At 38.4% G+C, this 72,089-nt stretch overlaps 3 protein-coding genes, 2 long non-coding RNA genes, 1 other non-coding gene and 1 pseudogene across 11 annotated transcripts; 5 read left to right on the top strand and 2 right to left on the bottom strand.

Moving 5' to 3' along the window:
- Positions 1-1,028: 1,028 nt before the first annotated feature.
- Positions 1,029-2,123, bottom strand: LOC118490340. The gene is made up of 3 exons (XR_004889286.1): positions 1,846-2,123; positions 1,445-1,583; positions 1,029-1,132 (listed from the first exon to the last, which is right to left on the bottom strand). It is a non-coding gene; the product is annotated as an uncharacterized LOC118490340 (long non-coding RNA).
- A 3,456-nt stretch (positions 2,124-5,579) lies between these two features.
- LOC118490954 lies at positions 5,580-5,685 on the top strand. The gene has a single exon (XR_004890179.1). It is a non-coding gene; the product is annotated as a small nucleolar RNA R71 (small nucleolar RNA).
- A 1,896-nt stretch (positions 5,686-7,581) lies between these two features.
- Positions 7,582-10,430, bottom strand: LOC110928918. Of its 6 annotated transcripts, none has more exons than XR_002586737.2 (5): positions 10,125-10,429; positions 9,355-9,594; positions 8,961-9,254; positions 8,561-8,701; positions 7,582-8,248 (listed from the first exon to the last, which is right to left on the bottom strand). It is a non-coding gene; the product is annotated as an uncharacterized LOC110928918 (long non-coding RNA). The 6 variants fall into 6 exon arrangements; XR_002586738.2 differs by having other exon boundaries at positions 8,561-8,698; positions 8,961-9,249; positions 10,125-10,428; XR_002586736.2 differs by having other exon boundaries at positions 8,561-8,698; positions 10,125-10,427.
- Positions 10,431-12,556: 2,126 nt separating this feature from the next.
- On the top strand, positions 12,557-15,298 carry LOC110931425 (berberine bridge enzyme-like 8). Its single transcript, XM_022174820.1, has 2 exons — positions 12,557-13,185; positions 14,341-15,298. The coding sequence occupies exons 1-2, from the start codon at positions 12,557-12,559 to the stop codon at positions 15,296-15,298; spliced, it is 1,587 nt and encodes a 528-aa protein (XP_022030512.1).
- A 17,595-nt stretch (positions 15,299-32,893) lies between these two features.
- Positions 32,894-34,390, top strand: LOC110931426. Its single transcript, XM_022174821.1, has 4 exons — positions 32,894-32,948; positions 33,062-33,157; positions 33,356-33,733; positions 33,984-34,390. Exons 1-4 carry the CDS (start codon positions 32,894-32,896, stop codon positions 34,388-34,390), a joined length of 936 nt encoding a protein of 311 aa, XP_022030513.1.
- Positions 34,391-36,786: 2,396 nt separating this feature from the next.
- LOC110928919 (cytochrome P450 CYP72A219) lies at positions 36,787-39,882 on the top strand. The gene is made up of 4 exons (XM_022171966.2): positions 36,787-37,059; positions 37,386-37,603; positions 38,569-38,813; positions 38,901-39,882. The coding sequence occupies exons 1-4, from the start codon at positions 36,795-36,797 to the stop codon at positions 39,709-39,711; spliced, it is 1,539 nt and encodes a 512-aa protein (XP_022027658.2). The 5' UTR covers positions 36,787-36,794; the 3' UTR covers positions 39,712-39,882.
- Positions 39,883-47,681: 7,799 nt separating this feature from the next.
- On the top strand, positions 47,682-47,783 carry LOC118490784 (annotated as a pseudogene).
- The last annotated feature ends 24,306 nt before the right edge of the window (positions 47,784-72,089 follow it).

Here is a 72,089-nt window from a genome sequence, read left to right as displayed (position 1 = left end):
ATGTGTTATTTGAAAGTTATCTAAGTTAACTAAAATTAAACTAAATTGCAAGAAAAATAAAATTCACGAGTTGTTTTGATTTGATTGGTTTTAAAAAATAAGATTAATTAACTAATTTGCGAAATGAAACTTGAAGTTGTAAACAATTGAGAAATAAACGACTATCTTGTGTATCCGGTTTGCTTCAACTTTTGTGTTACTCATTTAACTAGAAAGAACTACATGGACATAGTTCATGCATAAACAAATGCAGTGATGAAAGGGGACGAAGTACTCAGATTCCGAGAACGTGAGGTTATCACCCGATGATCAACCAACCCTTACCCAAACCTAACTATACCCATGATATCCCGATTGCCAACGGCACCAAGAACGTATGGTTTCTAATTAGTTTAAAATAAGAATCAACCTGTTACTAACAATCGATTATACACCATAACAATCAATTTAAATGAAAAGAGATTGATATTCTAGAAATGCAAATAAGAACACAAAAGTCTAAACAAACCTTCACCACAAGATAGTCATTAAAGTACCTAGCCACTCATGGCTTTAACACACATCATGACAAAATAGAAATAAAACCAAAGTTCACAAGTTCCACCAACAAAGACAAGAATATAATGCAAAGATTGTTCCCCAATGATTCTAGTGAAAAGATTATGCAAAGATATGTTTCCTAGCTCCCCAAGTGCCTTCAAATAGTCCCCCACTCGTTTTTTCTCAAGTAGTAACCGACCACACATGATTAGTAATCATAATATGTCTTCAAAATGCTCATAAATGCAATCGGTTACGACTTTGGTTCAATCGGCGCCGTAAGCTACGGCCCCCTGCCGTAGCTTACGGTGATCAGTGAATTTCCGGGGTTCAAGCAGTGCCGTATGCTACGGCTCACCGCCGTAGCTTACGGCGATCAATGTTCTTTACGGTCCTGTGCTCCTGTCTTACGGCACTAATTTTTGGCATGCTATAGGTGCCGTAAGCTACGGCCTGGTGGCGTAGCTTACGGCTCTGAGTGATCTTTTTGCTCCTAGTTCCTTCATTTTCCTTTGTTTTCACACATCTTGATCACGCCAGCCTCTAACATCCTTCAAGCCCTCTAAAAGCTGCATCTTGTACACTTTAATACCTGCACCACCATTAACTTGTGATTACCTAATTCACGCAAATAACCGGATAAAATGTAGAGTGTGCGTTAAGTTTAAGCCTTTTAGGGGTTGTCCTACGGACCACCCGTCAGGCGGCGTAAAAACTTAACTAATTCGACTGCGATTTGTTTTATTATACAACCTAAATTAAAATTCGTCATAGAAACGTAAGTAACTTGATTGCGATTTGGTTTATTATACAAAGGCATAAATAAAGATGACATTTTAAGAAATCAACTTCTACTTTTCTGAGAAAAAAAAAACTACAGACACAGCAAGGTGTCAAGAAAAACCTGCGGCTCGGTGCGATAGGATCAGAACTTGTGTTGCCCACCCCGCGAATCAAAAAGCCCCTTCCTTTTACTCGCGATTCAAACCCATTTTCATCCAACCATTGTCTATTCATTATTGTCTGTTCATTCTGTTCTACTTCTGCTGCCAAAAAAAGGACTTATGAAGCCTTACACGATTAACACTATTAGAGTTTATAGAGCTCACTTAAAATTTTTTTTAAAAAAGAACATGTTTCTCAAAAACATATAGTTTTAGGTTAGTTTTGTACACATTTTTCTATCATCACAAACATGTTCTCTTTAAAAATAACTTACATTCAAAGACCTCAATAGAACTCAAACGACAAGACAAACAATTCTCAATATAACATGTTGGAAAACAAATTAAGGTTTGTGGTTACCGGAGTTTGACTGAACTATCGCCGATACTCCAATCAAATCCCCGCCATCCATATCCGAGATGAATCATTCAAACACCTCCTCAGATTATATAGCTAGTAGAAACACACTAAACATACCCTTATGCACCAAATTTGACTCAAAGTAAATTCAAGTTGGCGCTCAAGTTGCTCAAGTTCTTTCACAATAACAAATCCCCGCGATAATGAACATTTAAGATTCAACATATAAAGATCTTTTAATGTTATGTAAATATCTAATCTTTCTTTTGCACACGCACAGCTACTTGGCAGCTTTGCTACACGAAAAAAAAAATACAATGTTAAAGGATGACTCTCATATAATCCATAATCTGTCAAAACCAAGAAATAAGAAAGCGAAAGGATTGCAAATCATACCTTGACGTCAATGGCAGATCGTTTTGGCATCCATATAGGGTGGGTTTCTAAGAACCCAAAACACTAAACCCAGAAAATATCTTAACATATGTAATTAAGTTATAAAAAGGCATATGTTACCTCTGGGGTGTAGGGAAGAAAGAGTGTGTCTTTGCCTTTCATAGCAAGTCTTTGCCAATGTTGAGAGGATGGAAAGCCATCAACATCAAAACTACAACTACCCTCTCGTAAACATAAATATGCTGCATCATATGAATCAAAACTATTTTAAAATTTAATAATAAAAGACGTTTGATGTGTGTTCTCAAATAATCATGTGAATACACACACAACACTCACCCTACTAAATTTTAATAATACGACAATTACCCTCTCTCATAACAGTCTTTAAACACTAATAAAGTTGTAACTACAACTACCAAACACATGAGCATAATGAGAAGTCTATATCTGTTCACTGGTTCAAATGATCAGAGCAGCCAAAACAAGGAGGATGCAGTCCCAAATGAACAGATAAAAACAAATTACAACATTCCCAACTAACCATTCGTACCAAGTTTCACTTGAACACCCATCTTAAAATCCCAAGTTTCCAATTCATCACACAAGAATCACAAACTTCAAGAAAAATTAATAATTTTTCATAAAACAAAAAGAGATTCCCCTGTCATCATATCCAAAAAAAATTCATCATACATCTTTGGAACGTGGCGGGGGCGTTACATAATCCAAATGGCATTCGCCGAAAAGCAAATGTACCATATGGACATGTAAACGTGGTTTTGTGTTGGTCGTCCGGGTGAATAGCAATTTGGTTATATCCCGAATACCCATCCAAAAAGCAATAATATTTTTGACCGGAAAGTTTTTCAATTATTTGGTCAATGAAGGGTAACGGGAAATGGTCTTTTGAGGTAGCCGCGTTTAATTTGCGATAATCAATACACACTCGCCACCCGGTTACCGGGCGGGTGGCGATTTGCTCACCTTGTTCATCTTTCACTACTTGGATGCCGGATTTTTTAGGCACTACCTGTGTCGGACTTACCCATGCACTATCCGAAATGGGGTAAATGATCCCCGCATCCAACCACTTGATGACTTCTTTCTTCACCACCTCTCTCAAATTCGGATTTAACCTTCTTTGTGTTTCACGGGTCGGCTTCGCATCCTCGCTTGTAATAATCTTGTGCATCACAATGGATGGACTAATACCTTTTAAATCGGCTATCGTCCACCCAATCGCCGCCTTATGAGCCTTCAACACCTGCATCAATTCTTCCTCTTGAGCTACCTCCAAGTTGGAAGCAATGATTACCGGTAAGGTATCATTCTCCCCCAAGAATGCATACTTTAGGTGCTTTGGTAGCTCCTTCAACTCTACACTTGGTGGACTTTCCAAAGAAGGCTTGGTGCCCGAATCGATTTCCACCGGTAATGTATCCGTTTGGTAAGTCCATGGTGGACTTCCTTCCTTCACCGCGAGAGCTTCTTGCTCCTTCTCTTCAACCTCTAACTCGCATGTATGAACCTGCAAAGACATATCACAAACACAAGGACCCAAAATTTCTTCTTCGAACACCTTCGGGTCATAGCCATCTATAAAATCTGCCAAGAAACACTCATCACCATACACATTAGTACCGTTAGTAAAAACATTCAACCTCATTTTTCTATTACCGAATGTCATGTCAACTGTGCCATAGCGACAATCAATAATAGCATGTGCGGTGTTCAAAAATGGCCGACCCAAAATAACATTTTGTTGTTGAATTGGATCCGCGGATGAGTAATCTAGCACAAGGAAATCAACGGGATAATAAAATTCATCAACTTTAACTATAACATCCCGTACGATACCCCGGGGAAGTTTATGAGACAAGTCGGCTAATACAACCGTTGTCTCAACCCGCTTCAATGGACCAAAATCGAATTGGTCATATAACCCCCCGGTAGGATACTTACTCCGGCTCCAAGATCCAATAATGCCCTCGTAGTTTGAAAATTTCCAACTTGAATATTTATTAAAGGCGTTCCCGGATCTTGTAACTTAGGAGGAAGGTCACCTTTCAATACCGCACTTACCCGCTCCGTCAAATCTACCAATTTAGGCACTTTTTGTTGCCTCTTTTGAGTACACAATTCCTTTAGAAATTTGGCGTAAGCGGGGTACCTGTTTAATAGCTTCAAGCAAAGGAAGATTAATTTTAACCTGTTTGAATACCTCCCACATTTCCTCTTTTTGAGGACCCCGTTTTGAAATAAATTTTTTTCTACCCGGGTCTAATAAAGCCGAAGGAAACGGTACTTCACTAGACCCCTCACCCTCATTTACTTTTTCTTTTTCTTTAATAATTTCGGGTTTTTCAAAATTGGGTTTTTTAGAAGAAACAATGGGTGGTTCGTTTTCTTCCTCACTTTCTTGACCCGTTATATCCTCAACCACCCCTTCAACCAAATCCGGTGAAGGATTGGTTTTATACTCTTTCCCACTTCTCAAAACACTCACATGATGAATATTTACATTGTTACCTCTTGACGTACCGTGAGATGGATTTACCTTAGTGTCGCTTGGTAATTGACCTTTACCCTTCTTCAATTCGGACACTTCGGTTGCAAGTTGACCCATTTGAGTGGTCAAAGTTTGGATTGCTTTGTCTCGCGCCTCATCCTTTTGTATGCGTGCGTCATCCATTTGGTTCCTCTTTTGCATCTCCGCTTGCATACTCTTCAACATTTCCATCATTTCATTTCCACCCGAAGACCCCCCTTTTTCTTGACCCGCTTGGTATTGCCTTTGGTATCCTTGGTTGTTCCCACCTCTATATCCACCTTGATTATTGTAAGGTTGGCGCGAACCATAATTCCCTTGGCTACCTTGAAAGTTCGGGTTTGATTGATTCGAAGGGTTCCCATAACGAAAATTCGGATGATTTCTCAACCCGGGGTGATAAGTGTTAGAATTCATGTTGTAATTTCTACCACCCCCTCCTTGACCTTGAATGGCATGAACTTCTTCAAATTGCCCTTCAACCATTCCTTGGCAATTTTCCGCCGCATGACCTATTTCATTACACAATGCACAAACGTCATAAATTTGATTAGAAGTTTGTATATTACCGTCATCAACCGCGTGCACTTGTGTTCGAGTAACGGCCGGTCGTGCTCTCCTTGAAGCTTGAGCCTTTCTCTTCGAGGTGATCGCCATTTGTTCCAAAAATTCCCAATCCTCATGCTCATAATTTGTGCCAAAAGTTCCATTTGTGATGGACATCAAATCTCGTGCATCTTCGGCACACAACCCTTCATGAAAAGCGTTCATTAACTCCCAAAACTCAATCCCATGGTGTGGACAATTTTTAATCATCATGTTCAAACGCTCGAATGCTTCATGGAACATTTCGCCTTGTTGTTGTTGAAAACTCCTCAATCCTTTTCTCGCATCATTGGTCTTTTGGGCGGTATAGAATTCGTCTAAGAATGTTTGTTGCATCTCCGCCCAAGTATAAATAGATGCTGAAGGCAAAGTGTAGAACCACTTCTTTGCCTTGTCCTCCAAAGAAAATTGAAATAGCACCAACTTGATATCATCGGCCGAAAAACCTTGACTCCCAAGAGTATTGCAAATTGAGTCATAGGCCTCCAAATGGAAATAAGGCTCCTCCGTTGCTAGCCCCTTATATTTCGGCAAACTTTGTAACGAATTGGTTCTTACTTCAAAAGTTCTCCCTTGGTTGTTATGAGGAATAACCACCGGTGAAGGATTGTGCGTTATCACCGGTCTAAAATGTGCTTCAATTCCCCTTGCATTTTCCCTAAGATGCCTCCTTGGCACACCAAATCGACCTCTTGGACGAACTTGACCCATTGGCCTTTGCATGGGCCCTTGTGGTACGATTGGTTGTTGAATTGGCCTTTGAATTTGCGGTTGCACCTGTTGTGGTCGAACTTGTTGCAAAGGAACCGGGCGTTGCATTTGCGGCCCTTGTGGCCTTGGTCTAATATGTTGAGGTATGAGTTGTTGTTGAACCCCACCAACATTTGGAATCACTTGTACTTGGCCTTGCGTATAACCGTACTCCCCTTGCTCTCCATCACCCCCATAACCGTATCCTTCTTCATCAAAACCTTCAAATTCCTCATAACCTTCATCATACCCATCTCCTTGAATTCCCGATGATTGCCCAAATGGAATAGTCGAGTATTGGAAACCCGATTGATTTGGTGGTCGATACGGTGTAGCATGGACAATAGACGAAATTGGTGCCATAGTATGGCTCGAATATGATGGACCCGCACCCGGGAAAAAATGGGATAATGGTGGTATAGTAGTGGAAGGGTTAAAGGTGACGGTTGGTTCTTCTTGGGTAGTAATGGGCTGTGTGGTGTTGGTTGGTGTAACATGTTGAGGTATGATGGGTTCGGTAGTATTTGGTGGAATGGTAGTGTTAGGTGAAGGTTGAGTGGATGTTGGTATGAATGATGAGGTAAATTCACCCGTAGTGGGTGGTGGTGGTGGTGGATCCATGTATCGAATTGGTGTAACTGGTGTTGTTGGTGAACTATTGATTGTATTTTCCCTTAGCAAAATTCTGTTTGCTCGCAAAGTTCGCTCGATTTCCGGATCAAACGCCAATGGTGATAGCTTGTGAGAGCTCCTAGTACGCATGCACCTGTAAATACCTGCACACTAACACACCTCGCGTAAACCAGAAAAATAACAAACTTAAAGCAAAAACAAAAATAACACACGTTGCGCACTACTCCCCGGCAGCGGCGCCAAAATTTGACGTGATGTCGTGGTCACGCAAATTTAATCCCAAAAACAACTATGTAAATAGTGGTAAGCGGGTATCGAACACAGGGAGTTTGTGGAAAATGTGTTATTTGAAAGTTATCTAAGTTAACTAAAATTAAACTAAATTGCAAGAAAAATAAAATTCACGAGTTGTTTTGATTTGATTGGTTTTAAAAAATAAGATTAATTAACTAATTTGCGAAATGAAACTTGAAGTTGTAAACAATTGAGAAATAAACGACTATCTTGTGTATCCGGTTTGCTTCAACTTTTGTGTTACTCATTTAACTAGAAAGAACTACATGGACATAGTTCATGCATAAACAAATGCAGTGATGAAAGGGGACGAAGTACTCAGATTCCGAGAACGTGAGGTTATCACCCGATGATCAACCAACCCTTACCCAAACCTAACTATACCCATGATATCCCGATTGCCAACGGCACCAAGAACGTATGGTTTCTAATTAGTTTAAAATAAGAATCAACCTGTTACTAACAATCGATTATACACCATAACAATCAATTTAAATGAAAAGAGATTGATATTCTAGAAATGCAAATAAGAACACAAAAGTCTAAACAAACCTTCACCACAAGATAGTCATTAAAGTACCTAGCCACTCATGGCTTTAACACACATCATGACAAAATAGAAATAAAACCAAAGTTCACAAGTTCCACCAACAAAGACAAGAATATAATGCAAAGATTGTTCCCCAATGATTCTAGTGAAAAGATTATGCAAAGATATGTTTCCTAGCTCCCCAAGTGCCTTCAAATAGTCCCCCACTCGTTTTTCTCAAGTAGTAACCGACCACACATGATTAGTAATCATAATATGTCTTCAAAATGCTCATAAATGCATCGGTTACGACTTTGGTTCAATCGGCGCCGTAAGCTACGGCCCCCTGCCGTAGCTTACGGTGATCAGTGAATTTCCGGGGTTCAAGCAGTGCCGTATGCTACGGCTCACCGCCGTAGCTTACGGCGATCAATGTTCTTTACGGTCCTGTGCTCCTGTCTTACGGCACTAATTTTTGGCATGCTATAGGTGCCGTAAGCTACGGCCTGGTGGCGTAGCTTACGGCTCTGAGTGATCTTTTGCTCCTAGTTCCTTCATTTTCCTTTGTTTTCACACATCTTGATCACGCCAGCCTCTAACATCCTTCAAGCCCTCTAAAAGCTGCATCTTGTACACTTTAATACCTGCACCACCATTAACTTGTGATTACCTAATTCACGCAAATAACCGGATAAAATGTAGAGTGTGCGTTAAGTTTAAGCCTTTTAGGGGTTGTCCTACGGACCACCCGTCAGGCGGCGTAAAAACTTAACTAATTCGACTGCGATTTGTTTTATTATACAACCTAAATTAAAATTCGTCATAGAAACGTAAGTAACTTGATTGCGATTTGGTTTATTATACAAAGGCATAAATAAAGATGACATTTTAAGAAATCAACTTCTACTTTTCTGAGAAAAAAAAACTACAGACACAGCAAGGTGTCAAGAAAAAACCTGCGGCTCGGTGCGATAGGATCAGAACTTGTGTTGCCCACCCGCGAATCAAAAAGCCCCTTCCTTTTACTCGCGATTCAAACCCATTTTCATCCAACCATTGTCTATTCATTATTGTCTGTTCATTCTGTTCTACTTCTGCTGCCAAAAAAAGGACTTATGAAGCCTTACACGATTAACACTATTAGAGTTTATAGAGCTCACTTAAAATTTTTTTTAAAAAAGAACATGTTTCTCAAAAACATATAGTTTTAGGTTAGTTTTGTACACATTTTTCTATCATCACAAACATGTTCTCTTTAAAAATAACTTACATTCAAAGACCTCAATAGAACTCAAACGACAAGACAAACAATTCTCAATATAACATGTTGGAAAACAAATTAAGGTTTGTGGTTACCGGAGTTTGACTGAACTATCGCCGATACTCCAATCAAATCCCCGCCATCCATATCCGAGATGAATCATTCAAACACCTCCTCAGATTATATAGCTAGTAGAAACACACTAAACATACCCTTATGCACCAAATTTGACTCAAAGTAAATTCAAGTTGGCGCTCAAGTTGCTCAAGTTCTTTCACAATAACAAATCCCCGCGATATGAACATTTAAGATTCAACATATAAAGATCTTTTAATGTTATGTAAATATCTAATCTTTCTTTTGCACACGCACGCTACTTGGCAGCTTTGCTACACGAAAAAAAAAATACAATGTTAAAGGATGACTCTCATATAATCCATAATCTGTCAAAACCAAGAAATAAGAAAGCGAAAGGATTGCAAATCATACCTTGACGTCAATGGCAGATCGGTTTTGGGCATCCATATAGGGTGGGTTCTAAGAACCCCAAAACACTAAACCCAGAAATATCTTAACATATGTAATTAAGTTATAAAAAGGCATATGTTACCTCTGGGGTGTAGGGAAGAAAGAGTGTGTCTTTGCCTTTCATAGCAAGTTTGCCAATGTTGAGAGGATGGAAGCCATCAACATCAAAACTACAACTACCCTCTCGTAACATAAATATGCCTGCATCATATGAATCAAAACTATTTTAAAATTTAATTAATAAAAGACGTTTGGATGTGTGTTCTCAAATAATCATGTGAATACACACACACACACTCACCCTACTAAATTTTTATAATACGACAATTACCCTCTCATAACAGTCTTTAACACTAATAAAGTTGTTAACTACAACTACCAAACACATAGAGCATAATGAGAAGTCTATATCTGTTCACTGGTTCAAATGATCTAGAGCAGCCTAGAATAAAAGGAGGATGCAGTCCCAAATAGATCAGATAAACAACAAATTACAACATTCCTACAAGCTAACCATTCGTAACCTAAAATTCACTTGAACACCCATCTCATCAAATCCCAAGTTATCCATACGCATCACACCAAACCCCCCCAAAAATTCAAGAAAAGATTAATAATTTTTCAAAAAATCAAAAAAAGATTCATACCACTGTCATCAAATATCCAAAAAAAATTCAAGAAATAATGAACAGATTCATACATTATTCAAGAAATACAGAAAACATTCGTACCTAATTAGAAAAGCTGGACCAAAAATGCACCGAATCCCGGCGAGGAGATGAGCACATGAACCCTAAAAGTTGTCGTTGCGTCTGCTCCAATGCAACCGTTCATCTAGTTGTCACGGTTTCTCCGCTGGTGTGGGTTGGCGGCGAACGATAGTGGTGGGAGACATGAGGGCGGTGATGGACTGGTGGGTGAGGGATTAGGGTTTTGATTTGTTTGAGATGAGAAAGACATTGAAGAAGTTGACGAGTCGGCCATCTCCAAATTTTTTTTGGAAAACACCCAAAGCCAAGGGTACAATTATCCTTAGCCTAAAGTTGTTGCTTATTATTAAGGTTTAAATTTCTTGGTTTCAACGAACACGATTGGGTTTAGGTTTCACCTAATACAACTTTTAGTTTTTTAGCATTATAAATAAGTAAATAGATAATGTTTGTTTTTTGTTTTATGCTTATGTTAGTCTGGTTCCTTATGCAGGCTCCAATTGAGGAATATAATGTCACCATCTAAAGACTATAATACTATAAAACTTGGACTAAAATTAAATAAATGTAACATGCCTGTCCCAAAGTTGAGTTTGTTGCCAAATAATTGAATTATTTGTAGGCCTAACGAGGCTATGTTGGAACCCCAATTTTCACTTGGTTTAACGTTATTGAAACTGGTTATGGTATAGTCTAAAAACAAGTAGAGCAATTTACTTTGCTACTTGCTAAAATTACTATGAATATCACATTAACCCAATAAACTAAAATTACTATGGTTAAACATGATTTTTTATTCTGTTTAAGTGTTTAGTGTTGTTTTATGAATGTATGGAGCGATTTATATGTGATACGAACAATTAGTAAGAATGTAATGAACTTATAGAGTGTTTAGTATCTCTAGATGTTGTTTTGAATATTTTTCAAAAAATAAAAACCTGTAGGACACAATTTTAAATAAGTTTGTAATAACGTTTGACGTGTTTTGATGATTATATAAATTTTAGTTTGATGTTCTTTTGTCTTACATGACCAGATGCGATCCGGCCTGCTATGAATATTTTTTTATATAGCTAGGGGCCTAAAAATTTTAAAAATATTTCACACCCACAGAAAAAAATTCATAAATCCGCTACTGGAATGAACCCGTTAAAGAATTCTCTTGACTAGCATCTTCCATTTATTTCTCGTGTTTGTAGGCCAAAGTTTGGACTCTTTTGGGGTTGGTCTTAAACTAAGTATAATGGCTCTGTCATATAATTAAAATATAAGCACATTATCAAATATTTTAATATATATGTCTATTTTGTATATTATGTATTCCTCAACTTTGTTCATTAGTTCACATATATAATTATGATTTTAGTTATTATTACATCATTTAGGAAAATTGAAGTTAAACAAACCTCTAATGCCTAAATTTAGGAAAATTGAAGTTAAACAAACCTCTAATGCCTAAATAATGATTTAGTTTTACTAAAACTAGTTATAACGTGGTTAATCCATAATTTAGTTTGTATTTAAAGTGGTTAACTGTAAAACATAAAAACTATAATAATAAAAATAAATAAATTAACTAATAAACAAAAAAAAAGAATTATAATTGGTCAGTGAAGAAAATAATTAAAAAATATATAATAACTTGATTGAATGAAATAAAGAAGTATATAATATGTTACTTAAATAATAAGTCATTTATAAAATTACACCTATTGGATCATAAATATTTAAAACATCACTTTAGTGAATAATTTTTTAATCTACTATTTAAAAAAAATTAAATTTTTTTAATCTACTGTTTTTTAAAAAAAAAAAAATAAGGTAACACTACTCGTGATTAAAAACCCAACTATTCTAGCTAAAAGAGAAAAACCATAACCAAATCATTACATATCTCGTATGTGAATGTAAATTACTATTCCTTTATACAAGCATTTCAAATTTCAATTAGTTTTGACAAATTCCAAGCCTAACTTCATGAACAAGATGCACCCTTAATGTTTCTCAGTATCCTAGTATCCTATAACAAAAATATTAGGGTGTAAGGGGTGCTCACCTAAGAGGTGAGTCCCCTCTCTTACGCCCAACCAATCCTCGTGTGCCACGTCAACTCCCCTCTTAAACTCCCCTAACACCCTAAATTGATGGCGGCACTCCCCTCTTAGGTGACTTGGTTTTTATTAAAAAAAAAAAAAAAAAGTTTTGATTGGTCCACTCATCCTCTCTCCTCCCTCTCTCCTCCCCCTCTCTTCGGTGAAGCCTCACCAGTTTCACTCCCTCTCTCTACCTCACCGCTATGTTGGCGGTGCTTGTCCCGCTCGGCAAAAGGGGTCCCCGATGGGGTTTCGGTGGGTACCCCGCCCACCCTTATATACTTTGAATTAGTTTCTAGCTAGACTAGTAATTAGTCTATAAATAGCATGTCTAACTACAATTTCTTGTTTATATCAACAATGCTTGTCATTGCCCTAATCTTGTGCTCCCTCTTTGGTCATTCCTTAGCAACTTCAAATAATGTACAACAAAACTTCATCCATTGCCTAATAAGTTCAACAGAACTTACTATTCCGATCACTGGAGCAATCTATACTCCATCCAACTCTTCCTTTAACACCATATTGCAAGCCTACCTTCGTAACCTCCGGTTTAACGAATCCACCACCCCAAAACCGGCCCTAATAGTCACTGTGTTAGACATTTCACATATCCAAGCCTCCATCATATGTGCCAAAAAACACAATTTACTCATGAAAATCAGAAGCGGCGGTCATGACTACGAGGGTCTATCGTACGTTGCGGATCACACGTTCTTTATCCTCGATTTGTTTAACTTACGTTCGATTAATGTCTCGATTGAAGACGAGACCGCATGGGTTCAAACCGGTGCAACCTTAGGAGAACTTTACTATAGAATTTCTGAAAAAAGTAGCACTCATGGTTTCCCTGCTGGAGTTTGCCCTACTGTTGGTGTTGGTGGACATTTTAGTGGAGGGGGGTATGGTAACATGATGAGAAAATTCGGTCTTTCTGTCGATAATATCATCGACGCTGAACTCGTTGATGTTAATGGAAAACTTCTGAACCGTGAATCAGGGCCGTTTCCGAAAAAGCTAGAAGAAATTTGGGCCCTGGGCGAGATAAAAAAACCAGGCCCTACCCAGCTTTTTGTAGTAAATAAGGAAACTGTGAGAAACAAAGTAAGCCGGCTAAACAAAAAAACGCCAAGCACGTACACTCGAACCCAACACCTGAACTTTAGAAGGCGAGTCGGCAACCGGCTGAGCTATGGTTGGTGCCGCCATAGCCTTTTAATTCATACTTATCTGCTTTACAAATACGATCTTGCTTGAACTTGTACAATTCTTAAGTTGACTTAAAATTACAATTATTAATTGAAAGCGATGATAAACAGAAAATAAGAAAATAAAAAACATTGATAAACTAGTTTACTAATCTAACAACATAACATATTATTTTGTTTATTTAATTTAATTTAATTTGTTAGACACGTTCGGCTCCTTGGCGCCGGAGGCAGTTCGGTTCTTGTCTAGAGTTCAGCGTGTGGTCCATAGCAACTTTTCGACCCCTCAGGGGCGAGACTTTGTTTTTAGTAGATTAGGGTTTTCTATTCAAAAAGGGATGGCGGCGCAGTTTGTTGCTCGTCTACCTGCTATCCTTATGTAATTTGCCCTCATGATTCGAATGAAATTGCTTTTAAAAAAAAATTTGTTAGAGTTCATTCCTAATATGAAATGCATAAATGCAGGGTTGTTTAAAACTCAACAAACTTAAAAGGTTTAATTTGTAAGCCTATTTTAGCTAAAGGGTGTTAGAATTAAAACTGGTATTTAATGTTTAAGACTTCCACACTTGCCTGCATTCACAATTTAATTAAATACACTAAATTCATTGGAAGTAGGCAAAAATATAGCAAAGGCGCCTGTACACCAAGTTCATTAGAACTTCCATGAACAAAGTGGGACATTAATACAGCAAAGGGACCTATAAAAATCCTCAAAAATGACACAAAACAGAGTCAAACCAGGTACAATGTGGTTGGAAACAAGGGGCCTTTCCACTAGACTATAATTAGTTTATGCTTACAGTTTCATCTCTAACTGGTTTTATGGGTTCCCTCAAGATTTAATATATTTATACTTTTAAAAATCGTACGGGCCCTTCTACGTTTTTGGCCCTGAGCCGGCGCCCATCCTGCCCATGCTTAGGGCCGGCCCTGCCGTGAATCAATGGGTGAAGATTTGTTTTGGGCGATCACTGGCGGTGGAGGTGCGAGTTTTGGTGTGGTTATTTCGTACAAGATAAACTTAGTTCGTGTTCCAGCCAAAGTGACTGTCTTCCAAGTGAGAAGAACGTCTATACAAAATGTTACCAATGTTGCTCATCAATGGTTACAAGTTGCCGATAAACTCGACTATAATCTTTTCATTCGAATGATTGTTAATGTGGCGAATAGCACAAATGGTGAGAAAACAATAGGTGCTTCATTTCCGAGTTTGTTTCTTGGTAACACTACAACCTTAATGAATATAATGGATCAAAGCTTTCCGGAACTAGGGTTACAAAGATCAGACTGTCAAGAAATGAATTGGACTCAGTCACTGCTAAGGTACTTCAACTCCCCACCAGGCTCACCAGACTCGACTCTGTTGAGTCGAGTTCGACGAACGGTGGTTCATCTCAAAAGAAAATCTGATTATATTAAAAACCCTATTTCAAAACAAGGGTTAAGGTCTATTTTCAACAAGATGGTCGAGTTAGACCGTGTAGGTTTATATTTCAACCCTTACGGTGGACGAATGGCTGAGATTTCGGAGTTTGCTAAACCATTTCCACATCGAGCTGGGAACATCGCGAAGATTCAATACACGTTAGATTGGGCCGAAAATGGTGTTGATGCCGCAAATCGTTACATTAACCTAACTAGGGTTTTGCATGAGTACATGACTCCATTTGTGTCAAAGTTTCCTAGAGAAGCTTTCTTGAATTATAGGGATTTGGACATTGGTGTTAATCATAATGGGAAGAATAGTTTCACTGAAGGGGGTGTTTATGGGGTCAAGTATTTCAAAGAGACTAACTTTAGAAGGTTAGTGAAGGTGAAAACTATTGTGGATCCTGATAACTTCTTTAGAAATGAGCAAAGTATCCCAACATTGCCATCAACATATCATTAAGGAAGTAAAATGACTTGTAAGGCTTCATAATCATATTTAAAAAATAATAAAAATCAATTTTGATTAAAAATGGTTTTTTTAGGGATGATGTGGTATTGGCATGTTACATTCTTTGGAATCGTTTATTTTAAGTATATGATAATATATGATATGCCGTTTTTGTATATCATACACCTACAACTTTTTGGTTTATTAATTCAGTTATATGACTTATGATTATATGATTTAGTTGTTACTTTATTTTTCTACAAAAATAACACTACTAGAAAACTGTTGTTATTCCTACCAAAATTTTCTACGCATTACCTACAAACGAAAATGGCGACACATTTCCTATGAAATTCCGACGTATTATAAAGGGTCTTAGTTTTGTGACAAAAAAACGACAAATTGGTTTGCGTAGGAAAAGTGTAAGAAAATTCCGACAGATCTCCGACGAAATCCGTTTTCATTTAACCATTAGTCGGAAATTCGTAGGAATCGTTATGCGATCTAGAAAATGAACCTTCAATACGCGAATAATGATTTGAACTAAAAAATATGACGCGGTTTATTTCTAGATATAGCGATCAAGAGCTTTTCTGATTCTATATTATTACTGGCCGGTCCGTTTAGTTACGTATCTTTATATAATTAAATAGTTCGGAGCTTCAGATTTAGTGACATTATGTTATTAATTTCTAAAGAACTTTTATATATTTTATTACTACAAGAAAGTGCTATGCCGGTAATTACAAAGTGTCACTAGTTTTTCAGTTCATAAATAACCGAGAATATTACATTATTACATCAAAAGTCGAAAAATCCCATTTATGTGTAACAGTGAGGTATAATATACTTATGTTTAGTGGCATATTCAGAATTATTTTAAGGGGGCGGAATTTTTACGCGAGTACGAAATTATTACTTTGTTTTCGATCTTTAAGCCAAACGAGTTTACCGATAATTTTACCGTCGGGCCTACGGCGGGAGGGTTACTGGGTTTTCCCAGGAATTGGTGGTGGACTCGTGTTACTGTCGGAGTATTCCGTTTGGTCCGGTAGATGCCCCCAGAATGCTCGGGATTGATTCTGTTGACCGTTCAAAAAAAATTACTTTGTTTTAACCGTAAGATGTACAAGTCAAATAACCATTAATCAATATGATAACAAGTAATTTAGTTTTGCCAAAAGTTCAACTGCGACTTCTTGAGCTATTCGAGTATCCATTTCATTGGAATATGATCGAATGTCGAGGGTCCGGTCGAACATAGATTTATAATATGTTCCTTAGTACCTTTAGCTATATAGCTAGCGGTAAGAATGGTATCGAACCACAACGAGTTTGTGGTTAATGTTTAGGTTTAGATTGATTAAACGGGTCAATTATGAAGCTTTCTTTTTATCTTTAAATAGGAATCTGAGTTGGAAACGGACTTGACATTATAAATTCAAAAGAGACAAATAAGCTACAGGTCACTTGAGATGCAGAGCACCACTTAATCAACATCCGTAATGAAATTTTAAACTTGAATTGAGATACGATATCACCACTCGATCCAACTCTAGCTTCCAAAGATCACCATTCAAGTTGACAAACTTGAATTCATTGGATAACTCGTTTACTCAACATAGAGAAAATATAATTTCTTCCTCACAAAACTCTATGCAATTTCATTGTTAGTTAATCTTGTTGGGGGCAATTACATAAAAAAATTTACAAGACCATGATCTCATGGTCATAACTGTCCTAAATTCTAGGAAAATTAAAAGGGAGACAAAACGCATAATAATTAAATTATGGGAATTGGTCTATAATAATCCTAACTAGAGGTTATTGGCCAAAAACATCGACGACGGCTTGTTGTGGACAAGGACACATAGCTAGAAGGAAGTTAGCTAGGGTTTCTCTCTCTCTCGTTCTCCTTCTCGCCGCCCGGAAAACGCTTGGAGTGCTCGACGATGAACTCCTAATGTGTTTAGTGAGCGGGGTTTAATCGTTCAGCTCAGTGGGGCTGCTCTAGATATAACCGTTCTCTCTAACCGGATTAGGTCTAATCCATTCGCCTCCTTGGTTTTTTTGTGGTTTCATTAATGGCTTCTGTGAACGAAGGAGAGGGGAATCAGGATGATGGTGGACCATGGTCTAATGTGCAATACCGGAAGAACAAAAAAAGCAAAGGTGATGGTGTGGAATGGACGTTTTTAGTACAAAATATTTCTGATCGAGTAACCAGAAATGTTTTGTGAGAGCTTCTCAGCCGTATGGTTACGTATCGGATGTGTATGTGGCTCGGAAGAGAGACGCTCGGGGTAAATGTTTTGGATTTGTTAGATACGTTGGAGTAGAAGATATGAAGGAAACACTAGTATTGATGAACACAGTCAAAATGTTCGACATGAAGGTAAGTGTGTCACTAGCGAAATATGATAAGGATCATAAAAGATTTAATTATGCTCCGAACTATCTCGGCCGGAGCGAATGGAGACCAAAAGGAAACAATCAGCCATCCAGTAACTGTAGGAGTGATGGTGAGCGTGGTGAACAGCCCCCCACTAAGACTCAACAGACTGGACAACGACCTATAGGCCAGTCATTTGTTTAGAATAGAACTTCTTTTGCAGATTTACTAAAAGGCAGGAAGGAAACAAATAGTCAAGGTGCAAAAACTGTTAATGTGGAGGGTAGAGGTTCTTTGTATCCATTGCATTGCGTTGGTAAATCAGTTCTTGTTTATGCAATAGACAGTTGGTCATTAACGAACATTAGAAGACTGATGGAAGAAGAAGGTATGTTTGACTTCGGTGTGTCTTATGTCGGCGGGTCAACTATTATTATTACATTTAAAGATAATGCCTCTGCAAAAGAGTCTCTGGAGAAGCATGCTATGTTTTTTTCAAAGGTTTTCTCTAAATGCAACATTTGGAATGGTGAAGATATCCCTTTCAGTAGGATCGTTAATCTGAGATTCTCCGGGGTACCTTTCCTCATCAGAGACAATAAATTGTTTGATAAGATCGGTGGTCTATTCGGGGACATAATTCAACCATCAAGCTTTTCGTGGCAAGAGGAGGACAACTCGCTCGATATGGTGAAGGTCCTAACGTCCCAAATGTCCAGAATTGAGGAATCAATGGTGATTAAATGGAACAATAAGAGTATTGTAATCTGGGTTTCGGAAGCTCCAGAGAGGTGGGTACCGAGGTTCGAAAATGAGTCATCTGATGAATCCAGTGGCTCAGAGTCGGTTTCGGAGTCAGAATCAGATATGGAACAAGATGATTTGGATGAAGCCGAGGAATTGGAGGAAGGAGAGATAAACATGAAAGAGGATCAGACTCAGGCACCGGTAAATGAGGATTTTCCGGTCGACAACGTTCAGGAGGCTCCGGGGATACATGAACAGTCGTCGGATAATTAAGGGTCTTTAGACAATCAAGAATTTTTGGGCATTAATGACGATGTGGAAATAACAAATTTACATGGGGAGGTGGAAAGACAGATACATGATTCCGATAAAATTGATGATGGTGTTGCTCAAAAAGATAATGGTCAAAATAAAAGTGGGCCGATTGATTTAAATTTTGGAGGGAAGTAATGTAGGCCCAATATCTCGGTGGATAAAGATGGCCCAACTCCAGTAGTAAACCTTGGTAAAAGAAATAGAAATGAGATCAGTCCACCATCGTTGGGTTCAACCCAAGGGCCCACTCAGAGGTTATTTTGTAATTTACAGGACCAACCTAATGTGCCACTGGATTTAAATACGCCGGTAAATGACAAAGATGGTTTCGATGATGAAATCCCTAACATATCTGTGCAACACAGAGAATCGTCGGCTGATAATGATCTTATGGGCAATAGAGACAATGCGATACCGGAGCTGGGTGAAGGGTTAGATCAGGTTAATCCAAATCAGAATCGGATTATCGACCCTGAGGTTCAAGCTACGATGGATGTCGGTTCGATTATAGGGATTAATCTGGATGGATTTGTGGCCGATACAGATAAGTTGATTGCTGAAGAAGGTGTTAACACAAGTTCTCGATGAATTGTCTTTCTGTGAATTTGAGAGGGGTGCGGAGTGATCGGAAGTCGGACTGGATTCGTGGGCTGAAGACGAGTTATGGGATTCACTTTCTAGCTATACAGGAAACCAAGTTACAAGATTCTGACTCGTTTATGTTCAGTAAGTTCTGGGGCAGAGCCGAATTTAAAGTTGCAGTAGTTAACTCTCAAGGTAGATCTGGGGGGACTAGCATGCATTTGGTGTCCAGCTGTATTCAGGTGTGTAAATGTAATCTATAATAGAAATTTTATTGTGGTTTCGGGTTGCTTAGTTCAATCGGGGTGTAGGATTAATCTAGTGAATGTCTATGCTCCAAATGATGCGACTGGTAGGAGGGCTCTATGGTTAGAGATCTTGAATATTAGAAATACAGTACAAGGGCTTTGGGTGATGATGGGGGATTTTAACGAAGTACGAGACATCAATGAAAGAATGAATTCAGAGTTTGTTGCATCCAATGCTGAGGCGTTTAATCAGTTTATTTTATCGGCTGCATTAGTAGAATATAACATGGGAGGTGGCAATTTCACATATATATCGGACAACGGGACAAAGCTGAGTAAGCTAGACAGGTTCCTGGTATGTCTCGGATTCAGGGAGCGTTGGCCAAATGCAGCGGTTATTGCCTTAGAAAGGGAAGTGTCGGATCACCGGCCAATCGTTTTGTCAACCGTATAATCAGATTTTGGCCATATACCATTCAGATTCTTTAACTCCTGGTTTGAATATCATGGTTTTTTGGATTTCGCGTTGTAGAAATGTGGTATGTTTGAATTCTCAGGTTCTGCGGATCTTGCTATTTCTATAAAACTAAGATAGTTGAAAAACAATATTAAGTATTGGCTAAAGGTAGAGAAAGAAAGGAGGGAAGGTATCTATGGTGGAAAAAAGAGGCGTTTAGCTAGCATTGAAAGAATGGCGGAAGAAAGATTGTTGATAGAGGATGAACTGTTGGAAAGAGCAGAATGTAAAAACTACATAGCGGAATTTGATAGAATTAAGCAACTGGATTTACATCAAAAGTCTAGATCGAAGTAGGCAGTGGATGGTGATGAGAATTCAGCATACTTCCATCAAGTCATTAACTCAAACATTAGCAACAACAGATTGAATGGGTTAATGATTGATGGCGTTTGGGTCACGAATCCATTGGCTATAAAGGAGGCGTTATATGAGTTTTATTTCCAACAGTTCACTGAGCCTATGTCAGTAAGGCCGGTGTTGGTGTGCCCTAACTTAGCTACTATTTCTGATTCGGAGGCAAGCATGTTGGAAGAGCCATTTTCAGTAGATGAGATTAAGGCAGCAATATGGGAATGTGATGGTGATCGTGCTCCGGGTCCGGATGGTTTCAACTTCAAGTTTATCAAAAAGTGTTGGTTGGGTCTCCGTGCAGACTTCGTCAGCCTGTTTAATAGTTTTTATGAGGGAGGTTCAATAAATAAGTGTTGCATGTCCTCGTTTATTGCTCTAATTCCAAAAGTAAAGGATCCAACTTGTCCGGCGAACTATAGGCCAATAAGCCTAATTGGTGTAGTAAACAAAGTGATTTCAAAGGTTCTAGTGAATTGTCTTAAAGGGGTGATTGGAAATTTAATTTCGGAACAACAATCGGCATTCTTGGCTGGAAAAAATATTATGGACGGTCCGCTTGTGCTAAATGAAGTTTTATGTTGGGCAAAGAAAACGAAACGGAAGGGGATGTACTTTAAAGTGGACATCAATAAGGCATATGATTCAGTCAATTGGGAGTTCTTAAACTCGATTATAGGCCAAATGAATTTTCTGAGTAGATGGAGAGGTTGGGTAATGGCAACAGTACAATCTGCCAGAGCTTCAGTCCTGGTGAATGGCTCTCCGACTAGGGAATTTGATTGTTCCCGTGGGCTACGTCAGGGGGACATGCTATGACCATTTTTGTTCGTAATAGTTATGAAAGTTGTTAGTGCATGCGTCTGTCGACTTCGTCTTGTATCGAATCTTGTCTTAGATAGATAGAACAGGGCACGTATTTCGAAAAATCAGGTAATTCCGCATGAGTGGCTAATTCCGCATGAAAATGCACATGAGTAATTCCGCACGGAATTAGATTCCGCATGGAATCTAATTTCATTTGGGAGCTCTTTCACACGGAATTCCAGGCCTATAAATAGTCTTGTTCATGCGAAATTACATATAGAATTCCGGTCAGTGTAACGAAGTGATGCCGAAGTGCCGACTCATTGTAATCAGTCATTATATCAATCAGAAAGGCAATTTATGAGTATATCTTGCTGAATTGACCTTGTTTCGTCTGTTTCCGCCTTTCGTTACAAGGATAAACTCTTCTGGTCGACTCGTTCGGGTCCGAATTCGATCCTACAAGTGGTATCAGAGCTCAGGAGGAAGAGTTCATACCAATTCAGCTGCAAATTCTGATTTCTACACCTTCTTTTCTTCATTAAACAAGTTTCCATGGTTAAAATGATCTGAAGTTCACATATATCATTCAAAACAGTGTTTTAATAAAGCCTTGAGAAAATTGAACATTAATTGGATTTAAAACAGATAAAATCTTTAATTCCACATGAAATTCGGTTTGAATATGAGGACATCACCATAATTTCGTTTGAAACTGCTTCTAATTCCGCACGGAATTAGAATTTCGTTTGAGTAGTTCCGTTTCAGAACTAATTCCGTTTGAAATTTGAGTAATTCCGTACGGAATTACCTGATTCCGTTTGAACGTTGCTAATTTCGTTTGAAGTTTCCTGTGCAGGTAATTTCGTTTGAACTTGGTAATTCCGCACCAAGTAATTCCGTTTGAAGATAATTTCGTTTGAAACAATTTGTTTGTGAAACTTTGAAACCGAAACATGGAAGAGGAATTCTACAACGCGTTTGCTACTCCGATTACCATGACACAGCAAGCAATGCTGGAAAACGAAATGGGCACTATACAAAAACCGCCCAAACTCATGAACATCGAGGAGTATAAGGGTTGGGAGGAATGGTTTGAGAACTGGGTACAAGCTAATTACTTGGATGCTTGGGAATGTATTGAAACAAAATACGTTAGACCAACGAATGATGATGAAGAAGTGATTGCTATCAAAGATCTTGGTGCCGAGGAGAAAAAGAAATACAAAAACGAAAAGATGATGATCAGTTTTCTGCAACAGGCAGTCAAAGAGGATATCTTGGTCTTACTGCAACACACTAGGAGTGCATATTCGATTTGGAAAACATTACGATCTAAGTTTGTTGGAAGCCAATAGATGATCAAAAACAAGAAATCACTTCTGAAAAAAGAGTTTGATTTATTTCAAGGTTTGAAAAATGAAAGCACAAAGCAGATAATTGAAAGATACTGCAATCTGTTGGTAAAAATGAAGAGAGTGAGCATCAACAAAGACAATGAGGAGTTGATTGAGAAATTAGCAGATGCATTGTCGCATGAGACTTGGGGCACATACTTGATGATGCTAAGAAACAAGAAAGGGTTCAACAATCTAACTCTGAGCAAACAATGAGGAGTTGATTGAGAAATTAGCAGATGCATTGTCGCATGAGACTTGGGGCACATACTTGATGATGCTAAGAAACAAGAAAGGGTTCAACAATCTAACTCTGAGCAAGTTTATTGAGAAGCTAGAAGCACAGGAAATGGAACAAATTAAGATTTCAAGAATGAAAGTGTTTGATGGTGAACAGGACATCAGTTTGTACTACAAAGCAGGGCTGAATGACAAGACCAATATGTCACCGAAGGTTGAAACTGCATTCAACACAAAGAGTTTATCGGGTGGTTCATCAAAAGGATCAAACAGCAAAACAAGCTTTTCTTCATTTCCATCATTTGATCCAAATTTGGCAACAACAAAGAATGGCAGGAAATTACAATGTAACATTATTTTGAATCTTGAGGATGATCAAGATTACACAGAAGAAATTGCAAAAAGCCACATGTCTTTGTTGGGGACTATTTTGGAATCGTATGGAAGTTTTGTTGCAGGTCGGATCGGGAATCCAATGCTGACTAAGGAAGATTACGATCATATCGATGCTGAAGAGATAGAGCTAATGGATATAAAATGGTGTTTGGCTAGTGTGTTGAGGAGAGCTGAGAAATTCAAGCAGATCACAGGAAGAGATGATCTTCGTGAGGCTAATGTTTCTACTTTAGGTTTTGATAAATCTAAAGTCACTTGTTTTCGTTGCAGGGAAAAAGGACACTTCAAGAGGGAGTGCACTAATCACGAAGCAAGTGGAGCTCAAAATCCATTCAACAATAATGATTACTACCAGAAGGCCATTTACCATCAAGTTGCTCAACAACCAAATCAACAACAGGCACAAACGGCACATGGAAGAAATGTAATTGAAGAATCTGCTAAGAGAGCTTGTATGGTGAATCAAGATGAGAAGAAGTCATCAACAGAGTTCAACTGGGACAAATATATCTCAGCTGATGGTAAAGCATGTGTGATAGATCAAGACGATGAAAAGTTACCTGAAGGGTTTAACTGGGAAAATTTCAGTTGGGATGATTATGATCCTAACAAAACTTCAGTTCACACAGCTTTTGTTGCTCGAATTGAAGAAGACAGTGATGATGATACTGAATATTATGCAAAAAGAATGAGAGATCATTTGAAAATGATGGCAGAAAGTGACAGTGAAGATGAAAAAGCTAAACTGTCACACCCCGATTTCCACGTGTCTCACCGGTGGGCCCGGTGGGGGATTACCGTGACGATGTTGGCAACAATATAGTCAAACCACACAATTATATAATGCACAGCGGAAGCATAAGATAAATATATAAATTTCAACCTCTGATTGTAATATCAAAATGTATTACAGGGGTTGGATATATCCACAGTGGATCGTAAATAATCATAAATTATTGTTCCATCAGATACTGCAATCAAGCTTGCGAGGCTTATCCCGACGCTAGGGAGCTAATACCAACCAATTACGTTTAGGTACCTGCACTTAATCTTTTTGGGGAAAATACGTCAGTTTACACTGGTAAATACATTCAACTGACACATTTGAAAATGTTTATTAAAATTGATTTGAATGCACAAGGCACAAACTCTTTTATAACTTGGGAAAATTCATAATGATCTTGTGAACGTTTTACATGTTCTTTTATGCGTTCAGTAGCCCGGGTCGTGCCGGGTTAAAGATTTATAGACACACCACGTTTGCGTAAAACCGTAGTATAAAAACCACCGGCTACGTCTTTTAGTTTTAATGTCGACACTTTATACCGGGTGTACGCCTACACCGGGATGTCGATGGTCGTGGCCATTTCGTAAAATGATGCCAAGGATATCCGGGACAACGGTCATTAAACCCCCCCAAAGGCTTATAAGCAACAAAACTGTTTAAATGAGCCAATCATATTTAATCAATTAACCACCTAAGCGATGGAATTATATAATGCTCAATCAAGCGGTATTAATATACCGTAACCCAAGCCCATATAGGGGAAATAAGTTAAAGTATTTACCTTTGCAAGTATAAATCCTTAATTAAGATCAAGTCACCGATAGCTTTTACTGGGGCTCCTAATCTGGAACGAAGGTTTCAATTAACCTCTTAGAATCCTAACGGTCCTTGTATTAGCCGTAGCTTAAACCGGTTGATTCCGATATATAGATATGGTTAATTCGCACGAAAAGGCGAAAACCGAGAATGGAGTATGATTTGGACCCAACAAGTTCAGTGACTTGTTATGGGTTTATAGTTCATACTCTGGATTTTGGGGTTCAAATAATATAATTTGACCCATATCGGCTATTGCACGAAAACTAGTTCCATGAGCCGTACCGTGTGCGCAAATAGGCGAAACGGTTAACCATAAGTGTCCTACGCTTATTTCCTAAGTCAATATGCCTTAAAAGTATTTTGGTATCAGTAGGATACCTTCCGTAATGCCCGTAACGAGTTTGAGTTAATATTATGCCCCGTAGGGGCTTTTCGGTCATTTTAAAGACTTTAAAAAAGGCTTTTCGAGTTCTACAGGAAATCTGAGTTTCCCGAACAGCTTATAAAGCTTAAAATACTTTATTTATTATTTAAAATCAGTAGCAACTGGAATCGGGTCAAAAGACCTTGTAGAACTCCCGTTTTGGCCAAAAAGGGCATATTCGGTATTTACCGAACCGTAGCCATAACCGCAGGTTATGAGCAAGGTAAAAATTATTAAAAATCTTTAAAATTCCCAAAATATTATTTTACCACAGTGGGTAAAAGTTTTGGTGACGAAAACTTGGGTTAGATGGGCGTTATGCTAATTGCGCCGTTAATTACAAAACTTTCTTAAAAGTGCGCCTTTAGCATAACTCTCATTCTAGACCGGATTGACGTGAAACTTTAGGGACATGCTTATAATTTAATAAGCAAGGTTTGGTCCGTTCACCGTGTCCGAAATACTCGTTTTAATTTTAAAAGGCCGTTACGGTCCAACTTTTAGGCGAATGACGGAATTGCGCAAAGACTTGGATAACTCATGAATCGACCACAGAGGTTTAATACCAACATGTGACCTGGTCTAAAGAGTCCTAAGGTATATTTATACCTCACTAAAACGGGTCAGAACTGAAGTCAAAGTAAAAGTCAAACTTTGTGACATTCGGCTCCGAACCGGGTTAATATAGCAAATGATCGATTCAAACGAGCGCAAACAAGTTTATATACTTATATCATGTTTTATGATTATCAAAACAGGTTCCATAACATATACATTACAGATTAGCATAAATCGCTAAAAATAGCTTTCTGTTGACTTTTTAACCGCACGTTTGACTCGATATTTGACATAGCTTAGAGTGGTGATCAGGGGGAACCATTTTAGAGGTTTATTACCCACATAAATACCAACTCATAACCACTTTTGATTCGTCATAAGACTGAACCATTACTGATTTATGTAAAGTCAAACCGTAGTTACGACGGTTTGGTTCTTAGCCATTTACTAAGGAAATGTGACACCACAAAGGGTTAGATCACTTACAGAAGTTGTGTTCTTGCTTATGGAGCAGAGAAGAGGACTTGAGAGCTCTTGAAATGACCAGAGGTGTGTGTTTTGATGTTGTGAATGTTATGTTGCATACTAGTGCTATTTATAGCAAATGTCATGGCTCAAGATCATTACACACAACTCTACAAGTGCCCTTGGATGAATGGCAGGTGTATTAGAGGGTTATGGGTCGAGTAGGGAGCACCCATGCCTCATTGATTGAGGTTTGGTCGTTCACAAGCTCCAAAAGCCATGTAGTTACAAAATTCTCATGGCCTTATTGCGCCGTTAATTACAAACTTTCTTAAAAGTGCGCCTTTTAGCATAACTCTCATTCTAGACCTCGGATTGACGTGAAACTTTAGGGACATGCTTATAATTTAATAAGCAAGGTTTTGGTCCGTTCACGTGTCCGAAATACTCGTTTTAATTTTAAAAGGCCGTTACGGTCAACTTTTAGGCGAATGACGGAATTGCGCAAAAGACTTGGATAACTCATGAATCGACCACAGAGGTTTATACCAACATGTGACCTGGTCCTAAGAGAGTCCTAAGGTATATTTATACCTCACTAAAACGGGTCAGAACTGAAGTCAAAGTAAAAGTCAAACTTTTGTGACATTCGGCTCCGAACCGGGTTAATATAGCAAATGATCGATTCAAACGAGCGCAAACAAGTTTATATACTTATTATCATGTTTTATGATTATCAAAACAGGTTCCATAACATATACATTACAGATTATGCATAAATCGCTAAAATAGCTTTCTGTTGACTTTTTAACCGCACGTTTGACTCGATATTTGACATAGTTAGAGTGGTGATCAGGGGGAACCATTTTAGAGGTTTATTACCCACATAAATACCAACTCATAACCACTTTTGATTCGTCATAAGACTGAACCATTACTGATTTATTGTAAAGTCAAACCGTAGTTACGACGGTTTGGTTCTTAGCCATTTACTAAGGAAATGTGACACCACAAAGGGTTAGATCACTTACAGAAGTTGTGTTCTTGCTTATGGAGCAGAGAAGAGGACTTGAGAGCTCTTGAAATGACCAGAGGTGTGTGTTTTGATGTTGTGAATGTTATGTTGCATACTAGTGCTATTTATAGCAAATGTCATGGCTCAAGATCATTACACACAACTCTACAAGTGCCCTTGGATGAATGGCAGGTGTATTAGAGGGTTATGGGTCGAGTAGGGAGCACCCATGCCTCATTGATTGAGGTTTGGTCGTTCACAAGCTCCAAAAGCCATGTAGTTACAACAATTCTGCATCTGGGCACTTTACGCGGCCCGCATGGGAGTTCCCATGCATTTTAACGCGGGTCGCATGAGTTCAATAAATCAGATGCGTAATTGAGGTGGCTCGCGGCCCGCCTCAACTTAAGCTTAACCTTCACGCGGGCCGCGAGAGGTTAAGATTTCAGGATTTTCAAATCCTTTTGCAATGATTGTAGAATCCAGCCATTAATAACGAAATCTTTCGTAATGATTTACCTGACCTTTCGGTTTTGAAGGGGTAACTTTGCGGTTTGGCCCTCGGTTATTTACCGATAGGGGCCTCGTGTTATTTACCCGCATTATTAAGTCCCTGGTTTATTTATTAATTATATTGGAAAGCCTTAACTTTCACTGTTGTCGCTTTTAACCCTTCTTCTACGAATTCGATCGTAACTTTCTCGTTTCATATCGAAACTTCGCGAAATTCATATATATTATTTTAGTGAGGGTATAATACCGTTACAAAGTCTTTGGAACGTTAAAGGGTCACTCAGAGGTATTATTAAACATGTTGACACAGTTAACCCCTGTAGTTTGTAATCTCTCACTTTCTTTCGCGTTTTGTTTTTGTACGATCTATAATTTATTCGTTTGAAGGTTTAAGCATTATTTAGGGATACTATACAGTATATTTACCCTTGTTGACATTTATAACCCTCGAATTTATATACTTTCAAGGTTTGTCAAAATTAGTCCTTTATTTATTATGGATGCCACGTGTAATCAAATGACACGTGTTAACACATCATTGGACACAAAATTTCGAGGTGTTACATAAACAGAAAAAGAAAAAGGTCAAAACACCGGTAAGCAGTGATGATGAAGATGTTCCGGTGGTCAGAAGAAAAGTTAAAGAAGTTCCAAAGTTCAAAATTGATGAAGAAGCTGATGCACGGAAGATTCAAGCAAATTGTGAAACCTGTGAGATTTTGAAGAAGAAAAACAGTGAACTGATTAACAATATGAACCGATTGAAGGAATCATATGATGTGCTGAACAAGGCCATGAATATGTACAATGATACAAGCGAAGAACAAGCAACAGCAACGAAGACACTTCAAGGAGCGTTCATGATAAAGCAAAAAGTTATGAACAATATATCGAGAAGTGTGCTGCTCTTGAACAGAAACTGGAACTACAAAGGATAGAAACTGAAAGAGTAAATCGTTTGTTGAAAAGTTACTCATGTACTTCTTATTTCATTGACATGATTTATCGAACTGTTGAAGGCATGAAGGCATTTGAGGATGATGAAGTAACCGAAGAACAAAAGGTTTCTGAAGAAAAGGCTCCTGAAAAGAAGACTGAAAAGAAGAATGACACAAAGAAAAAGACTGACAAAAAGAATTCTGGTAAGAAACAAGGTTTCAGTTATAACAAGTGTCCACCCCCGCTGGAAAATGGATATTTGCCTAGAAATCCAAATTCTGAAAGAGTTCAAAAGGCAACAAACTTACAGTGGGAGTCTGAGTCTACAGTCAATTTGCCAGAAAAAATAGATGTCACGTTCACATCATCTGACACTGATCAACAATCTCAATTAATGAAGAAAGTGGTGGATCATGTGTTAGATAACGATGAAACAGAGGAGTCAAAGTCAGAGTCTATATCAGAGTCAAAATCTGAGTCCAGCACTCCGAGTCAAACAGAAAAACAGGGCAAAAGAGTTTACAGTAATGAATTTTTGTTATCAAAATCTAATTTGGATGATGAAACGTTTAAAGTTGCTTATACTTTGAATGATTCTGATAAATTATATTCAGATGAGGAATTTCCAATAAGAGGTGTTAAACCTGAATTGATAAAAAAGGTTTTCAAATTAACAGAAATTAATATTTCTGAAATAAAAGATGTAAATCTTACTGATAAACCTAAAAAATACACCTCAAGAGTACAACAAAGGTTAAACAAGAAAAAAAGGTTACAGTTCTGGTTCTGGTTATCGAAAGAAACCAAACCATAACGGTAATTTCAAAAAGAAAGGTCTTGGATTTATTCCACCAGAAAATCAGAAAAATGAAAAATATATTCGAGATTTTAAATCAAAAATGACATTTGTTTCAGGTACATCTTCTGAAGAAGAGAAAGAAAAGTTGTTCAGAAAGCAGTCGAACAGAGAATTCCTTGCAAAGAAGCAAGAAGAGATGCAGACTGTGTATCAGAAGAAGGAAACTCGAACCTGTTTCAAGTGTGGAAAAAGTGGTCATATTGCCATAAATTGTTCACAGGCATTTCAAACCAAACAGGGAGTTTTTAAAATGAAAGAGAAAGTGATTGAGTTTGAACCACCAATTGATAGAACCAAACTATTTAAAAATTCAAAATTTGAAATTGGTGAATGTTCAAACAAGTTTTACAAGAAAAGAGCTAAATCTGACAACCAGAAATGGGTTGTTAAGAAATCGGGTGATAGTTCTAGCGATGATTCTGATAGGTCAAAATCAGAGGAGCTATCTTCTGGCGATGAATCTGATTCCACAAAGTCAGAGGAGCCACAGGTTGAGGAAAGAGGTGAAAAATCAGTTCCGACTGTGGATGATGTGAATTTTCCACCACTTCAGACTGAAAATTTTCAGAAGAAAATTGGTTAAGTTGAAATTTCAAACCAATTTTATTCCGATAAAAAGGTTTTTGATGTCGAAAAGGCCTTTAACCCCAAAGTGAAACACATCTTTGGTAAAATGATTGATAGAAAAGTCAAAGGGGTTAAAGAGTTCTATGAGAAAAAGATGGGAGGTAAGAAACCGAGTGATGGTGACTTGGTAACACCCAAGGCTGGTCAGGCTTGGGTGGACATATTCTTTGAATGAAAAACCTGACTTGCCGGAGCTCCTAAGTTGGTAATCGTGGAGCATGAGTCGGCATCATTCTTTGTATTTGGATAGGTAAATTTACAAGTGGTACAGAGGTTAATCAAGGTCATTAAGTTGAACTTGATGTAATCCTGCATGTGAATAGGTTGAAGAACAAAGCAAGATGATGAACCCCGAACCTACAAGTGGTTAAAACAAAACTAATTTTCCGGAAAAACTATTTTGATTAAAACAAACTTAAGTGTTTTGAAATCATAATGGGAAAATAGTTTGTTGAGAGGGGGAGTTCTGATTGTTTATGCCAAGTGGATGGTGATTTGAAGCAATTCACATCAGTTGTCAGTATCTTGTACAGTTTGTTTTCAAATTTCTTTAAATGTGTTTGCGTTTTAGGGGGAGTAAAAATTTCAGAAATTTCAAAAACATTAGAGAATTTGAAAAAGTCAAAAAACATGATAAAAACCAAAAAAGAGTTTTGTTGAGAAAAGAGGAAATTATAGTACATCAGTGGACTATTACAACACGCTAAAGAAATGTAAAGTAAAAAAATGTGATAAACAATTTCACTGTGGATGTGCCAGGAGGTTTTTACACATTTATTAGATTGTATTCGAGATATAAACCTAAATTTCAAACTTACTTATCTCGTGGGTAACATTTCTTGGATATATGGGTAACCCCCGAAATCTTGTTTGATAGGTCCCTCTTTCTGAGATACTAGGTCTTTATACTCAGTGATATCTGGGGTATTATCCCGGGACTTCTGATTTTGCGGAAGCAATAGCCTAGTCTCCGTATAATACTTTACAAAATGCTTGAAATATAGCGCAACCCTCAGTACAAAAAAATAATGAAACATTGAAAAATGCTAATCATGTGCTGTTGAAGAAAAGATTCTCTAAAGGGAACACACCTAAAGTCGAGCCGTCATCTCTCTGCTGAACGGAAGTTCTGACCTGAGCTCTCACGGTTTCGCATTTAATCCTTTAACAGATATCATCTTGGTATACTCACCTGTAAGACTGAATATTGGGATCTGGATACGGGAGTATATTCAAGTGGTGGGACATGCGAATAAGTTTAAGTGCTTAAAACTCTAATATCGTATCTCAAAACAGTTGAACTTTGTGTGAAAATTTAAGTGGACCAGTATATTGACAATCTAGGTGAATTGTTTAGAATTTTAAATGAAATGAAGCTTAATGGTGTTGGTGGTTTGTCTCATAAACTGATATGATCCTCTTACACAAACTCACAAAAAGATTGTCTGTAAATATTTCTTTACTGTATTTCATTTTATTCAAAATTCCAAAAAGATTTTCAGTGTGTTTTTAGTATAAATTTTGAAAAATCCAAAAAGATTTTCGACAACTGTTGTTGGAAAGCTAATTTTCAAAATTCCAAGTGCTAAACAAGATGAGCATCATTTGAGGAAGAGTGTGAGTAAAAATGTTTTGAAATCTTTCTTGCAAGTGGTCATCAGAAGATTTTAATGTTGAATCAATGTTTTTACAAGTGGTTCATCAGAGATCTGTAAGTAGTGTCTGAAATTGCAAAAGTCTTTATGGTATAAAGCTTATGTTTATGAAAGAGACTGTGCAGGTTAGCTAGGTTCCGATTCCTGAGGATTCTATGTTTAGAGAGCCAGGTTTCGATTCTGAGCAGAGTGTGAGCCAGGCGACGATCTTGAACCTGTGAAAGCCAGACTGTGATCCCAGTTTATCGAATGGGGGAGTTTGAAGATGCTAAGAGCCAGGTGTTAATTCTGGAAGCTTGTAGACACGCAAGCTGCTGATGAATTTAAAGATTCAACATTCGAGGGAGAGAGTATTTGTTCAAGGGGAGTCTGATGGTGCTGATAGAGAAGAGAAGAGAGAGATTTGAGGATGATTTACAATGTAAGATACTTTGAAGAGAAGCCCGAAGACTGATAAAGACTGAAGATGCGAAGACTCGACACTGAAGACTCGTCAACACTCGAGGGGGAGTCTGTTAGTGCATGCATCTGTCGACTTCGTCTTGTATCGAGTCTTGTCTTAGATAGATAGAACAGGGCACGTATTTCGAGAAATCAGGTAATTCCGCATGAGTGGCTAATTCCGCATGAAAATGCACATGAGTGATTCCGCACGGAATTAGATTCCGCATGGAATCTAATTTCGTTTGGGAGCTCTTTCACACGGAATTCCAGGCCTATAAATAGTCTTGTTCATGCGAAATTACATATAGAATTCCGGTCAGTGTAATGAAGTGCTGCCGAAGTGCCGACTCATTGTAATCAGTCATTATATCAATCAGAAAGGCAATTTATGAGTATATCTTGCTGAATTGACCTTGTTACGTCTGTTTCCACCTTTCGTTACAAGGATAAACTCTTCTGATCGACTCGTTCGGGTCCGAATTCGATCCTACAGAAGCTCTAACTGGAATTATGAAAAAAGCCACTGCTATGGGTCTTTTTAACGGAATCAAATTCTCTAATGAAGGTATGTTTCATACGGAAGAGTGTATGCCGATGATGTTATGTTTTTGGGAGAATGGTCCACCAATAATATAACAAACCTAAGGCGATTGTTGAGATGCTTTTATTTGGTGTCAGGACTAAGAGTAAATTTAGAGAAGTGTAGCATCTATGGGATAGGGGTGGAGGATCACGAAGTACAAGATATGGCAAACTTGTTAAGGTGTAAAAAAGGTACGTTCCCATTTAAACATCTTGGTATGATATTAGGTGCGAACATGAATCTTGTAAAAAATTGGAAATCGGTGATTGATGTATTTAAGAATAGGCTTTCATTGTGGAAAGCTAAAACACTATCATATGGTGGAAGGATTACACTTATTAAATCGGTGTTAAATTCCTTACCTACATATTTCTTTTCACTATATAAAGCCCCGATACAAGTTTTGGAGTCCCTTGATAGAATAAGACGAGTATTCTTTTGGGGAGGATCGGAGGAAAAAGCTAGAATGAATTGGATGGCATGGGATAAAACGATAGCTCCGGTGGAATACGGGGGTTTGGGGTTTGGTTCACTAAGGGATGCGAATATAGCGATGTTGGCAAAATGGTGGTGGAGGTTTAAAACGAAAAAAAGCGGTTTGTGGAGACGCGTTATCTGGGCAATACATCATAATTCGCGAGGATGGAAAGATATCCCAATAAAAGTTTCTATGGCCCGGCCTTGGAAGAGTATCGCTAGTGTTCGAAATATTTTATTAGCCGCTGATATCGATTTAAATACAGCTTCAAATGCAGTCTTGGCTGATGGTAAAATATATTTTTCTGGCTGGATTGTTGGGCCGATTCGGTCCCCTTTTACCTTAAGTTTCCGGACCTGTTTAAAGCTGAAAGTCATAAGGACTCTCTAGTATGCGATCGAATGAAGATTAGGGGGTCACAGTTAGAATTTCATTGGGCCTGGAGGTTATCGACTTTGGGGAATAATGAAGACAGTCAACTCCAACAATTATTGGGGCAGATTAATGGGCTGAATGGGCGAGGATTTCAAATGGAGCAGACAAGTGGTTGTGGAAGTTTGATGGTTCGGGTTCGTTTAATGTTGCAAGCATAAAAAGAATTCTGGGAGCGGCTAATCGCGTGCGGCCTGCAAGGGTATTCAAATGGAATAATTGGGTCCCGGAAAAAGTTGGAATAGTGGCATGGAGAGCTGAAATGGAACGCTTGCCGACAAAGAGTGCATTATTTGCTCGGAATATTCCAGTGCAAAACCAAATGTGCGCCATGTGTGGAAACTATTTCGAGACTAGTGAACACATTTTTGTTTCATGTCACTTTGCTCAACTGATATGGCAAAATGTTGTGAATTGGTGCTCGATTCCACCTATCATTGCATTTGATATAAAGGATTTATTAACACTACATGAGATAAGCTCGGGTTCCTCCAGAAAGAAGAAGGTGTTGTAGGAGGTCATTTTGGTAACACTTTGGAGCATTTGGAAGTCGAGGAATGAATTAGTGTTTCAACAAGTAACACCAAACACGACTAAGATCCTAGACGAAATCAAAGCTTTGGCGTATCTATGGGTGAAGAACCGGTCAAAGACGGAGACACTTACATGGGAAGAATGGAGTAAATTTAAAGTGGGTGGTTAAGCAATTTTTGTAATTATGTAGTTTAACTTGGTGTAAAACTTTTGTATGTTTGGTGGTAGCATCCCGCTACAATGAATAAAATATTTTGTCGGCCGTTCAAAAAAAAAAGGTCATTGGCCATTAACAGTCTCACCTTTGAATATTCCTCCCACCAGTCCCACATTTCACCTATTTTTCCTACACCAGTTCCCCGTTAAAAAAAAAAAAAAAAAAAAAAAAAAAAAAAAAAAAAAACACTTAACGGAGTCAAGCTTTTTTCCAAATTACAAACAAATTTTTTAGGGCTTGTGATCAGAACAACGATACAAGTCGATTGATGTAAAACTTACCTCAAAATGATACTACAAATGACTTGATTTTCGTTAATTGGAAATTTAAACACCCGAATTGAAGCACCGTTTTCATCGTTTGGAGCATGTTTTGAGGTAAGTTTTACATCAATGGTCTCGTATCGTCGTTCTGATCAAAAGCCGTAAAAAACTGTTTGTAATTTGGAAAAAAAAACATAACTCCGTTAAGTTTTTTAACGGGGGACCGGTGTAGGAAAAATAGATGAAAGATAGGACTAGTGGCGCGAATATTTAAAGATGAGACGTCAATAACCAATGACCTCTAGATAGAATTATTACAGACCAATTCCCCATTATAATTCTATGAATATATATTTACATGGAAAAAAAATTAACACTAGCAAATAAACGTGGGGGGTACTGATGTTGATGTGGCCAGGTCATGGTGTGTCAAGTTTTCTCAAATTTGCATGGCTACTCACAAATTTTAACGATAAAGCAGATTGTGTAACCGGGTAATTTTAGTGATACAAAGGATTGAACTGTTTGACGAGAAGCTCGTTCATGTTCATTCGTTTAATAAATAAACGAACATAAATAAGAAATTTGTTCAATTACTTAAATGAACGAACATGAACAGATTACTCATTCGTTTAATTGTGTTCTTAAACATTCGGTAATGTCTTCGTAAATGTTCTTTCATCTACGGTTATTTATTAACTATTTTTGTACATCTATTTATTTTATCTTAATTTTTATATTATTTAATTCTTATTATTGTTATTATCCTAACAAATAAAATAGGAAACTTCATTCTCACATTTATGCATTGTTCCAATTTCCTTCTCATTATTCACATTAACGAATACTATCGACCACAGTTCCATGATTAGTGCTTTAAGTTTTAGGGTTTAGGATTCCCTCTGTCATCCACCTCTAGCTTCCGCCTCCGCTGATTTTATTCGTGTTTCTGAACACATTCGTTTCCTTAATAAGCAAATACAAACATAAAATTTCGTTCCGTAAATGTTCATGAACTGTTCGTAAACACATTATTTCTTTAACGAAAGAAAAGAAACAAAGCCTTATATATTCGTATTCTTTGATTCGTTTACGGTCCTATTGGGTATACTATAATTCATAGCAACAGTTATACATAAAGCATAGTAAAGAAAAAAAAACGTTTTAAAGACATGCATAAATACAAATAAATGGATCTTGCAAAATTTGTCTTTTTTCCTGTGTCTTTTCCAATTTTCTAGTGCCGGCCATATTGACTTTCATGAAAACCATAGTTAAAATTAAAAAAAATATATATATATATTCGTTAAAGAAATACATAAATACAAATGAATGGAATATTGCACAAATTGTCTTTTCCTGTTTCTTTTCCATTTCTTTAGCTTACTTCCATGCAACATGTTATTATTGCACAACATGTTAACTCCCTGTTTGCGGTGTGTACGTATAATATATATATGTATGGACCTTCGGGAGCAAAAGTGGGGGACGGTTAATCATGCATCATGTAGTGCCGTTGATAGTCGAAGGACAAAGAGGGTACATGCACTAATCGGCCTTTTTACGAGAGTTATGCGACTTATGTCCAAGGCTTGATGCAAAACTACTATGGAGCCGGGGGTCTCACTGGAAGCAGGCTCTCTAATCCTATGGGGTAGAGGTAAGACTGTCTACATCTTACCCTCCTTAGACCCTACCTTAGCTTTGCTATTTGTGGGATTTACCTAGTATGATGATGATGATTATTCTTATTATCATTATCATTATTATTATCATTAACTAACGCTCAATTGCATCGTCATGTTAATGTTATAAAAGTCAACGCTTCCTTCTTATTAATACACATTTACTTCACTTGCTCTTTCTCAGTAAGAAACAAAAAAAAAACAAACAAAATGGGAACAATGGGTAGAGTTGCAATAGCCATTGTTGCAATTGTGATCTTAAGGTGGGGATGGAAATTACTAAACTGGATATGGTTGAAGCCAAAGAAACTAGAGAGGTGGCTGAGAGATGAAGGGTATAAAGGTAATCCATACAAGCTTCTAATTGGTGACTTGATAGAGCTTGCAACAATGGTGAAAGAAGGTAAATCAAAGCCCATTCCAGTCACCCATGATATTGCTTCATATGCCCTCCCCTTTGAGCATCATATCATCTCCAAATATGGTATTAATCACTTTCTTCTTCTTTTTCAATATACTTATGTCTTATTTCTATCAATCCATATACGTGTGATTTATGGTAATATGTAATTAGAAACTCAAATTGATACGATTAGTAGAGAGCTACACATCGCATAAGCAATTTTACATGATCCTTTGAGAGTAATATACGAAGCACGGGACAATTATTATCTTTCATGCATCATGTACAGATGTATTATATAATTTTCATAGTTTTTTTTTTACTAATACAGTAGTTATGCGTTGACCGCACTTTTAGATAATAATTGTTTTGAAAAATGGGTATCCAACTATGAATTGTTTGAGCAGGTGAAAAATCGTTCATATGGATGGGGCCAAAACCAAGTATGCATATCAGGGATCCAGAGTTGATAAAAGAGATATTATTAAGATCAGATGAATTTCGAAAACCACACCCCGAGGCGTTTCGTGATAGCCTCATCGGCGGGATTCTTGTCGCTGAAGGGCATAAATGGATCAAACATCGTAAAATCATAAATCCAGCTTTTAATCTTCAAAATCTTAAGGTTTGTGTAGAGGATGTCCTTTTATTGAGCCCAAACAAAAAGTTTGGACACAACTCACCATTTAAGTACATTATTTGCATTTGACATTAAAGCAATAAACAACATCATTTTTTCTAAATACATGTTAAATCAATAAACAACATCGTATGAGAAGCACTAGCCTACTTGAGAAAATTGAGAAAGATTTAACATGTTAAAAATTCAGCTTAACATGTTAAAAATCAAGGTTTTATAAATTTCTTTTACGTAGTTTTTGCATATAAATACAAGTAGAAGCCTTTTTAATAGAAAAAATAAAAATAAAAAATATTTAAAAAACAGTTAAAAAATGGTAAAACTTTTCTTTTACAAAATTGTTTTATTGGAATAGCTTCTACACATATTTATATACAAATACTCCAAATTTAAAAAAAAATAGCATTTAAAGTTGAATTTTTATGATTTATTTAACATGTTAAATGCACTGTTCCCCAGTTCCCTACTTTTTTAGTGTTCTCCAATGAAACTCACACTATTAAATCACTATCAAATTTAATTGTGTTGGATTTGAAGGTTCTAAACAATTTATCACTCATTTGGCATGTTTATAACCAAGTTGTTTATAAATGCACTAAATTTAACATATAACATGCATGATGAATCTTATATCATCATCGACAAGTGAGAGACTGGGCACATAGTGGATATAAAACCTCAAACATCACCAAGAATTTTTGGACACATTGGTTGTGGATAAAAGGTGAACTTCATTGTTAAATGTGTTTGAGTGAGAAGTTCAGGATGGTTCTATGAAGTCTCCACTCGGGTAACCAAAAACAAATCTTTGAGCTCTATGTGAGCAAAACACATAATATTAGGTGGTGTAAGGGGTATATTTGGGTCTAACTAGGTTTGATGGCATATAAAAGCTCACATTTCTTGATTGATTCAAACCTAAAACAATTAATGAATTGATATGTGCATAGATTATGTTCTCGGCTATTAGCTCAAGTTGTAGTGATATGATCCACACATGGGAGCTACTTACCGGCAAATCTGGTTCCACAGAAGTTGATGTATGGCCATATATCAATAACTTAGGCGGAGACGTAATTTCACGAACAGCTTTCGGCAGCTCTTATGAGGAAGGGCAAAAGATATACCAAATCCAAAATGAACAAATTAATCTACTATTCCAAATGCTTTTTATACTTTATATTCCCGGAGGAAGGTAAATATAGTAAAAGATCCAGTAATCGTAATCGGATTATATGTAATTGAATAACAGATGTTGAGTTATATATTGTTTTGAATTCAGGTTTATACCAACACGAGCTAACAAAAAGTTTAAAGAAAATGCTAATGAGATTCGATCAGTATTGGTGGCTATAATCAACAAGAGGAAGAAAGCAATCGAGTTGGGAGAAGGTAAATATGATGACTTACTTGGAATTTTGCTAGAATCAAACAAGAGAGAGATTGAAGAAAATGGAGTTGGAATGAGTATGGAAGACGTGATCGAAGAATGCAAATTTTTCTACATTGCTGGATCTGAAACAACCTCGAATATGATCGTATGGACAATGATTTGTTTGAGTTTGCATCAAGAATGGCAAATCCGAGCTCGAGAAGAGATTTTTCAAGTTTTCGGTGACAAACAACTTGATTTTGAAGGTTTAAAAAATCTCAAGATTTTGACAATGATACTGAATGAGGTTCTTAGGTTATACCCACCCGCGGTCATGATGACACGCGCGACTCATAAGGACACGAAGCTAGGAAACATGGTGATACCGTCGGGCGTGGAGTTATCGTTACCCATGATGCATGTTCATCATGACCCTGAATTGTGGGGAGACGATGTAAACGAGTTTAAACCTGATAGGTTTGCAAAAGGGGTCATTAATGCGACTAAGGGCAAAGGTGTGGGCCCATTTTTCCCGTTTTCTAATGGTCCTCGTATTTGCAGTGGACAAAACCTAGCTATGACGGAAGCGAAAACAGCCATTGCAATGATTCTGCGACACTTCTCATTTGAGCTTTCACCATCTTACCAGCATTCTCCGTTTCGCGCATTCACTCTTCCACCTCAGTTTGGTGCTCCCTTGATTCTACGTAATATCTTATAATTTTTACTACTTAACATGTTACTACTATAGAACTCATATCGTAAAAACATTAAATAAGTTTGAAATGTTCCCATCATCTATGAGAGGTTTGTTGTCAACTTGCACTAAATTTGTTGTTTTCTTGGTGTAATCATGTTATCTTTATGAATAATCTTTGGGTTTTGATGATAAGTGTTGGATCTGAGAGTGTGTGTACTGTGTAGTGTGTGTTTTTCTGATAAAATAGTTAATCAAATTAGAAATTCAATCAAACGGTAATAAACAAACACATCAATCTAACACTACTAGATTTAGGAATGATTTCAAAATGATTTCATTGAATTCATATGATGTAATACAATCACAAAGGTACATACAGTACTCCCCTCACCAGGTGAACACTCTCTCACTTAGTTCTTATGCGCTCAGAAATGTTAACTATTACAATTACAATGAAGAACTATATACAAGAGAAGTGAAGAGCTGGTGACGTTATCATGAAAGCGACCCTTAAAAGCTTCATTAAATGATGTAATTGCCAGTAGTTATCAAAACTGCAGGATAGTTGCACTGTTTCATTTAACTGCTACTTCTATGTGAGTTAATGTGAACTGCTGGATTTCACAGAACTGCTGGTTGAGAACCAACACTTTTGGAAATCCAGAACTGCTGGTTTAGAACCAACACTTATGGAAATCCGGAACTTCTGTATTTGACTTGTTGACTTGATCTTCTATTCTTTAGTCTTTGACTTTGGTTAACTTGTTGACCAGCACTTTGACAATCAGCATTTATTCTTCTATACTCTAATCTTTGAAGGCAGTAGTTTGATGTAGCGGTAGTTGGGGCAGCTATTTTAAGAAGCTTTCAAGGGGAGAGAAACTACTGGACTTGTGAGTGTACTTTAACTTATTTCTTTAGACAGGGATGATGGTTCCCTTGGGTTATGACTTCATCATTAATAGATCTTATATAACCCAACAATCTCCCCCTAGATCTGCTAATGCCAAAATCACACTTATTTTTAAGTATGTTTTTTTACTCTCTTATTTGTTGATGAAGAGTTCTTTGAAAAAAAAATTGTTGAACAAGAAATCCTTGACAATTCCGTTATCTTCATTAGAGTCAACCAACTTTGATTTACAGAGAAAGGTTCTCTGTCTTCGCATCTTTTAATCTGTAAGTAGCTTGTTGTCTATAAATCTCTGGTTAGAAAAGATTAGAGGCAACCCTTTGGACCTATGAAGAAAGAACAACACTCCTTTCTTCTGAGAGATGTGGAAAATTTCATAGATCTTTCTTTGGAGAATCCTCAAATGCTACTGTGTAAGTGCCAGCTCTTTGATTTTCAGCAGTTCTGACTACATGTGTTGTGTCTGGCATGCAGCTTATAAGCAGTAGTTTTTCTTCTACAATCCAATTTTCATAGCTATGCTTTACTTTTAAATTGTTCCTGTAGTTCTCCATAATCCTTGGATTGTAGTAGAAGATTTCCGGGGGTTTGAATGGAACAACAGTAGACTCCTTGTTTTCAGCAAGGTTAGGGGTGTAAACGAGCCGAGCTACTCGCGAGCTACTTGAGCTCGGCTCGAAAAAAAAGCTCGTACGAGCCAAGCTTAAACGAGCTCGAGCTCGAGCCCGAGCCTAAAAACAAGCTCGTTTAGTAAACGAGCCCGAGCCTGAGCTTTGCTTATCGAGCTCGAGCCGGCTCGCGAGCCTAATCGAGCTTTCTGTTTTTATATTTTTTATTAATATATTAAACATATATTTATATAATAATAATTACCATTTATATAAATATAAAAAATAACTAAATTATATGTATAATCATAATTATAATTAATATAAATTAATTAATAAATACTAAACGAGTCGAGCCCGAGCCGAGCTCGAGCTTGAAAAATTAACTTCGAGCCGAGCTCGAGCTTTAGAAATCAAGCTCGAATCGAGCCGAGCTCGAGCTTTCATATGTTAAACGAGCTCGAGCTCGAGCCTGGTCGAGCTCGGGCTCGGCTCGGCTCGTTTACACCCAGTTTGACCTTGGTAGGAATTTTTCAGGATTTCTTTTTCTTGCATCCATATAATCCATGAATTCTTTTGACACAGTTGTGTCTTTCCACCTTATGATTGAGCTTTTTGCAGCCCATTCAACTTCTATAAACTCTTGCCTCATTTTGAAGATCTTTGTTGTCTCTTCTTCGCCACCACTCGCCGCCGCTTCTTCGCCACCACTCACCGCACGTTACACGGCCGTGGACTTGCCGTAATCCTCCTTCCATCCATCGGTCAAATTGAATTTCCCCAAATCTGGAAACCCTAAATCTGAAGATCGGGTGTTGAAATTAGAAGAATTTTGGGTTGTTTGTGGGGGTGTGTAGTAAAATTTTAGGGTTAAGTTGTGAATTTGGTGTGATGTGTGTAAATGAAGATGAAGAAGAAGATAATGGGTGGGGCATCTCCTTTTGTTTTATCAATAAAAAAGATGTTAAAAATATATGGGATGGGAAAAGACGAAAATGCCCTCATGTGAGGGGCATGTGACCAGGATTTAACAGTTGAATTGGATGGCGTTAGGGGCGGGGAGTGAAATAGAGATAAGCTTCATAGATCAAGTAGTAAAATGACTATTTTTAAAGGATTGAGACAAAACCGTTAAAACGACCAAACCACAGGAAACAAAACGAAAGTTTACTCTAAATTTAATATAACAATTAGCTTACTTCATCATTCTTATAAACACCACATTAAATAAGAAAATAGTGAATTAGGTACGACTGAACCTTAGTCTTTATAAATTTAAAGACTTCCACCACTCAAATGTTTCAAAACGCACAAAAATAGTAAAGAATAACCTTGTATAACAAGGAATCTTCGTATTTGTCAAAGGTTTCGTAGTCAACGTATGCTATCAAGATCTGTTAGTAGATCCCACCGTTGATATTTATATAAGTTCCATTTTATAACATATATACTACGTCACTGCCAAATAATAAGATTTAATAACCTATATTGATTAGCTAGCCACGCCTAAGTATATATTTTCCTTTTCCGCATTGATTATAACAATTGAGTGTTAATTTTGTCCGTTTTAAAAATCGCGACTAGTCGGCGATTAATCGCTAATCGGCCATTTCATTAATTAATTCATTAATCGCTAGTCGGGCCTAATCGGGCAGCCAAAAATCGGCGATTCCGGCCAGATTCCGGAAAAAACCTGTATATTCCAGCCAAACCTCTAAATTCCGCCCAGTTTCCAACCAAACCATGTAAATTCCAGCAATTAATCTTGTATACTTATAAAATGAGTTGAGCAAGAGTTAAAATCTAGCTACTTAAAAAATTACCTATAAAAATATGTATATGTATACATATAACTGAAAATTACATCTAAAAAACCCGATCTAATTAATCCCGAGTAGTCGCCAGTCCCCATCTTACTGGCCGACTAGCGACTGACAAGTTCTCCAACCTTGCCTTATATGATGAACAATAAAATATAATATTATGTAAGAAAAATGTAATATAAATAAAAATTAAAGTTAAATGCCATTTTAGTACCTGTAGTTTGGGTCATTTTATTAGTTTAGTCCAAAGGTTTCATTTTTCGTCTGTGAGTCCAAAAAGGTTTCACTGTTGTCATTTTAGTCCACCGGGTTAGCTTCATCTATTTTTTATGTTAACAAGAAGGGCAATTCAGTCATTTTATATGTAATTCTGTTAATTATAAGGGTAATTCGGTCATATAAAATGACCGAATTGCTCTTCTCGTTAACAGAAAAAATGGATGAAGTTGATACAGTGGACTAAAATGGCAACGGTGAAACTTTTTTGGACCCACAAGCGAAAAATGAAACCTTTGGACTAAACTGACAAAATGGCCCAAACCACCGGAACTAAAATGGCATTTTACTCTAAAAATTAAATTATAACAAATTGATGTAAAAAATTAATTCAGACATAGATCATCAGAGGAGTGGTTGGGCTGAGGGATAGATTTATAAAATGATTAATTTATCACTTTCAAATTTTTATTGTATGAATTAATAACTCCGCTTATTTTTAAAAATTTTGTTATTAATTTATTTCGTTTGTTTGATTAATTAAGTTATTTACATTACTCATTTATTATATCATTATTTTTCAAACAAATTAATTAATATTTTAGAGGTGTAAATGAGATAAGCCAAGGCAAGAGAGAAAGATGGTGAACCCTGGCTAGGGTGGCACGAAGATAGTCGAAGCATGATCAAAGCAGCTGATGAGGCGGTTGATTAGGGTGGCACGAGAGGGCAGCGTGGTGGTTTTGGGTGTTTCAACCCAAATGAGTGTGTGGAAAACTGGTAGCATGTGTAATACTATGGGTGAGTTCTACAATGTTACGCACCTTTATCTAGATGAAACATACAATAGATGAACTTATAGATATATATGCTGTTTACAAGGTATGAATTATCTTCCTTTCATATCATCTTCATGTTTACACCAACTTGCAATGTTTATATGCCTTAATCTTTACATTGAAATGTTTGTTTTTCAGGGTAGTACACTTGCAGGACGATATGTTATTATTAGCCAAGCATAGTGTAAACAGAAAACTTTGATCATAGAAAATTAGAGCATAGACACGTATTTGTAAATGTAAATATTTTGACTTTCTTTTTCTTTTTTTGTGTTATTTTTATATTTTTACCTCCTAATTTTCAGTATTGACCCTTACGACCAATTAACTTTTTAAAGATTTAGTAATCGAGCTTACGTGTTTGTTTTTATATACGTCTCGATATAATTTAAGTTGATTTACGTTTTGACATAAAATTTTCCCATAATTTTATGGGAAATGAGTTGTGTCACTTATAATATGTTTTTACGCTTATTATTGTGTACATTTTCAGTTGTTTAACGTTTTAACATAATATGTTTATTTTTCCAAAAATGCGTCGAATCAAATATAATACGTTTTCGTGTTTATTTTTATGTATATTTTTCAATTTTTCTATGTTTCAGTGTAAATTTTGTTCAGAAACGACTCGGACCAAATATAATACGTTTTCATTAGATGATAATAGATTCGAGTTACTTTACGTTTCGACACCGTCGCAACATGTCGTACCATTCTTTAACTTAAAATAACAATATTTTCTTATGTGCTTATTTTTATGCATGTGTTGATATAATTTCAAGTTGGGTTACGTTTAGACATAAATTTTCATTAAAGTTATGTTTAAGTTTGTGTTTATGTTTCCATTTACAGCTGTCCAATTGAAATTTATTTTTATGGACCAAATATAATACGTTTTCATTAGATGGTATAGATTCGAGTTACTTTACGTTTTGACACCGTCGCAACGTGTCATTTTCATTAGATGGTATAGATTCTTTAACTTAAAATAACAATATTTTCTTATGTAAGCTTATTTTTAAGCATGTGTTGGTATAATTTCAAGTTGGGTTACATTTAGACTAAATTTATACAATTAATTTAAAATCAGCCCATACCGCCGTCCAATTTAAATTTATTTTTATGGTTTTTAGTCGAAGTAAAACATGTGTAGATATTCTCTTTTTAAGCATATTTCTGCTATATTGCACCAAATAGATATCGACCAAAACCTTGTAGGCACGCAGCATAGTGCAGGCAATCTTACTAGTTCCTTATAAGATTGAGCTTCGTTATAGCATTCTCCTCTTTGTTGGTAATCTTCTGTAATCCCTTGGTGGTTACCGGCAAATCATCGTCACACACTCTAAACGTAAGAAAAATGAGTACTAATAATCGCTCATATCTTCAATCTTTCACATCACCATCCAGGTTGTGCCCCGTCAAGATGCGGATGATCTCATCGTTGCTCAAACTCATTCAAAGTTTCAAACACATTGAAATTTATCATCACAGCCTCTTAAAAATTTTCAATTCTTCAAGAGACAATGTGAAAATACGGACTCAGATTCTAGTAATTAAATCTTGTGGAACTTAACCCATAATTTGTTATATACCACATGACCATCCATGCAATTTACTCTAATTAACAGTAACACTAATACTATGATCAACAGTAGCAACAATACAGTGAACTGTTTATCTGTGTGCCCCGCCAAGGTGAGGTTAATCCCAACTTTGCTTAAAACCTCCGTACCCTTTCTCAATCAATAAATAAATATGTATGCTTTTGGTTTCAGTACAAAAATCATCAGTTCAACATGATCCAGTACACTCATTATGAGGCTCAGATCTGTAAGAAATCGAACAAAATAGACACACCGCCATGGCTGCAAACTTACTAGATGTAATGCAAAACAGAGAGATATACATCTTTGTTTCACATTACCATCCGAGTTGCCCTGCCAAGATGCATATAATCTCAAATTTGTTCGAATGCCTAGAGAAATCACTGAAATTTATCACCATAGCCTTTCATGCATTAAACAAACCTAATGGGTTTTATGCATCAAAATACATATTGGGCACCTTTCATCAGACTGTTTAACCCATTGGACATAACCCAAATCAAACTAGCTACAGTTGCAAACTTACCACTTTCAATGTGAAGGATAAAAAATCATTCACATAGCCATGCAGTTTGCCATTCCAATAGTTGTTAATAGAGAATAGCGACAAATAGCGATAAGGTACCTATATGCTACATAGTGAATAGCGATAAATAGCGGGCGGCTATTTTACATATAGCGATACAATAGAAAAAAAATTTAAAAATGTTCTACGTATATTATATATGCTATTTAAAAATGAAAGGACTAAAGACACCAACAACCGCAATTGATAATATAAACAATATCATAAAAGTTCATCAATGTCAACTTCAAAGCTACAAAAATCACTAGCACGATTGAAAACAGGGTGAAATGAAACTGGTTTAGAGCAACTTTGTATATACTACATTAATAGTTAAATCATAATTTTGTGAAAAATGAAATGATCAAAAATTGAGATGAAACTATTTGGAGGCTCATAATAAAACGATTATGAGGCTCAGATCTGTAAACAATCGATTAGAGTGGATAAATCTGCCATGGCTGCATACCTACCGGTTGCCATGTGAAACAACAAACTCATTCAATCAATCACATGACCACCTGGGTTGCCCTGCCAAGATGCGGATAATCTCTATCTTTGATCGAATTCACTCAGACGCATTGAAACTCATCATCACAGCCTCTTAAAATTGAAATGGAACAACTTAATCCACGAATTTTCATACCGAAGGAGCATCCATGTAATTAACTCAATAACAACAACAATAACAAAAGCAATAACAATAATAGTGATAATAATAATAATAATAAGTTTGGCAGCAGCAGAAGCAACAGACGACTGTTTTCTGTGTTTGAATAGATGAAAGGGTTGTTGATTCATGAAAAAAAAATCATTGGCTTCAAAGAGCGATGTTTGACTTTAAATAAAGTCAAAATCAAACTTAGACAGAGGAGGGCAACCACCCTTAAAAACCTTCTCCTCTTCAATCGCCTCATCTCGTCTGAGTTGTGTTTTTTTGGGCTCAGATCTGCAAATAAGAAAGCGGACAAAGCGAGTCAGACACCGCCATGGCTGCACCACAACCCGTGTTGCCCCGCCAAGATACGCGCCCATTTTCACGCAACATTCGCTAACTTATTATTATGCTAGGACTAATAATATATTATACGCAGAACGAAATCTTCACACCCAACACAGATGCAGAGGTATAGATATACAATTGACTGTTTTGTTACCAATGAGATAAGAAACCCAATGGGTTTTATGCATTAAAATACATATTGGGCGCACCTTTCCTGAGGCCAATTAACCCGCTACACACAAAACATAACCCAAATCAAACTGGTAAGGCTATTTAACCCGGTAGACATTAAACATAACCCAAATCAGCTACGGTTGCAAACTGTAATGCTTTCAATGTGAAGAATCAAAAATCATTCACATATCCATAGTGTGCCATGCCAAGAAGCATCATGTACAGAACAATCAAAACTAATGCATGCCTTTCTCAGCCTTTTGGCTAAGATCAAGTGTAGTATATGTTCTTAACAGTTTAGTAACAAATCTAATAGTCAATATCGGACTTCAAGTCGTACATATTGCATCATTGCATGACATCTTAGTGATGTTACCATAGTTATTAAAGGCGTTAGGCGCACCCAAGGCGCATAGGCCTCGCCTGGGGCCTAAGAGCAAGGCGCAAATAAAGCGTGGGCCTGAGAAAAAAAAAAAGCGAACAACAAAAAAAAATTAAAATATTTTTGTATAATAGTATCGTCTATTTAGTACCAAAAGTTATAAAATGCTTTATTAGTGTAGAAAAGTAGTTTCATTAGATAAAAGTAGAAATCTAGTTTTAATCTAGTTTATTAGTGTAGAAAAGTAGTTTCACATGGAGAATTAAAGCTCAATTGCCTCGACTTAAGGCGCAATAGGCTTGCCTCGCTAGGAAATTGGGCCTAGGCGCAAGAGGCGATGGCTTTTAACAACTATGGATGTTACCTTTCTCTATGACTTTTAAGCACGAAATTTTAACATGATTTCTCATGAACGGCTCAGATCTGTAAGTCTGGAACTGAACATATGGGATCGGGCACCGCCATGGCTGTATTAGACAACTATTATAGGTTTAGATATGTTTATATAATAGAGGGACTAATATGTAATTATGTAGTCTATTTATATCCTTTGTACTCCTTTATCATTCATACAATATACAAAATACAATTACTCTGATTATCTTCAGTCTCTACAACAGCTCCTATCTCAGTTGGGGTTACAGGTTCAGCCCCAATCTTCTTCATCATAGCAGCCCCAACAGCAGGCTTTCTATGGGTCTAGGGGTAGAGGTCGGAGCTCTTCATATCGTGGTCGTGGGGGACGTGGCAACTCTCGCTACAATAACAATCCTAACCACAACTCCTACAACAACAATGGTAACAACAGAGGACAATTTAACTGGGCATCTAATCAAAACACTGTCTTTGGTACTTGTAACAGGTGTGGAATCGGTCACATCCCGTCACATTGTCCTAACCGGGATCCCAGTACCCTAAGGACAGTACCAGCAGCAGCAAACTTTGCTGATTATCGCTCACAAGCTTCAACAACTTGGCTGCCTGACACTGGATGCAATGGTCACTCTGCCATGGATCACAACGGCCTTGATCACTCAGAACCATACTATGGTAAGGATTCCCTCCTTGTTGGTAATGGTGAAAGTTTACCCATTTTACACATTGGCTCCACCAAAATCTATTCGCCACACAAAACCTTTACACTTTCCGATATTCTTCATGTTCCACAACTTAAAAGAAACCTTCTTTCCGTTCAAAAATTTTGCCAAGATAATAATGTTTTCTTTGAATTTCACTCGACTTTTTTTGCTGTGAAGAACACGTGTACACGGAAAACCCTCCTCACAGGTCCAAGTAACAACGGGCTCTACTCCCTCTGTGTGCCATCCATCCGTCCTCTACACAAAGTTGCCTTTTCTGTTGTTCGTGCTTCTCAAGATACATGGCATCGAAGACTTGGACATCCACATCCAGATCTATTGAAGTCTATGTTATCTCTTTTTTCACTTCCTGTTAGTAATAAAAGTTTGTCATCCTCTTGTACCTCGTGTCACATGGGGAAATCCTCAAAACTTCATTTGTTTCCTTCAACTTTTAAGAGTAATAATGTTTTGGATTTAATTTTTTGTGATGTGTGGGGTCCTGCACCAATTAAATCATTGAATGGTGATTCTTATTTTTTACGATGTGTTGATCATTTTACTCGTTATATGTGGATTTTTTCCTTAAAACATAAATCAGATGTGTGTGTTACATTCAAAAATTTTCATGCTATGGTTGAACGACAATTTAAGACCAAGCTCAAATCTGTCCAAACTGATTGGGGTGGGGAGTTTCGACCTCTCTCTCCTTTTTTTACCTCTCTAGGTATCATTCATCGTCTCTCTTGTCCCCACACTAGTGAACAAAACGGATTTGTTGAGAGACGCCACCGACATGTAGTGGAAACCGGGCTTACTCTTCTTGCTCAATCCGGTGTGCCTCAAAAATTTTGGCACTTTGCCTTTGACACTGCGGTTTACCTAATCAATCGAATGCCATCCAGAGTTGCTTCCAAAATCTCTCCCTTTGAACACTTATTTCAACACCCACCTGATTTATCTTTCTTACGTGTTTTCGGATGTCAATGTTATCCTCACTTACGTCCCTATAATCCTCACAAAATGGATTTTCGTTCTTTACCATGTGTTTTTCTGGGATATAGTATATCTCATTATGGCTATCGTTGTCTTGACTTGGCCACAAATCGTTTATATGTTGCACGACACGTTCGCTTTAATGAACAACTCTTCCCTTTTGCTCAACAGTCCATCCCATCACCTACTCCATCTCCCACTGATCATTCGCCTTATGTCTCCTCTTTTCCCTCCCACCAACCTGACATTCCCGACTCAACCACTGAACCTGCAGTCTCTACTTCCAGCTCATCCCCACCACCGGCCCAACACCAATCCACGGACTTACCCAATTCCCCACCACAATCGTCCCTAACCTCTTCCCCACCACAACCGGCCCAACAATCTTCTCAAACTCAGCCCACAAATATAGCCCAATCACCAGCTACATCACACTCTCCACCACCACCCACCCGTCCTCGTCCTGCCAACCTTCACCAAAACCCACAAAAACCTAACCGCTACGACCCCTCAGCCTACCATACCACCACAGGGTCCAATGATCTTGAACCTACTACTTTCACCATTGCTAACAAAAGTCCTGAATGGCGTCATGCCATGTCTGAGGAATACAAGGCCCTCATGAAAAATGGCACGTGGACTCTTGTCCCTCCGGTATCAAATGCTAATGTTGTTGATTGCAAATGGGTGTATAAACTTAAACGGGATCAAAACGGTGCTATTACTCGATATAAGGCTCGATTGGTTGCCAAGGGCTTCAACCAGCAACCTGGAATTGACTACCATGAAACCTTCAGCCCTGTAGTCAAAGCAACCAGCATCCGTGTTGTTCTTTCACTAGCAGTTACATGTGGCTGGTCTCTTAGACAATTGGATGTGCAGAATGCACTTTTACACGGTGATTTACATGAGACCGTCTATCTGAGACAGCCACCTGGGTTTACAGATCCTACTAGACCGAATCACGTATGTCTTTTACACAAGTCATTATATGGTCTGAAGCAGGCACCTCAAGCATGGTTTCAGCGGTTGTCTCATGCTCTTCAGCATTTGGGGTTTCAAGGTTCCAAGACAGATCCTTCACTATTTATCTATTCATCTACAGGTACTATTCTCTATATGTTAGTATATGTCGACATCATTTTGACAGGCAACAATCCAGCCGCGATTGACAGTGTGGTAAAAAATCTGAGTTCCATCTTTGCTATTCAAGATATGGGTGCTCTATCTTATTTTCTGGGAATTGAAGTTCAATCTAAGGGCCCTGATTTACTCCTCTCTCAAAAGAAATACATTTTGGAGCTCTTGGCCAAAGCAGGACTTTCACAATCTAAGCCTGTTAGTTCTCCCTGTTCTCCCTCGGTTCATCTGGCTCTTGGTGACAGTCCAAGCTTTGATAATCCCGTTCGGTATTGCCAGATTGTAGGGGCTCTACAATAATTAACATTGACACTGTCACACCCCCAAAATCCACCTGCGGAGTGTCACCGCTTGGAGGCGTGACTGACCAGGATCAAGCCACCAATCATATAGAACATTGTATAAAATAAAAGTAACTACAATTGTAATTAAACCAAACCAAATCCATACGAAAGGTGTTCCCAAAACATAAGTAAGTTATCACTGTTTAGCGGAAGCGTATCAATAAAACCCAACATAATTGAGTATGAAATGTCATAAGTGTTTAACGAAACAATCACGATCCAAGCCCACAACGACCAGCTCCTCCATGTGCAAGCTCCATGTACCTAACGACCAGCAAGGCATGTAACAGAAGATCAACAACCAGTTGAGCGAGTTCACAGAATGTAAATGCGTAATAGTAAGTTCGTTTGTAACATGTGGCTCTACTGGGCCGATAGTGTGTTCTATTGGTGGGGGCTTCCCATGTTGTATAACCACTAGACTATTCGTAACCATAAGTGTTCTACATATCCCGAGAACAGTAATACGTACAAGTTTACGTAGGTTTTACGTAAGTATCCTTCACAACCGAGGATAGGGGTACGCGGGGGTTTACGTAGGTTTTACGTAAGTGCCTGACACAACCGAGGCAGTAGTGAGTATGAGTTCACGTAGGTTTTACGTGAGTGTCCTTCGCAACCTGAGGACAGTGAGTAGCATAAGTATACGTAGGTTTTACGTATGTGTCCTGCACAACCGAGGACGATGGTATGGTAGTCTAGTAACAGTGTATGTACGAATCTAGTCAATCTTATTCCTTCAATCTCATTCCCAAGCCCTTGGGAATCCCATGCCTTAGTAAGAGTGTGAACTCACCTTGGTTTTGCTCGGTAGAGTGTTTAACTTGTTAATGCAACTTTGGGTCAATCACGTCCTATTTCCATTACCACAGCTTAATTAAACTCGTATACAATTATTCACATATTCAAGTAGCACATAGATCACGTTTCATATAATTACACGCACTACTTAAGTTTCATAAATAGTATCGCATTGGCACAAACATATACTACTCAAATTTCATAAATAGACAGGACCCAAAAATACTCCCAAACCCAAAGGAAGCATCCAACCTAGTGATTGATTCTAATCGATAATTGCAGCCCAACTTAACCGGCCCATGTGATGTTATGTGAAACGATATGGCCCAACCTATTATACCAATATGTATTAACATCATAGACCAGTCATAAACTATTATTAGTATCAAACTACCCAAAACCCAACTGCCTGTCAAGACTCAATTAACAACCAAACAAATTAAAGGAAGTGGGCTTGGCTGAAGGCTCAAACCACACAGCCCATTACCACGTAACAGGCTTTGCAGCCTCTAAATCCCTCAGCCCACTACTCTTAAGATCCAGTTACAAAGGGCCATGGTCCAACACATTAATACATCTCCGTTTTTCGTTTTGGCTAAGTCAAGTGCGGCCCAGATTACATGTGAAATAAGTAACAAGCAAAGTCCTACCCAAGGAACCGGCCCAATCAGTTTAGTGACTACACCCTATAGTTACAATTTAAAACTATCTATTCAGTAACCATCATGATCTCTATATTCGTGGTCCGCTAATATTTATACATCATCGGATATAATCAGGCAACCACTTCAATCAAATAATTCCCTATTCCATAAAATTCATGCGACAGGTTATGGTATATGGGATTCGACAATAGCACACATACAAGATCATCAAATAGAAACTAATATAGGCATGATTCGGTTTGCAGTTGCACATATAATGTAACATTATTTATCGAGCAGCTAGTATATATGATGTTTAATCAAATCCATCAACACAATCTAAAAGATAATAAAACCATTCTTGCCGACCGATCACCATTAATAATTCCTGACTATTCTGACAAAACTAATAAGAGGTGCACATGGTTCGAATATATTAAGATTACAAAATTTTACATGGCTGCCATTTATTCAATATCATCCAACTTTAGTCAAACCATTGGCTACCATCTATTGGACCACCAATATTACTAAAAACATGGCTACAATCTATTGGACCACCAATATTACTAAAAACATGTGACCCTAGACATCATTATTCATAATGAATATCTACCTTTCTTGTCCATATTTACAGGCTTATTATAACAACTAATTGTTGCCAAATATTAGACATAACATTAACAATCATGTAACATAAATCACACAGTGATAACCACATCACTCATGCAATGGTCATATGTCTATCATGGATTTATAATAAATCAAGAATTGAATGACTATAGGTTTATCCACAAATAAATAAACACAATAAATCAGCAATTGAATAAATATAACTGAACTAACCAGAAGATTAAAATATGCTAGGCACAAGGGTTGATCACTAAGAGCAAGAAGCTTCGACCAAGAGGGGGTATACTGCCGCACGTATATCTTGGGGAAGGTAGGGTTGGTTTTGAATTCTTGTGATAAAAGTTACCATGTTAGGTATACATATAGGCAGCATACTAGGGCGGTTCATTAATCAGCCGGCCATGGTAATGGGTTCAAGCCCAAGTGACCGATCCATATTACTTGAGGTGCGGCCCACATATACACTTATAAATATTTTAGCAATTAAAGGTTACTAATTTTTATAGTTGTAATAGATATTAAAAAAGTAGAAATATCGAGAAACAGGATCGCGTGATGAAAGATACAAACCTTGAAAGTTCGGGTTCTCACAGACACGTCCTGACATAGCATTTGCTGTAAACAAAGTTTGTCAGTTTATGTACTCTCCGACAGAGAACCATTGGTCTGCGGTTAAACGGATCCTTCAATATCTACAGGGCACTCTAAATCACGGTCTCCTCTTCCGTCGGTCCTCTAGCTCCACTTTGCATGCTTATACAGATGCTCATTATCGGTCTTTGACAGCATATTCTGATGCGGACTGGGCTGGTTGTCCCGATGACCGTCGTTCCACAGGGGGATTTGCTATCTATCTGGGCTCTAATCTCATCTCTTGGTCAGCTCGAAAACAACGTATTGTCTCTCGGTCATCCACTGAATCGGAATATAAAGCATTAGCTGATACAGTTGCTGAACTTACCTGGCTGGATTCTTTACTGCTTGAACTTCGTGTCCCTGTGAAATCGGCTCCTATCTTATGGTATGATAATCTCAGTGCCACATATTTATCTGCCAATCCTATCTTTCATGCTCGTACCAAACATGTTGAAGTTGATTTTCATTTTGTGCGAGAAAAGGTTGCTCAAGGGAAACTTGCGGTTCGGTTTATCTCTACACATGATCAGATTGCTGATGTTTTCACAAAGCCATTACCTTCTGAACGATTTGCAATTTTAAGAGACAAGCTACAGCTCGTTCCCCGCGCTTAGCTTGAGGGGGAATATTAGACAACTATTATAGGTTTAGATATGTTTATATAATAGAGGGACTAATATGTAATTATGTAGTCTATTTATATCCTTTGTACTCCTTTATCATTCATACAATATACAAAATACAATTACTCGGATTATCTGGCTGCAACATCAATTGCGTTGCCCCACCAAGTTACAAGCACAGTTTCACCCAGTATGTGGTAACCCATGCTCAAAAAAATTAAATGTAGAAAACTATCTTCATCGCCTAGGCAATTTATATGGGCCTATGATGTTCACCTTGAATTAAAGTGATGGTTGATTGTAGAGGTGCCCAAACCCGATTTTGAGACAAACTGACTCGGTCTCGGTCAACGTAAGTCAAAACCAACCGGCAAACGCCGCAAACCATAGTTGTGAAAAGTGCAAAAGGCGCGACCTAGGCGCTCGGGCGCAGCGAGGCGAGCCTATAGCGCCTGGTGGTAGGTTAGGCGCAAAAATGGTTTTTTTTTGTAAAAACGGTGCTCAGGCGCAAAAGGCGCGCGCCTAGGCACAGCGAGGCGAGGCGCAAAAATGGGGCTTTTTCTTTTTGTAACTTTTAACCACCTACTGATATGAAACACGAAAACAGAAAACAAAACAACAGGTAACAGCACCATTAAAAAAACGAACCCGAGTGCAAAAACTGACTCACGCAGGCCCGGGTTTTCGGAGCTGCATTCGTGTCTGCGGGACGTGCGGGTAGGCTTTACCTTATAAACAACCACTCACTTTGTTCCCACACCAATGTGGGACAAAGTGTTTACCACCTTTTAAGACTTTCATTCACACACCCAAAACTTCAAACATATAAGTCCTAAACTTTTGCTACTAACAAACAGAATAGGAATCGTGGTTTTTGTTATTGATCACAATAAAAGATTACAACCAAATATATAAGAAAACTAGTTACACTTTGGTACCCTAGACAATATGAACTTTAATAATCTAAACAGACATAGTCTACTATTCCCCCGCAAGTTCAGGGCGGTTAGCAATCTGCAACTTGGATCGTAGAAACTCAAACTTCTGAGAAGACAAGGACTTTGTAAAGATATCGGCAATTTGGTCGTCAGTAGAAATGAACTTGACATTTAGTTTTCCCTGAGTAACTTGTTCACGAACAAAGTGATTGTCAACTTCAACGTGCTTGGTGCGAGCATGAAAAACTCGATTAGCTGTGAGATATGTTGCGCCAAGATTATCACACCAAAGTGTTGGTGTCGTGCTATCCAATCCAAGTTCACGAAGAAGAGACTTCAACCAAATCAACTCTGCAACAGTATCTGCAATAGCCTTATACTCGGACTCTGTTGAGGATCGAGAGACAGTTCTCTGCTTGCGAGCAGACCATGAAATAAGATTCGAGCCTAAGTAGATAGCATATCCCCCCGTGGATCGACGATCGATCGGGCAACCGCCCAGTCAGAGTCAGAGAAGGCCTGAAGATTAGTGTTCCAATGAGAATCAGAAAAGGCTTGAAGCTGATAGCCCGTATTGTGACGAATCCATAAACCCAAATTGAGCGTGCCCTTGAGATAACGTAAGATGTGTTTGACTCCGGCCCAGTGGTTTTCAGTGGGGGCATGCATGAACTGGCAGGCTTTATTAACCGCAAATGCAATGTCAGGACGAGAAAGAGTAGCATACTGAAGAGCCCCGACCGTTTGTCTATAGCGAGAAGGATCATCGAGTAATGGGCTATCATCTGGTAATAAGACGTGAGAGGTATGCATGGGAGTAGAAATTGGTTTGCAGTCTGCAAGACCAGCTCGATGTAAGATTTCTCTAACATATTTCCGTTGTGAAAGAACCAAGTCAGAACCCCGATAGACAACCTCAACCCCCAAAAAATAGTGTAACTGCCCCATATCTTTAAGTGCAAAGAGAGAATTGAGACGTTCAATAATGGTGGCGACAGTAATGGAGTTGTTACCAGTGATGATGATGTCATCAACATACACCAGAAAATAGACAAGAGAGCCCGAATGGTTGAGGATGAAAAGTGAAGGGTCTGTCTTAGACCCATTAAACCCCAACTGATGAAGGGCAATAGACAATTTTGTGAACCATGCACGAGGAGCTTGTTTGAGCCCATATAGTGATTTGTGTAATAAGCAGACATGATCAGGTTTAGTTGGATCAATGAAACCTGGAGGTTGGCGCATGTAGACAGTTTCTTGAAGATCACCGTGGAGAAAAGCAGTCTGAATATCCAACTGTCTGAGAGGCCATTTGTTCGTGACGGCCAGAGATAAGACGGTGCGAATAGTGGCAGGCTTGATTATGGGCGGAAAGTCTCATGATAATCCACGCCATGTTGATGAAAACCCTTAGCAACAAGACGGGCTTTGTACCTGCTAATCTTGCCATGTTCATCAGTTTTTAACCTGTAAATCCATTTACAATCAACAATACTAGCATTAGGGACAGGGGGCACAAGTGTCCACGTGCCATTCCTATGAAGCGCAGACAACTCATCAGCTATAGCTTGGCGCCGTTCTATAGACTTGTTAGCAACGGTAAAGCTAGTAGGTTCAAGAGGAAGAGATGGGGAAGCGGTGGCAGTATAAGCGGCCGGGTTATATCGGTCAGGTTGTTTGGGATTAGGGCGAAGGTTAGATGGTCGAGGTCGAGGGGCTGGTGGCGGTGAAGGAATATTCTCGGGTGGAGGGGCGGCAGGGTTAGGTGGTGTGGGTGGAACGGGTGGTGATGGAGGTGATTGAGGAGGTGATGATGGTGGTGTTGGTGAAGGCGATTGTGGAGGTTCTAGTGGGATCAAAGCATCGATAACCATGGTGGGCGGGGTTGTAACTGAGGAAAATACAAGGAGTTGAACGGAACTCAATTTTGTGACGGTTGTATGGACGAAGGTAAGGAAAACATTGACAACCAAAAACTCTTAGAAACGAGTAATCAGGTTTTCGTTTGAAAACATGTTCAAATGGAGATTTGTTTGAGGAGACACGAGAGGGGAGCCGATTGATTAAGTAAACCGCTGTTTCAAAGGCAAAGTGCCAGAAGCGTTGAGGAAGGCTGGACTGAGCCAAGAGAGTTAGTCCAGTTTCCACAACATGACGATGACGCCGTTCAACGAAGCCATTTTGCTCACTGGTGTGAGGACAAGACCGTCTATGGATGATGCCAAGGTTGCGACAAGGATTGGCGAGAGGCCAAAATTCTCCCCCCCCCCCCCAGTCTGATTGGATACATTTTAACTTGGTGTTAAATTGGCGTTCAGTCATGGTAATAAAGTTTGTTAAAATAGTGTAAACATCAGATTTTTGATTTAGAGAATAAATCCACATATAACGGGTACAATGGTCAACACATAAAAGAAAATAACGATGACCATCAAGAGATGGTGTGGGAGAAGGGCCCCAAACATCACAATAAACAAGATCCAAAATATTATTGCTACGAAAAGTAGAATCAGGTAAAGGCAACTTTGAGGATTTTCCCAATTGACAAGAAGAACATAAGTTATTTGTTAATTTGTCTGAAACAGGTAAAGAACAATAAGAAATAATTGAATGGAAAACTTGAGCATGAGGATGTCCTAAGCGTTGATGCCAAATGTTTGAAGAAGCTTTGACAGCGGTGAAGGCAACCTTGGGCAGAGACTTGAGTTGCGGAAGACGAATGGAGTACAAACCCTGTTCACTAGGGCCCGTGAGGAGGGTAGTTCGTGTAGACTCGTCCTTCACAACAAAAAAAAGAAGAGTGAAATTCAAAGAAAACATTGTTGTCAAGGCAAAATTTTTGAACGGATAAAAGGTTTTGTTTTAGTTCAGGAACATGGAGAATGTCAGATAAGGTAAACGTTTTGTTTGGTGAGTATATTTTGGACAAGCCAATGTGGCAAATGGGTACAGAATTACCATTACCAACAAGTAAAGAATCGTTACCGTAGTAGGCTTCAGAGTTGTCCACGTTAGATAGGTCTGGAGTGGCATGATGATTTGCACCAGTATCAGGTTTCCAAGCAGTTCCAGAAGACGAGCCAGCCGCTGAGTATGTAGCAAAATTGGCCTGTGGTGCACTGGTTCTGCTGATTTGGGCACTGAGAAGGTAGATGACCTATTCCACATCTGTTACAATGGCCATAAACCGTGTTTTGGGTTAAATCCCAAGAAAATTGTCGCGTGCCACTATTATCCCGAGGACGATTGTTGAAACCACCACATGAGTTGCCACGAGAGAAACCGCGAGATCCCCGACCACCTCGGTTATTATTATAGGACCGAGAACCATAGTATGCTTGAGGCCGTGGGGAAGAAATAGGGTTTAGTTGATAACCCAATTGCGAGGCCATAAGTTGAATGTTTTGAAGTTGTTGCTAAAGCTGATCAAGATTCGGCTGTGGGTTCGAGGATGCAACAGCCGTGAGTGGCTGTGGTGTTGGAGCAGCATTAGCCATGAAAGCTTGTGGAGTGGTGGCCAAAATCTTTGTAATAACATAGTCCTGATCACTCAAAAAACCATGTAGTTCATGAAAACTAACAGGAAGTGAACGAGCCAGTAAATTAGCCTTAAGACCATTGTATTCCTCTCGAAGCCCTGCAAGAGTTAGCATTACTAAATCCTTGTCCTTCATTGGTTCTCCAATATTTGCAAGAGCAGTGGCATACTCTTGAGCCCTGCTAAGGTAATCAGTTGGTTTTTCATCACCTTTCATGGTGATTCTAAGAAGTCGATTTTTGAGAGTAAACTCATGAGAAGATGTAACGAGCGCATAAGCTCGTTCAAGAGACAACCATACCTCACGTGATGTTTTGCCCTGAATATGTTGATAGGAATCTTCAGACACAGTAGAGATGATAAGCATACGAATATTAGCATCGTTTGAGATCCACGGGGTGTAGCTTGGATTGTCGGTAGTTACAGATTCGTTAGTGACTTTCTGTTCAGGGCATGGTACACCAAAAAGATTATGAGAGGTGAGAAAAGATTCAATCATAGAGCGCCAATAGCCATAGTTGTTAGGTTTGAGACTGAAGGAGAATTTATGAGAGTTATGAACAATTTTCTCCTGGTGTGAAAAAGAGATTATCGCTGCAATGAAATCTGATGTTGGTTTACCTGGAATAATTGTTGAATAATTTTGGCGCCAATGAGTTTCTGCAGGTGCTGCTGACTTTCTGGAGGACGTAAGTTTTTTTTTTTAACTGTTAGGGTTAGCAGCCAGATTTTTATGTGACGGCTGAATTTTTGGAGTAGGGTTTGAACAGCAGATTAGGGTTGGAGAAGAAGGATCGATGATTAGGAATTGGTATCGCTCTGATACCAAAACAGAATAGGAATCGTGGTTTTTGTTATTGATCACAATAAAAGATTACAACCAAATATATAAGAAAACTAGTTACACTTTGGTACCCTAGACAATATGAACTTTAATAATCTAAACAGACATAGTCTAATACTAACTATTAGCTACATGATCTTAAATGGCATATATAATAGTTTTTTTTTTATTTTATATGTGGAATCTTATTTATTTTCAAAGCATAACATATTTTTATATTTTTTTCTCTATGTGTGCTTTTCTTAAAAAAAACTCACGTTTTTTTTGCGCCTTGCGCCTAGGCTCCGGGCGAGGCCGATGCGCCTTGCGTCTTTGACAACATAACCGCAAACGACATTCCACTGGCGGATCTTTTCATGCGGCGTGAATTGAGACTTAGGTGTTGTTTGTTTTTTAACATACGTACTATGTAGACTTCTAAAATAAACTGGTGGTGGTGGACGGTGGTGGTGGTGGTGGTGGACGGTGGTGGTAGACGGTGGATGGTGGTGGTAGACGGTGGATGGTGGATGGTGGTGGACGGTGGTGGGTGGTGGACGGTGGTGGTGCGTGGTGGACGGTGGTGGTGGATGGTTGACGGTGGTGGTGGTGGACGGTGGTGGGTGGTGTGGGCGGTGGTGTCTGTGCATGGTCGCTTTTTAATAAAACGTCTTCGGAAAAACAAATAGTCTACAGATGGCAATGTCTGCGCGGTGCAGACAGAAGAGCCTGCGCAGACCTTTTTTAAAAAAAACAAACACCACCTTAGATCAACAAACAATTGCTAAAGAGGATAAATCCGCCATGGCTGCAAACTTACCGGCTACAATGTGAAAGACACAAATTTTTTTCACATAACCATGCAGATTGCCCCGCCAAGATGCAGAGGCAATCTCAACTTTACTCAAATCCACTTGACTGCAATACCATTCATCGCCACACGATCACAGCTTCTTAAAATGTGACAAACGTGCATTCGTCATCTTTGGTTTCTGCCCCTCAAGGCTTCGTGAACAACAGGGACAAAACAATCAGCTCAAGATGAACCAATACTTTCATTATGAGGCTCAGATTTATAAACAACTGAACAAAACGGATACACCGCCACGGCTGCATACTTGCTAGATGCAATGCGAAATAGAGATATAAATCTTTGTTTCACATAACCATCCGAGTTGCCCTGCCAAGATGCAGATAATCTCAAAATTGTTCAAATCACTAAAAATCTTGTAGCTTATTTACAAAATAACATATAAAAAAGTTTGCGTACATATATAACTAAATTATATATAAAAATCTCAATCCGATTAATCCCAACTAATCCCGATTAATCGCTAGTCGGTACCCCACCGACCGACTAGCGCCTAGCGATTCTTAAAACACTGCATCCAAGTGATCGACTTCATTTTCTAATCAAGGCAAGCGTCAACTTAATGCGTGATATGAAAGATTAGCAGCCAACCCATGAAGCATATATGATCACACAAACAATGAAAGGACTGAAGACACCAACAATCGCAATTGATAATATAAAGGGAAATTGGCCTGTAATAATCCCACCTAGACCTTATTGGCCATTAATAATCCCACCTCAGAATATTCCCCCCACCAGTCCCACCTTTCAGCTATTTTTCCTACAATGGTCCCCCGTTAAAAACACTTAACGGAGTTAAGCTTTTTTCCATATTACAAACAGATTTTTTGGGGCTTTTGATTAGAACGACGATACGAGTCCATTGATATAAAACTTGCCTCGAAACAGCGCTCTAAACGATGAAAATGGCGCTTCAATTCGGGTGTTTAAATTTCCAATTAACCAAAATCAAGTCACTTAGAGCACCATTTCGAAGTAAGTTTTACATAAATGGATTCGTATCATCGTTCTGATCAAAAGCCCTAAAAAATCTGTTTGTAATTTGGAAAAAAGTTTAACTCCGTTAAGTTTTTTTAACGGGGGACCATTGTAGGAAAAATAGCTGAAAGGTGGGACTGGTGGGGGGAATATTCTGAGGTGGGATTATTAATGGCCAATAAGGTCTAGGTGGGATTATTACAGGCCAATTCCCCTAATATAAATAATATCATAAAAGTTCATCAATGTCAACTTCAAAGCTACAAAAATCAATAGCACTATTGAAAACAGGGTGAAATGAAATGGAAGGATTTACCCGACCACCATACAGTCTTATAGCAACCAACAAGGCAACATGTACATGAAACTGGTTTAGAGAAACTTTGTATATACCACATTAATATTCCAGAATACATCTTTGATCTTATCTTTGTTTGGTTTTCCTTTTTCTGTTCATTTTTCAATAGTTAACTCATAATTTTGTAAAAAATGAAATGATCAAAAATTGAGATGAAACCATTTGGAGGCTCATAATAAAACGATTATAAGGCTCAGATCTGTAAACAATCGAACAGAGTGGATAAATACGCCATGGCTGCATACCTACCGGTTGCCATGTGAAACCACAAACTCATTCAATCAATCACATGACCACCTGGGTTGCCCTGCCAAGATGCGGATAATCTCATCTTTGCTCGATTTCACTCAGACACATTGAAACTCAATCATCACAGCCTCTTAAAATTGAAATGGAGCAACTTAATCCACAAATTTTTATACCAAAGGAGCATCCGTGTAATTAACAACAACAACAACAATAATAAGTTTGGCAGCAACAGACATAACTGTTTTTCTGTGTTTGAATAGATGAAAGGTTGTTGATTCATGAATATGATGGGATTTACTGAATATGATGATGATGTTGATTCATGAAAAAAAAAATCATTGGCTTCAAAGAGCGACGTTTGACTTTTAATAAAGTCAAAATCGAACTTTAGACAGAGGAGGGCAACCACCCTTAACCTTCTCCTCTTAAATCGCCTCATTTCATCTGAGTGAGAATAATATTCGAGAACAAAGTGTGTTTTTTTGGCTCAGATCTGCAAATAAGAAAGCGGACAAAGTGAGTCAGACACCGCCATGGCTGCACCACAACCCGTGTTGCCCCGCCAAGATACGGGCCCACTTTCACACAACATCCGCTAACCTATTATTATTATGCTAGGACTAATAATATATTATATGCAGAACGAAATCTTCATCGCCAACACAGATGCAGAGGTATAGATATACAATTGACTGTTTTGTTACCAATGAGATAAGAAACCCAATGGGTTTTATGCATTAAAATACATATTGGGCGCACCTTTCATCAGGCCATTTAACCCGCTACACACAAAACATAACCCAAATCTAACTGGTAAGGCTATTAAACATAACCCAAATCAGCTACGGTTGCAAACTGTAATGCTTTCAATGTGAAGGATCAAAAATCATTCACATAGCCATACAGAGTGCCATGCCAAGAAGCATCATGTAAAGCAGCGGCCGTCCTCTTGTCTATCTCCTCCCCTGTTCGCTCCTCCATCTTCTAAACCTAAAAAACAAACAGCCGACAGACAGATCTTCTTTCATTCAACGATTCAGCAGGGAAGCTAAGGTTCGATCAGCAGGTAAGCTTCGATTCAACAACTTCGATTAGCCACCATTTCTTCTCTATCACCAGCGAATTATGTGACTATAGTTGGGCCTGTCGATATTATCGGTGAGATGACCGATATCAGAAATACAAAATATCGGCGATATATCGGTATATATCACCGATATTATCGCCACCGATATTATTACCGATTTTTCAAACCGATATCGCGAGATTGACTGCATAGATTAATCGTGAACAACGGGGACAAAGTAATCAGCTCAACATGATCCAATACTTTCATTATGAGGCTCAGATTTATAAACAACTGAACAAAACGGATACACTGTCATGGCTGCATACTTACTAGATGCAATGCAAAACAAAAACATGACAGATGTATACCAGTACTGTTTATAAAACGATAATGAGGCTCAGATTTGTAAACAATCGAACAGAGTGGATAAACCCGGCATGGCTGCATACTTACGGTTGCCATGTGAAACCACATGACCATCTGGGTTGCCCTGCCAAGATGCGGATAACTCATCTTTGCTCAATTTCAGTTAGACGCATTGAAATTGATCATCACAGCCTCTTAAAACTCATCATCATCTTCAACAGACAAGAATTGAAATTATGGACTGAGATTCCAGCAATTCAATATCATCCATTAATTTTTTAGGACCATCCGTGCAATTAAATAAGCTTAGCCAAATATCCCCTAACTATAATAATATCTTTGAAAGATGAAGGGTTGTTGATTTATGAAGAAAATCATGGGCTTCAAAGAACGGATATTTGACTATGAAAAAGTCAAAATCGGACTTTGAAAGAGAAGGGCAACCACCCTTAAAAACCTTCTCCTCTGAAAAAGCCTCATTTCGTCCGAGTCAAAATAATATGCGACAACAATCTGTGTTTTCTTGGCTCAGATCTGCAAATAAGAAACCGGATAAAGTGGGTGGGGCTCCGGCATGGCTGCATCACAATCCGAGTTGCCCCGCCAAGATACGGGCCCACTTTCACACAACATCCATTATGCTCGGAAATATTATTATATGCAGAACAAGATCTTCATCACCGAGGTATAAATATATATATATACACATATATATATAGAGAGAGAGAGAGAAAGAAAGAAAGAGAAGAAAGGGATAATTTGGTCATTTTCTCACAAGATGTTTGTTGTTGTTGTTGTGGATGCTGTTGTTGATGAAGGGCTGTTGATGAACGGTGAAATAATAATGGGGAAGGAATAAGTCATGGGCTCAACATCATAATGGTGATGATGATGATGATGATGCAGTGGCGAGAAAGAAAGGTGGGTGGCAACCGCCCTTTTGAAACCTACCTACCGTCCCTCTCGCCGGAGCCTCCTTCCTTCCGAGCATGTCCCCATTTGAGACCGTACATGACGGTGGTGGTTTTATTTTACATTTAGGAGGAGGATTGGGCTGTATGGGCCTTACCATCTCTTTAGAAATCCAAAACGTGTACTAGTTTTTCTAACACCAAATGGATGGATGAAGGGTTGGGACTACTCACATACTATTTTAACAATTTTTAAACTAAGAGTGAATTACAAGTTTGTTTTTTATCTTTATATCAAATTTCAGCCGGTGTTTTTTGTCTTTAAAATTAACGGATTTTGTACTTAATGTATCAAAATCTTACACAGTTTGTCCTTTGAGCCTAACCCAGATGATTTTAACCGTTAATTAAAGGGCAAATTGGTCTTTTTACTTATTTATTTAAAAAGTCATTTTAGATGAATTATATAAATCTAAACACATTCTCTCTCTCTGAAACACAACCACTCTTCTTCTCTACTCTCTCTCTCTCTAGAGAGAACTCCCACCCCCACCCCCACCCCCCTGCCAAGTGCTAGCATCCACCACCACCACCACAACCACCGTCTACCTCCGCAAACTCCATCACCATACTGTTCGGACTGTTAAAAACGAGGAGTTGCCCGATTCAAACTCAAGCTCTGGAAAAAAAGGAGCCGTGGGATGCAAACGAGCCGTCCGGACTGAACCGAGTTGAAGCGAGTTGAACCATGTTGAACCAAGCACCAACCCACCGTCATCGCTGCCGGCTGCGGCTTTGTTCCGTCGCCTTATCACCACCACCGCCACTCTAGGGCCACCTTCAACCACCACTGTCGACCCTTTTCTACGCTGGAGCTACCAAAACAGCCTAAAAATCACTCGTACCCACTGTTAAACAAACCGAATGCTCAAGAAGTTATAGAAAAGGGTAGGAGAACTCACCGGAATGTCGCCGGAAAATAAAAACTCGTAAAATTTTGCAGAAAGGTCTCTAGTGGCCCGATCTAAACATGCATGGAAAGAAACTTTCAAAACGGGTTTGCCGGAAAGTTGACCGAAACCTCGCCGAAGTTGCTCCCGAGCATTGAATTGAAGAATAGCTTAAATGAAAGATTGTTAGCCGTTCAGAAGGAAGCTGTATTAGAAGCTAACTATCCTAATGAAAAGTTGGGAGTAACAGCTGAACAGTTATCATATGGCAAAGATGGGATCCTAAGATTGAATGGACGAATATGGGTTCCAATCTATGGAGGACTTCGGGATGTTATCCTTCAAGAAGCCCACAGTTTCAAGTATTCTGTTCATCCTGGAAGTGACAAGATGTACCAGGACTTAAAGGCAAATTACTGGTGGATAGGTTTGAAGAAATCTATAGCCACTTATGTAGCCAAATGTCTGACATGTGCTCAAGTTAAAGCAGAACACCAGAAGCCGTCAGGTTTGCTACAACAGCCTGAACTTCCCACCTGGAAGTGGGAAATGGTAACTATGGATTTTATCACTAAGTTACCAAAAACAAAGCGAGGAAATGATACTATTTGGGTTATACTGGATAGACTAACTAAGTCAGCCCACTTCTTACCTATTAAGGAAACACACAGCTCAAACAAGTTAGCTCAGCTGTATGTGGACAAGATTGTATCTCTTCATGGAGTGCCATTGTCTATCATCTCTGATAGGGGTACGAGGTATACATCGCATTTTTGGAAAAGCTTTCAACAATCCCTAGGTACTCGACTAAACTTCAGCACTGCGTATCATCCTCAGACGAATGGTCAAAGCGAGCGTACTATTCAAACGCTGGAGGATATGTTAAGAGCTTGTGTATTAAACTGTGATAAATTGTCTATGATGATATCAACTACGTCACGATACTCCCCACCGGGCCCACCAGTAATACGTGTAAATATCGGGATGTGACAGTATGTTGGGATTTTGTATACAAATTTGTTACTGCCTTGCGAGGGGTAACATTTCCACAAGTCGGGTTGACAGTACCGTGGGTGGTAATTGATATGACTTGGAAACAAATGTAATTGCGAGACCGCCATCAATACTGTACAATGGTTTTTATTTAAACTTGATTAAACTGGGATTCACTCACCAGTATTTCCCACTAACAAAATGTTTTTAAACGTGTTTCAGGTAACAATATGTGAAAGCCAAATAGAAGCCAGCTGGACAGCACTGAAGGGTTGGAAAAGTGGCAATAAAGTTACCTAAAATAAATAGATGTTTTTATTAAACAAAAATAGAACTTATTCCTATGAAAATGTGTGTACTTAAAACTTGAGTTTTATCCCATGTGTTTAATATTATGAAAGTGTGGTATTTTACTCTGATAAAATATTTCCTAACTACGGTCCTGATGTAATTTCCGCTGCCAAATTGATAAAAAAAAGATACCACCGAAACTGGTCGCGGCCGCCCGTTCCCGGGTTTGTACAGGGGACGGGGGTAGCGACAGAAGGTAATATCAGAGCTAAGCCACTGATTCAGCCACAGAAGTGTTCTGCTGACACCAAAATTCAATCTGTTAGGAAATAAATCACGGAAATACGTGCATAATTGTATTTTATTATTATGTGTTATTTGACTATTTGTTAGTTTACAGTATAAGCGACCAAGGACCATCTGACGCGTACCATCAATTGTCTGGTTCGCCTAGAAGCGAAGGTGCCTCTTCACAGCCTGCCCTCTCAGGGTACTCTGCTGATAGTGAAGAAGGAATATTCGTGTTTAAGGCTCAGTCTGAAGAGCCATTCCCTCAGAAAAAGAGTGGATGGTTCAGTCGGGGAGCACATGAGCGTAGGAAGCGAATGAAAAAGTTACAAGAACAGAGAGCCCTAGAAGCAGCCAAAAGAGAAACCGATGTCCATGCCTAGGACATGATTAATAGGGGTTTATGATGTGCGTGAAGTGTGTTATATTTTAGATGTATATTTTAAGCCCTTTTTACACTTTTAGCCAAGTTTTAAATTTATAAAACACGATATTTACTAACACTAAACACACATATGGGCAAGTGCACCCATCGTGGACGTAGTATAGTGTTGGTAAGATACCGAGGTCGTCCAAGGACACAAGAGCTTTTAGTATCGGTTTATCCTCAACGTCTAACCAAATCAAAAATGTTAGAAAAGATTTTTAAACTAAGAAAATAAAAACTAACTAAATGCTGAAAATAAAATAAAAAAAACAGATAGACAAGATGAATCACTTGGATCCGACTCGTGTATTAGTATAACCTTTGATTATTTTCGCACTTTTGCACTTGTTTAAGAGATTATCTTAGTTATTGTAGTAGGCCCCTCTTTTGAAGGTGACGTTACCCTCAACCCAGTAGTTTGAGTCAGCAAGGATACAATCCTAAAGGGTCGGATTATTAAAAGATAATGAATTAAGTTATTAATGCAAATTATGGTAGGCCCCTCTTTTGGAGGTGACGTTACCCTCGACTAAGTAGTCTGAGTCAGCAGGGATACAGTCCTAAATAGCCGGGTTATAGTATTAATAGTAGTTAACTTATGAGGGGGTCAAAGAGTTTGGATCCCCGCCATCCAATACCTATGGGCATTGAAGGAGATCCTACTAAATTTGACCCAGGTCCCTTGCAGGACCTCTAAACGCTGAACAAGGGCAAGACCCTTACTAAACCGTTCCCTTAACCCCCGACCAGGTAGCCAACATACCTCCATATAGACCGTGGAGATATGAATGGTAAAAATCTTTTATTTTATATAGAAAGTAAAATAATGCCAAGACACCACGGACAAACGATAAGGAAAGATCACCTTCAACATAAGCAACTAGTTATTAAAGTCATTAATACAAAACCAAATAAAAAGTGCAAAAGACTAAAAATAAAAAGTATTATACTAAACACTTGTCTTCACCAAGAAGGCTGGGCACGAACCCGTGTCCGCTGGGCAAGGCCCCGTGCCTGTCTGACACTCTCTCTCTCTTCATTAATTGTAATTCGCAATTACAATTAATGCACCTGCTGTACTTTCGCCACGCCCCCGTGTTTACTGGGCACGGCCCCGTGGTGGGCAATAGAAGCTTCTACTGGTTTGTCTTTTCTGCTGCTTCTTGGGCACGGCCCCGTGCTGGCTGAGCACGGGGCGTGTTCAGTCTTCTGCCTTCTCTATTTTGCTTGGGAGGATGCTGTCGAGGGGTCGGGCAATCCACTTATGTTCCTTTTCTTGTATTTATGTTAGATTTAGCTGTCTTTTTGCTTCTTTTGTTAATTTGAGCTCATTTAATCCTGAAAATACAAAAGGAAGACAAAAACACTCTTTTTCCAACATTAGTACTAAAAAAGGGTTAGTTTTATGCCTCATTTGATGTAATTTATATGTTGCATTTTACACACATCAAATACCCCCACACTTGAATCTTTGCTTGTCCTCAAGCAAAACTCTTTAATATGTGGCTTACACTCCCAAATGGAATGGGTAGAAGAGAAGGTTTTGGCTTGTCATAGAGTGTCGGGAATCCAAGGTCTTTATTGGGTTTTATTTTTATTTATTTACATTCCTATTCGTTATGTTTTATTTAGAACGTTTCATAAGATAAATTACTTATTTAGGCATAGCATGCCTCTTTAAAATTCCATTTATATACAAGTTCACATACCTCACGGGAGAAATCACTCACACTCGGCCGAAGGTGTAATTTTTTTTTAGTGAATCATTCGAGAGCGGCATGGAACTTATTCCTACCATAGGCTTGCCAAGCAATCAATCCTCCTCCTTTTTAACTTTTTACCTTTGTAAATATCAAGAGGACTTTTTGGGTAAAGGCTTGGGCTAAAGATGGGTAGTTGGGTTAGTGGTTAGAAAAAGGGCGAAAATCGTAAAAGCGTCGGTTTTTGTAAAACATTTTGTTTTAGTGACTTTTTATTCTTAATGAAGTGTTTCTTCAAACAAGCTTTTGTTTTAAGAGCTTTGTTTGTTTATTTCTAACTTCATTCATTCATTTTTTTTTAAGTCACACGAAAACCGAGCTTGTTACTAAAATAAAGGGTAAAAATAAAAAGGGTTTTTTCGGTGGGTAAAAGGGTTTTTAGGGTAAAGAAATGAAAGGTTTAGGCTCAAAGGGGTTAACTAGGGGGAGTTTTTGGGTAGGTGAAAAGAAAAAAGAAAAATAATGGTTTTGAAAGAAAAAAAGGGTTAGTCCTAATGCCTCCATCATTTACTTACTTGGGTTTAAGTTGGTAAGGACCGGGAATGAATCGTCGTGGCAAGTTCTAGAGTCGTAAGAACCAAGCGACTATTCACATAAGAAACGAAAAATGAGCATTTAGCTTAAAGATGTATATTTATATGCTCAATAAAGGCTCAAAACTCACTTTTTGTGGGAATGGGTTTTTCTATGTGATCAAGTATATATAATCGAATTTTAACTAAGCTTGTCATGCCGTTTCATAATTTTCTTATGTTAGTTCTTTTTATCACGACGCTATCGGTTGTAAACTTGTAAAAATATAACCTTGTTAGTCTTAGAATTCCCAACTTAAACTTTAGACAAGTAAAAAAAATGAAATTTTTTTTTTTAAATTTGGGGTGATTAGCGGTTCCAATAGAGTTTTGTGTAAGGCTTGTATTAGGACTTGCAAAATTTCAAGGTTTTAGCATCCCCCCCCCCCACACTTAAATTACACATTGTCCTCAATGTGTCGCAAAAATAAATTTTTAGGTTGATTAGATGTGTAACATGGTGTTAAAAGCAAAATTTTATGTTACTGGCAGTCTGGACACGGCCCCGTGTCTGTTGGACACGACCCCGTGGTGAACTGCCAGTAATGAAAACTTACAGAAGATGGACACGGGGGTGTGTTGGCTAGACACGGCCCCGTGTCTGGCGAAAATCTGCAGGACAGTAACCAAACAGTAGGTCTAGGAGGTGAGCACGGGGGCGTGTCGGCTGGACACGTCCCCGTGTGGACAGTCTGTAAGCCTAAAATTAGGTTTCTTTCTCCGGTTTTTTTCCATCCTGGCCTTATGAGTGCTAATGCTTAGCACTCTAAGCCTTGGTTTGTACCTGTTTCATCACTACATACCACACCAAATAATACCAACATCCTACATTACCATCGTTAATTGTTCAAAGCATAAAGTAAAAGAAAATAAAAGCAGAAAATAAAAGTAGTTAAGGAAAGTAAATTGTTCAACACTTGGCACGCAGGCCACAAACTGTTTCGATAGATAAAGGGACTTTAACCTGTGGGCTCACCATCAACCCGCTCCTGCTCCTTCAACCCCCTAGTCCATGTCCTCATCGCTGTCATCACCTCCGTCCCCATGACCCGCCATATACTCCCGGATGCTGCTGATGTCGTCTTGTATATCGTTGATGTTTCGTTCAATAGCTCCGACCCGGTGATATGTATTGTTGGCAAGGTTGTAGGTGTTCCTGGTACACATGAGGTTTTCCTGCAAAAGATCATGTAAACTTTGAAAGTTAGGAAAACCGCCTCCTTGTGAGGAGGATTGACCCAGATCACCATGGGGTTGATACTGGTAGTGAGGAGGTGGTGCGTGAAGAACTAGGGCCTCCTACGGGTTCCATGCATGGCCTTGCATCCTTTGGAAGCTTACTGACCCGTCTTCCGCCTCATAAAGTAAGTTCATGGCTCGGCAAATGTGGTAGTCAACTCGTCCCGACCATGGGCTTCTTTCAAAGGACCTAGGGATGCGTGTGAAGTGCTTGAAGAGACGGTACACCCACCCTCCAAAGAAGATAGGTGTAGGAGCACGAGCAAGGCAGTTCAGATGCATGTTTCGCAGCAGGAGATAGGGAACATCAAGGGGCTTTTGGTTGTGGATGCAGTGAAGGACAACCAAATCTTTCAACCCTACAACGCCACTACTGTCATGACGTTGGCTAAGAGAGTAGGTGAGGAGCCTGTGAATGTAGCGATACAGTGGACCCCTCAGCTTAGTACTCTTGGTGCTGCTAGGGTTGTAGATTCCTTCACCGATTTGAGCCCATGCAGCTTGACGTTCATTTTCGTCCAAATCTCGTAATCCCCCGGTATTTTCCTCATTTCCCGATTCTTCTTCAGCGTACAATCCCACTATTGCTCCGAACTGTGCCATAGATCGAGTATCTCGTCCCACCACATCGAAATGCAACCCCTTCATTATCAAACGGGTCACACCTCGAAGTGAAGGTAAAAGTACTATAGAACTCCATGGTGCATTGATGCACCGACCGAAGCCGAGTGGTCAATGCAACCCTTAGT

This window comes from Helianthus annuus, chromosome 3, assembly GCF_002127325.2.
Source record: "Helianthus annuus cultivar XRQ/B chromosome 3, HanXRQr2.0-SUNRISE, whole genome shotgun sequence".
NCBI classification, from domain to species: Eukaryota; Viridiplantae; Streptophyta; class Magnoliopsida; order Asterales; family Asteraceae; genus Helianthus; species Helianthus annuus.
Note: the sequence above shows the minus strand (reverse complement) of the source record. Positions and strands in the feature narration are given on the sequence as shown.

Coding starts and splice junctions, on each gene's coding strand:
- LOC110931426 (XM_022174821.1), top strand. CDS start 32,894: ATGAAAAAAGCCACTGCTATGGGTCTTTTTAACGGAATCAAATTCTCT. Junction 32,949..33,061: donor AATCAAATTCTCTAATGAAG/GTATGTTTCATA, acceptor ATTTGGTGTCAG/GACTAAGAGTAAATTTAGAG. Junction 33,734..33,983: donor AAATGCAGTCTTGGCTGATG/GTAAAATATATT, acceptor CAAATGGAGCAG/ACAAGTGGTTGTGGAAGTTT.
- LOC110928919 (XM_022171966.2), top strand. CDS start 36,795: ATGGGTAGAGTTGCAATAGCCATTGTTGCAATTGTGATCTTAAGGTGG. Junction 37,060..37,385: donor TCATATCATCTCCAAATATG/GTATTAATCACT, acceptor TTGTTTGAGCAG/GTGAAAAATCGTTCATATGG. Junction 37,604..38,568: donor TTAATCTTCAAAATCTTAAG/GTTTGTGTAGAG, acceptor ATATGTGCATAG/ATTATGTTCTCGGCTATTAG.
- LOC110931425 (XM_022174820.1), top strand. CDS start 12,557: ATGCTTGTCATTGCCCTAATCTTGTGCTCCCTCTTTGGTCATTCCTTA. Junction 13,186..14,340: donor GTTAATGGAAAACTTCTGAA/CCGTGAATCAGG, acceptor GGGCCGGCCCTG/CCGTGAATCAATGGGTGAAG.